Below are 69555 nucleotides of genomic sequence, written 5' to 3'. Positions count from 1 at the left end.
TTCCCTGCCTGGGAGCAACTGGACAAAGGCACCTGGGAGCGGGGCTCCATGTCTTTGCACATTCCGTTCCCCCTGCTCATCATGCTCTTCTAGGCATTCTCCTCTCTACTCCGGATCCCTCCTTCCAGGCTTAAGTCACCGTCTCTGTGAGGCTGGACATGCAGCAGAAAAGGCACAGAGTCAGGAGTCCACGGATGGGAAAGCTGAGCTGAAGGAAGGGGAAGTGATGCGTCCAGGATCATACCATTGGAGGGGGAGAGCCGAGGTTCCAGCCCAGGCCCCGCTACTCCTCCTAACACCTCTCGAGGCAGCACTTAAGACCTTCCCCTGTTCACCCCCACCAGCCGCGCTGCCCACACACACGGCCACCTTGGAGCCTTTCCCCACCTGGTAACCCCAACCTGGAAAACCTGCCCTTCTCTCTTACCCACCTGGGCCTACTGACTTTTAATCAGCGGTCACCTGCCCAGCAGGCCCATCTTTAGCCTTTGGAGCACACTGCCCACGTATCCACCTAGCCCTCCTCCCTGCCCAAATCCTCTTCATGTTCCAGGTTAACCCTCCTTCGGGAAGCTCCCTCTAACCAGCTGGACCAATTTCCCCTCTGAGCTCGTTCCCGGATGCCATCCCCTTCCACCTGCTTTGTGATTTCTTGCTTGGTGCTCTGCCTGCAGACTAGAGCCCTGTGAGTGGGCCAGGAGGTCTTGTTCACGTACATCACATCAACACCAAGCACAGCACTTGGAACAGACCAGGTGTTCAATATTCGCTGTCCCGGCGTGGAATCCATCCATCTGGCTTTTCATTCCAGAGACGTTTAACAAACGTCAGGGAAAGGGCAGTGAGAAGATGGGGCAGGGGGCTCTGCCCTGTGCAGGTCACGTCCTAGTGACAGATACACACACGTGTGGCATCAGGGCAAGTGGGAACAGAGGAGCAACAGAGCGGAGAAAGGACAAGAGAGTGGGCGGAGGATGGGGAAGGGTCGTCAGGGGAGATTCTCTCTGAGAAGGGGACATTGGATCTGATCTCTGAAGGAAAAGAGGGCGTGGTGTTAAGAACCAAAAGTAGATACTGGGGAGAAGGAACAGCAAGTGCAGAGGTCCTTAGGTGGGAATACACGTGGAAGAACAGCAAGAAGATCAGTAGTCAAGTACAGATGTGAAAGCTGGACCAATAAGAAGGCTGAGTCCCGAAGAATTGATGCTTTCGGACTGTTGCAAAGAGTCAGACATGACTGAGTGACTAACAACAACAGTGAGAGAGATGGGGGTGGCAGGGGCTCAGGTCAGCAAGGGCCCAAGCAGGGGCCCCGGGCAGGACTCCACTTTGACCCTCAGTGAGCTGGGAGCCATTGCTGGGTTCTGGGCAGAGGAGGGCAGGGTCTAAGTTCTAATAGGATCACTCTGGCTGCTTCATGAGGAATGGATTCCAGGGACGGAGTGGGAAGCAGGAGAGCCGCAAGGAGGCTGCTGCCCTCATGTGGGTGGGCAGTGCAGGTGGAGAAGGGGTCGAACTGCTGGGATATTTTGAAAATACAACCAACGATATTTGCTGATGGTGAATGAGAGTGGGGGTGGGGTGGAGAGAGCTCAAGATTATGAAAAAGAGTGGCGTGAAAGACAATCCCAAGGTTTGTGGCCTGGGGAAGTGGGTAGAAAATGAGGGTGCCATTACCTGAGACGGGAAGGCGTTAGGCATGAATTTCAAGAGCTCGGGTTGTGACCTGCTGAGTGAAGCTGAACCCTGGCCATCCACATGGAGATGTGGCGGGAAAAGGCGTTGGCAGGACAGGCCTGGAGTTGGGGAGAGAGGTCAGGCTGGGTGTGACCCAGGAGTCCCCACGTCTTGCACACAGTGAGGGCCTCAAGAGGGACCTGAGGCTGGCCACAGCCCAGCTCCTGGCCTGCAGGAGAGGAGGACAAGGACCCCAGGGCACACGGGGCCCCCCAGCGTTCATCTGACGACAAGGCTGGAGGGTGAGCTGGGATCTGTTGGCCAAGGTGGTACACTTGAGAGTCTCAGCAGGTGGAGGTGGGACAGGCATCCTGAGAAGGCAGGTGCTCTGGCTTTCGGGATGAGGTGGGAAACAGGAGGAGGAAGGCTCACTGGGGCCAGTGGGGTGGGGGTTCAGTGGATGGTGCGGGAGCCCAACCCCTGGGGCTTAACTTAACCCCTGAAGCTTCCGTCTTTGCCTCTAAAACTGGAATGATAACCTTGCATGGGTTGGTGTGAGGATCAAATGAATTCATCCAGACAAAGAACGCAGAATAAAGTGATGGAAGGGGCTGGAAAACGTGACCTACCCTTTAGTACTGAGTCCAGAGAAGACAGCGTGCTTCAGCTGAGAGGACAGCAAACAAGGGACGGGAACAGCGCAGGAGGCCCACGTGTGAGGGGCCCGGACCCGGATGAGGGAGGAACTTTGTTCCCTTTGGGCAGTGGGGAGCCATGGAGAGTTCTGTGCCGAGAGGGGAGCAGGGCTCTATTCAGTCCTCGATTGTCCTCTACCTGTGCTCAGCCTGACATACCCCTCCCCATCCCAGGCCCCACAGTCCCAGCCAGCACCCTGCCTGCTGGGCTCAAGGCACATCTCCTGTGAGAGCGAAGGCTTGGTGAGCACATGCTACGTTGGTTCTTTCAGCTGCCCCAGGCATGAGGTCTGTCTTGCTATTATGGTGGTTTGACAGACGAGGAAACCAAGGCACAGAGAACATCACACAGGTCAAGGTCATCACACGGGTCGTGGCCGGCAGAGTGGACTCAACTCCAGAATCTCCCCCAGCCTCTCCTAGCTCTGAGAAGCGGCCAGGCATCGTGGGCAGCGTACAGCATCACGCTCCTTCCAGCAGGCAAGGTGGGGTCCTTATGCCCACTCACAGGGCTGCAAGGTCAAGGGCCCCACAGCTTGTCCACGGAGGAGCTGAGACTCCCACCCGGGTCCATGAGACCCATGTGCCCACACTGGGGGCCTGGCAGGCACAGCATCTGGAAGCCAGAGCTTCCTCTAGCCCGAGCCTGCATTTGGGCGAGCTGCCTCAGTCAGGAGCTCTTTCTGAGGTCCCTCACTCCCCTTTGGGAGGACGGGGAGGACAGTGGGCTCCCCCTGCCAGTCTACTCTGGGGCTCACATCACAGCCCCCTTTACTGTCTCTTCCCCTGCTCTATCCTTTCACAGAGGTTTTTTCATCCCGCGAACTGACCTGGCCCACCAGGTCCCAGCCCTTCCCTGCACAGAGGAGTCTGAAAAGCAGGCATAACTGCATCCACTTAACAGTTTCACAGCCAGAAAAACCAGCAGAGGGAAAGACAATGTTTGCAGACCGGGTCAGGTCCAAGGTCACTCCATAAAAATGGATTCCTGGAAAAACATAAACCAGCAATTTACCCAGTGAATTTTATTGGCTTCCAAAAAAATAAAAACGCTATCCCATTTGAATAACGAAGAGAGAAAAAACGTCTCCAGTTCCTCCTTTATTAGTGAATAAGGACACACAAAAACTCAACAGAGATGGAACATGCGTTCCCAGGCAGTTTCAGGTCTGGTTTATTAGCCACTTTCATTTCATAAAAACCAGCATTTCTATTCAAATAGGATGATGTCCAAATGGTCTGTTCGCTTTTGAAAAAAAAAAAAAAGTATTGAATACAGGTTAAGTCTTAGTTGTATTTTTTGTTTTTTAAACAAAGCTCAGATCCTCCTGACTTCGCGCCTGTTACTACAGCCGGAGGGAAACTGATTACAGAATCCATCTGATATGTCGGATTTCTTTGTGGCATCCACTTCATCGCTCAGCAGCCAGCCATGATGTCATAAGCCCATCAGATTTCCGGTAGGGGGGAAACGCTGGGGAATTGGAAAGAATGGATGTTTCTTACCGTCAGGAAGGGGAGGGAAGGGGCTGGGTGTGTGTTTGGGATGCGGTTGTGGGTGCGCGGGGGACATGGGGACTGGAGGCAGCTTCAGTGTTTGTGATATTAAATGTCAGGCAGAAACCTGAAAAATCCAGCCACCCAGATGTTTTCGAAATATCCAGATGTCTGGCACCGAGCAGACCGCGTTCCCCTCCAGCCCCCTCCCATCCCAAGAGGCATTCGACATTTCAGCTCTGACCTCAGGTCTCCAGCAAGTGCCCACCCTCGGGTTTGGAATTTTTTTTCTAAATCTTTACACATGGATGACAGGCGTAACTAGGTCCAGATTTCTAAAAGCTGTTGAAGCAGTGATTTGAAAAGTTCAGTCCCTGGAATTAGCTTCCACGGAATACACTCTGCAAGCCAAAAAGGAGGGGAAAAAATCCCTCAGCCAACACACACACACACACATATGTGACTCTGAAGCCATAGGAGTTAAAACCCCAAACAAAACCGAGGAGTCTGAGATCCAAGGACTCTCGCCTGACACTGAGAAGCGATGAGCCCTCCCCCAGGAGCTCGCTTCCCCCAAATCAGAAAAACACCAAACAGCTTTGTTCTTCCTGACAAAGCCCCTCGCTTCCAAGGAACAGACAGTTGCCAACAAAAGCACAGGGTAGAACTAATTTACACTCAGACTCGGGGCTTCAAGGAGTCATAAAGTACAGACACGGAAATGGCTTTGCCGAGGACTCTGCCTCCCCGCCACCGGCAATGGGGACCCCAGCGCCTGGGGGAGCCCTGCAGGCCACAGACGGAGCAGAGTCCCAGCTTCCAGTGGCCTGGCCACACGCCCACTGAGGCCACCTCCAAGGCTTGTGGCTAATTGCTCCTGAAAAAGAGCCAGGAACTGCAGGCCCCTGGGGTCCCAGCTCTGCGACTTCACAGGGAGCCAGGAGGAGAGGCAGCTGGGGAGGGGGACCCTCTCCAATTAGAACTGAGAGCCTGGATAATGAGGAAGGGGGTGGTGAGGGCTGGGAGTGGGGGTGGGGGGTCTGGCAGAGGGCAGGAGGAGTCGGGTGGGGGCTCAGGGCTGGAGGTGGGGGGCTCCGTGGCATCCTCTCCTAGGGCAACCCCTGAGCTTTTCAGATGCAGAAATCGAAGGCCAGGAGCGGCTGAGTGGCCTGCTCAAGGTCACCAGGCTCATTAGAGGGACAGCTAGTATTGGGAGAATGGAAAACACAGGCCTGGCACTGCGTGGCTCTTCCCTGAACATTATCTAATTTAATCCTCGCGACACCCTGTGAGGGAAGGATTATCATTAACCTCAGTTTCCAGAGCCAATGGAGGCGCAGAGAGGTTAAGTAATTTGCCCAAGGTCACACAGCCCACTCATTAGCAGAACTTGGCAGTGAACCACTGACTCCAAATCCAGTGCTCTCTCTGCTGGGCGGGGGAGGCAGTGAGGGTTTAACGGGGAACAGTGATCTGATTTAAATACATCTTTAAGATGCTGGTGATCCCCACAGAACAGAAGGGATTAAATCACTGCAAATTAATTTTTTAAAGTGACTCCCGTCAGGAGGGCTGGGGGTGGGGGTGGGGAGCCCGTTTTCATTGCATCCCTGCCGGAGCCTCAGTAAAGCACGCAGACACTGTCTAGCTGCGCAGAGGCCACTCCGTCCCCTGAAGTGGGGAGGGTGGGGGTGGGGGTGCTAAAAGCTTTGTCAGGCGCCTGTGAGAGCGGTAATCTCCACCGGAAAGCTGCCAGGCGCACAGGTCTGACGGAGCCCCGGAGGGAGAAATTCACTGAGGACAGAAACTAAAAAATGAAAGTAAGAGTTGGCCCTCTAAGCCTGATTCCTCCTTTCCAGCCCGGAGTTTAAATGAACCGCAGATTACCTGGGTTGCTGTCTGTGGCCCAGAGGCCTGACTCTGGGTCCTGTCTGTCCAAGATGTGGGGGAGGAGGGCAGGCAATGTGTTCCTGCACCCCGGCCTTCCAGGGGACCCTACCGACCCCCCCTTCTCCCAGAGTGGGATTTGAAGGAAACCAAGCCTCCCAGAGCTGGGACACAAAAATGAGGCGTAGGCTGGTCTGAGCTCAGAAAAAGACACTCACCTGTCCCCAGGCCTCCCCACCGCCCCACCCCAGAGTCCCTTCGCTTCCCGAGGGCCAGCCTTGGCACTTCAGCGGGCCATCCGTGCCAGGCCTCTCCCTGCCCTCTTCTTCACTGAGCCTGCTGGTTTCTTTTCATTTGTTTCCGTGGACAGCAAATGGGGTGTGGAGCCCAGGACCCAGGCCAGGGAAGGGGAAAGAAAAATTTCTGCCATCTGGGTGCCTGATCTGGCTGAGCAGTTCCCGTTTTTTCTGGGAAAATTCTACTCATCCCTTATTCGATTTGCCTACAAGCACCCTGAGACTCAGGTCCTGCCCTCCTGGCACTTACAACTGATGGGAGGAGTCAAACATTAACCCAGTAATGCCATAAAAATGTCCCTGGAGGGAGGGGTTCCCAGGCTATGAGAGAGCATCATAGGGGAAGTGTCAGGGGAGATCAAGGAAGGCTTCTTGGAGGAGGTGACTGATGATGAGGCATTACCCCTTCTGACTCACTGTCACCTCTGCAGAGGAGCCTTTCCTGATGGCCACTCAAGATTGCCTCCTGTCCCCATTCCTTTCCTGATTCTTGTTCACCATCTGTTTCCCTGCACTAGTCTGGAAGTCCCCAAGAGGTCAGAGGTCTGTCCTGTTTGCCACTGAGTTGCCTGTGCTTGGGACATAGTAGATGTTTGATGACTACTTGTTGATCAAAAAAAAAAAAAGTAAACAACATGTGCAAAGGACCTATGGTAGGCAGAATCACAGACTAGGAAGGTGTAGGAGTCAGAATGGGGGGTGGGGTGGGGAAGGCACAGAGAGTAGTGGGAGATGAGACAGAACTACTCCCAAGAGCAACCCTGGACTGACCGGCATCTTCTCCAGCCTCTGGGGCCCCTTCTGCTCTTCCCTGGTGGCAGAGACTGAGGTTGGGTGTCTTCTCCTCCTCCAGAGGAGTGTCATATGGATACCCTGCCCCACTTGATCTGCACCAGACAGCGTTCCCCTGGGGTCAAGGCAGGTGAGCACTCATCACCTGCCCAATACTCTGCCTCTCACCACTGCCTTCCTTCCTCCATTCATTCCCTTGCCTGAACCTGTGGGGCCACCCAGAGCCCCCAGGAGGCAGTGGGAGGCAGATCCAGGGCCTCCCTACACCCCACCCCCAGGTTTCCTCTGCACCCCAGCACCAGCAGCCCGGCACTCTTTCTCCTCCCTGAGGCAGGAGTGGAGGAAGAGAAGAGGCAGGGCTCCGGGCTTGGACCAGACGGGTTTGCGTCCCCTCGGCTGATGACCAGCGCGTGTCTGGACACCAGGCCGACCTCTGCCCCTCAGATTCCTCCCAGGTGACATGCAGATGCCCCAAGCCCCAGCGCAGACAGAGCAAGTGTGCCCGAGAGGCTGGAAATCAATTTCTGGTTTTCCTCTACGGCTCGGTTCAGTCACTCCTGGCGCTGGGGTCCGGGGTTCGGGCGCCTCGGGCCAGGGGAAGCGGCTGAGACCCACGGCGGTGACGAAGGTGGGGGGAGGCCCCCGCCCGCGCGGACCCTCCCTCCGCGCCACCGGTGCCGCACGCTCCGGCAAACTTTCTGCGTCTGCCACCCGCCTGCGTCTACACCTGCTCGTGGTTCTGCGGCGCGTGTCCACACGGCCTCACCTGCCCCCGGGTCGCTGGCTCAGTCATAGTCCGAGTCTCCAGTCTCACTCGCCACGAGTTAGGAGGACCGTCAACCCCAGTCTTAGGGATCAGTCTCGACGACCTCGGGATTTCGGGGCGGGGGCGCCTCAGCCGGCTCCCCTGCGCCCGTCTACACCGCCTGAGGAGTCCCCCCACGTCACTGGATGCGTCTCAGCTCAGGGGGCCGCGTCCACCCCGCCTCGGAGACACCGCAGCTCTTGGGGCCGCGTCCACACTGCTCAAGGCGCACTAGACCCTCCAGAGCGCGGACCGGCACGCAGACCCCCGCGAAAGACAGCGGCTCAGCGTAGGAGGTGCGCCCGGATCTCCTCCTGGCACCCTCCACGCCCAGACCAGCCGGCCGGGGGCGGCTTACCTTGCCCGCGCCCTCACGCTCCTGTCCAGGCGATACCGTCTCTTTTATACATTGTGCAATATTGTCGACGGTGAAAGAACATGTTATAAATCCTCTCCCGGTCACTTGGCAGTTCCCCACCCTCCCGCCTTTCTTCTTTTTTCGGCGTTTAAGACAATACTCGGCCCCAGCAGCCGGCCGCTGGCCAGGGGACTCCGGGGCTGGCGCTGCTGGCCGCGGCGGGGCGGGCCTTGGGCGGGGTCTGGGCGGGGCCCGCCGCCCTGGGGGCGGGGGCGGGCGGGGTGGGGCGGGGCACCCGGGCTCTGGCCACACTCCCCGGGGAAGCCTCTGTCGGCGACTAGAGCTCCTGTTCCGGCTTCTGATTGGTCTGCCGGCCCGGCGATGCTGACGCCTGATTGGTTAAGGCAAAGAAGAGTAGAGGGTTACAGGATCCATTCTTTGACTTTTTTTTTTTTTTCATGTAGCCGCCACTACTCTTTTGGGTCCTCCTGAGATCTGTAGCCTTTTCCTCACTGCTTCTGCACACTCTGTCGTTAACACTTCACTACCTCGAAGGTAATGCTCTTCTTTGTCCTTTTCTACCAAATAGGCCACTTGATGCGAAGAACTGACTCACTGGAAAAGATCTTGATGCTGGGAAATATTGAAGGCCGGAGAAGGGGACGACAGAGGATGAGGCGGTTGGATGGCATCACCGACTCGATGGACATGAGTTTGAGCAAGCTCCGGGAGTTGGCGATGGACAGGGAGGCCTGGCGTGCTGCAGTCCATGGGGTCGCAAAGAGTCGGACTCGACTGAGAGACTGAACTGACCAAATCGGTAGCACCTTGAAGTTAGGACACCGAGTTTGTGATGCTCCCACTGTATCCCCAGGACCTGGTACTGAGAGGTGCTCAAAACGTGTTTATTGATTGAGTTCATGGAAAATGTACATATAGGTTTCTAGAGCTATTTTTAAGGCTAGGAACATCCCTTAGAAGAGGGTATTAATATTCTTCTAGAGTGGGAGGGAGAGCAACGTGGCGCAGTGGAAGCATGCTGGGCCCATAACCCAGAGGTCGATGGATCGAAACCATCCTCTGCTAGCCCCCAACTTGGGCTTCCCTTGTAGCTCAGTTGGTAAAGAATCTGCCTGCAAGGCAGGAGATCAGGGTTCGATCCCTGGTTCAAGATGACCCCCTGGAGAAGGAAACGGCAACCCATTCCAGTATTCTTGCTTGGAGAATCCCATGGACAGAGGAACCTGGACACGGCTTAGGGACATCTCCCTGCTTCCCTGGTGGCTCAGAGGTTAAAGCGTCTGCCTGGAATGAGGGAGAACCAGGTTCGATCCCTGGGTTGGGAAGATCCCCTGGAGAAGGAAATGGCAACCCACTCCAGTACTCTTGCCTGGAAAATCCCATGGAAGGAGGAGCCTGGTGGGCTACAGACCATGGGGTTGCAAAGAGTCGGACACGGCTGAGCGACTTCACTTTCACTTTCACTTTAGGGACTAAAACAACAAGAATGGGGAGACTGAGGCGCTGAGAAACGCTGTCACTTGGGATGTGCTTACATCAGTGGACTTCAGATCCCTACCCAGCGAACCCCTGTGAAGTGTCCAGGCCTCAGTTTCCCATCTGTCAAAATAGAATGTTAGGTTAGAGCCGAAGATGGGTTAGAAGAACCGTTTGTGTGAACCGATTACACCGTGCTGCTGCGCTTGGCAGTATGAATGAGACAGCTGCGCCTTCGTGTTAAAATCCTGGTTGCCTGCTGTCCCCTCCCCCTCCCTGACCACAGGGGAATAAAAGCACTCTGCTCAATCCAGGGGTACCTTGTGGGTACCTTGCCCACTTCTGAGGGTTTGGGGCCATGTAGGAGGATTTTCTTGGGGGGGGGCACAGGGGTTCTCATTAAGCAAACTGACTTGAGCAGGCATGCTCTTCTGGGGGAAGGGCAATGCTTGGGAGCACCCCGTTTCCCAAGACAGCCATTTTGATTGCGGGGTGGTCTCTGATCTGGGGTGGGGGGAGGGCTTCCCCTGACAATGGAGGATGTAGGAGCTGTTCCTGGAGTTGGGTGTGCTAGGGTCAGAATTACCACGTGTGTGTGCTCAGTCTTGTCCGACTCTTTGCGACCCCACTGACTGTAGCCCTCCAGGCTCCTCTGTCCATGGGATTTCTCAGGCAAGAATACTGGAGTGGGTTGCCATTTCCTCCTCCAGAGGATCTTCCCAACCCAGGGATTGAACCCGCATCTCCTGTGTCTCCTGCATTGACAGGCAGATTCTTTACCACTGGGCCACTAGGGTGGGGGAGGGTTAATCGATCAGATAAACGCTGAGACCCTCAGCAGCCAGGTTCAGGTTTGCAGAGGAGCCAGCTTGGTAGGCACAGCGAGTTCTCCCTGAGTCTCTGTCTTCATATGGCTTTCTTGTAAGGATGCCAGTCATTGGCTTCAGGGCCTACTCTAATCCAGTATGACCTCACCTTAACGTCATCACATCCGCAAAGACCCTATTTCCAAATCAGGTTACAGTCACAGGTACTGGAGGTTAGGGTTTCAAACCTATCTTTTGAGGGGACACAATTCAACCTGCAAGGCCCAATGAGGAAGGACCATTCTGGTCAGACGGGAACAGCAAGAGCAGGGACCCTGAGGTGGCCCGGGGTAGACTACCTTCCTAGCTACCCACTGTTCTTTTGGGGCTTATCTCGGCTTATCTCAGTTCCTGATGCCTGGCAGCTGCCTAAACAGAGCCAGGAGGGAACTGATCCCCTGAAGAGTAAGCCTTTCCTTCTCGCAGACCCTGCCCAGCCTGGGACCCTGAGGAGAGCCCAGCCTGCCTTCCCTTCTCCTGCCTGCTTGGTTCCCACCGCCTCCCCCCCCCAACCACCCGCATCCCACATGCAAGACGGACAAGGACAATAAAAGCTGTTTCCCAAGCAGGTGGTGATTAATCGCCAAGTTAATTAAAGAGGCAGTAATTACTCTTGGATTTCAGAGGAAGGAGTGATATCTTAGACAGGGGTGGGTGGTCAGCCTTCAGGTCTCCCTGAGTGGGGCTGGAAGATACAATGTGAAAAGGCAGCAAGGAGAAACAAAGAAACAAACAAAACATTTTAAAAAACAAGTAACATTTAAAAGCTTCAGTCATAGCTGTATAGTTTTCCTTGACAGAATCAAGTGGTGGCCTTTAGATTAAGCCTGTCTCAGTACTTTTCCATCTTTGAAATATTTCATTAACATCAACCCCCCAAAAAGGCAAGGGGAGGTTAAATATTTCCAAACTTCAGTTTGGGATTTATAAATGGCCTCAAATACCCATGACCTCACTTCACACAATGGAGAGGACCTTAAAATTATGTGTAAATCGAACTCCGTCTGCCCACCCTGTGCATCTTAACGCCAGTGAGGCTCTGTCTTCATTTCTGATTGATTTTTCCCTGGCAGAGGTGCAGAGTCCTTTGCTTTAAGTGTCAGGCTGTCTCTGTCAAGTAGTTAATGACCTATAGAGCACTTAAAACGTACTGGAGGAGCTCCTGTTTGGAGGCACCCCGTGGCGTACCCTCTCCTATTGTCAGTAATCACCCCTCATTTATTTGCTCTTATTGGCTTGGAATTTGCTATCAAAGTGGAGCCCACCAGGAAAGGTCCCACTCCACAGGGACCCAGAAGAGTGCTGGGTTGGCATCCAGGGGCAGCAGGCGAGGAGGAGAAGAGTCAGTTTCTTGTGAGTCCTTCATCGTGGGTGCCCTGGTCACCCTCTGAGCACACCTTCTCGGATTGCTTCATTCCTCCTGCCGCCGTGGCCACCCCAGCCTTCCCAGTTTCTCCCCATCATCCGTCTTCAGCCTCAACCTGTCTCCTGAGCCCTTGTGTCGGCTGCCTTTGGAACACCTACCCCTGGTGGCCACCGGGATTTCTCCCCGCATTGCTGCTCTGGTCTTATTCTGCCTGCGATGCAGGAGACCTGGGTTCAATCCCTGGGTCGGGAAGATCCCTGGAGAAGGAAACGGCAACCCACTCCTGTATTCTTGCTTGGAGAATCCCATGGACAGAGGAGCCTGGCGGGCTACAGTCCATGGGGCCGCCCAGAGTCAGACACAACTGAGCGGCTCACAGTCGCACTGTCCCTGCTTCTGTTTACTGACACGAGCCTCTGTCCACTGAATGAGGGCATGCAATCAATCAACCGGTAGGCCACCAGGTCTCACTGGCCCCCTCCCCCGCTCCACAAAGTGGCTCTCGAGTCTGGTTCCCTGTCCCAATCTGTATCTCCTTGGTCTCAATCCCAACCCCAAAGCTTTTACCCATCTTAGCAGCCTCCAAATGGAACAGGCCACCCTCCGCAAAGTCACTCAGTCAAACAAAGTCACCTAAAGAGCAATGTGGGGGATTTTGCCCTCCTGTTCCCCAACCTCTGTGGGCTCCTCAGGCTTCAGCCTGATACCCAAGGCCCTTCACGACCTGGGCCTGGAGTCGTTTCTCCAGGTTCCTCTCAGCACTTCACCCTTTCTGCTATATCACTCCTTCCGTCTTCAGACTTTGCTCATGATATTCTCTGCCTGGAGCACCCTCATCCTTCAAGGGCACCTCTTCCAGGAAGCCTTCCTTAGTTTGCTCAGAATCTCATAGCTCTTCCCGTAATGTGTTTTCCCTGGAGTTCCACTGTCTGCCTGCCTTGTCACTCATTCAGGGGCATTTACTGAGTGTCCACTGGGTGAGGAGTTGTTGGAAGCACCAGTTCTGTTATCAGACAGGCCCAAATTCAAATCTGGCTTTGCCCCTTGCCAGCTGTGTGACCTCAGGCATGCACTGACCTTCTATGAGCCTCAGTTTCTTCCTCTGCCATGCCCTAGAGCTGGGGCCTGTCCTTGGGCAACTGGAGGATGATGCCACCCTGGCAAGGTCAGTGCTGGGAGTGAGAGGAGAGGCTCAGGCTGGGGTGAGCAGAGAGGCTGTGGCTGCAGCAACCTCCAGGATCAAAGCCGTGAGGAGTCATCACAGGGAACACAGAGCTGGTGTGAGCTCCCGACTGGAGGCCTGGGAGGCTGAATCGGCTCTTCCAGGAGGAAAAGGGCATCCAACTCCTACGGTTGCCATAACCAATTGCCCCAAACTTGGTGGCTCAAAGCAGTATATACTTCTCCTCTTATACTTCTGGAATCCAGAAATCCAAAATCGGCTTCAGTAGGCTGAAACCAAGGCGTCTGCAGGGCCATGCCCCTTTCAGAGGCTTTGAAGAGAATCTATTTTATTGCCCTTTCCAGCTTCTAGGGCTGCATTTCTTGGCTCATGGCACCTACATCCATCTTCGAAGCCAGGAAGGTAACATAGCTAAATCTCTGTCTCTCCTTCCGTCATCACATTGCCTTCTGCCTTCTATCTGTAAGCCCCTTCTGCATCTCTCTTATAAAGACACTTGTGAGTGTAATAATCCAGGATAATCTCACCATTTGAAAATCCTTAATCACAAGCACAAAGTCTTTTCCATGTTAATATTCATGGATTCCAGGGATTCAGAAGTGGACATTTTAGGGGGAGCCATTATTCAGCCTACTATCCAAGGCAACTGAGCAAAAAGGTTGCGATCACAGGCTCTGAAGCTACTTCTGGGGGCTTGAACTCAGCGGCACCGTGTGCCAGCTGTCTGGCTTTGGGCAAGTTGCTACAGCTCTCTGATGCTCAGTTTCCTCATCTATAAAATGGGAACAGTGCCTGAAAGAAAAGTGAAAATGTTTGCCACTCAGTCGTGTCCAACTCTTTGTGACTCCATGGACTGCAGCCCGCCAGGCTTCTCTGCCCATGGGATTCTCCAGGCAAGAATACTGGAGTAGGTTGCCATTCCCTTCTCCAGGAGATCTTCCGAGCCCAGGGATTGAACTTGGGTCTCCCACATTGCAGGCAGATTCTTTACCTTCTGAGCGATCAGGGAAGCCCAGTGCCTAGCTCCAGGCAAGAATTCAGTAGGTGTTTCAGGAACATCTGTTGGGTTGAGGGAACTGCATGTGCCAGGGCCTGGAGGTTAAGAGAGACCCCAGAGGACTTCCCTGGGGGTCCAGTGGCTAAAACTCCATGCCCCCAGTGCAGGGGGGCCAAGGTTCAATCCCTGATCAGGGAACAAGATCCCACATGCTGCAGCTAAAGATCCCGCATACTGCAACGAAGATCAAAGACCCTGCATGCCGCAACTAAGACCTGATGTAGCCAAATAAATAAATAAATACTCTAAGGAAGAGAGAGAGAAAGACCCCAGAAGGACCCTACTACAGAAAGATGGGAACATGAGCAGGAAAGTGGACAAGGCAGGGCAGGCTGGGGCAGAGGGGTGAGGGTAGAGCCGGACCAGGTCCCAGGGAGGAGTGTGTGAACGTGTGTGCCTGCAGGGCAGTTTTAGGATGGAGCATCGTAAAGCTCTCTTTCATCTCCCACTCTGGGCTCGAACCCAGGGAGAAGGCACCAGCATCCTGAAGCACTGAGACGTCGGGTATGAGTGCTGGCCGAGGGCCCAGACCAACCTGGGGTCAACTCCTCAGCCCCTGCAAGCGTCCTCACCTGATCCAGGGAGGCTGGGACGACCCACAGTACAGGCTGAGGTGGGGGAGCTCGGGGCTTGCTTTGCATCACCACGGTTACCAGTTTTATTTCTGGACCTGGTCACCTGTCTCCAGAGTCTCCTTCCCCTGGGGACTCAACTGCACAGACTTGTCCTAACAGACCCGGGGAGCCAGAAGCAATCTTGCCCCGCCCCCCACACACAAAGCAACCCCTGCCCATAGGAAGCGGGAGACTGTGGGGCTGCTGGAGCAAGTGAGGGGCATTTGAGGCTGGATCCTGACTCATTCCCAGGAAGCCAGAGTAGGGGGTCTTGAAAGGCCTGAGCCCCCAGAGTCTTTCTTACCCACCCAGACACTAAGAGGGTGGCTGTGAGCAAACCCAGACACTAGCGTTCCCACCCTTCTCTCCCCACTGGGCTCGGTCCCTGCCCACTGCTTGGAGGGTCCCGGGCCCCGCGTGGTCAGAGCTGTCTGGCCTAGACTCGAGGCAATGGAGGAAGGCCATCGCTGAGCCGGCCGAGGCATCCCCTGGCGGTGATAGAGCCTTCTGGGAGAAATTATCAGAACCACCCTACCAGGGCTCATGGCCCCTGCTGTGCGCTCCACAGGCCCACACCAGCATCATCGATTGATTGGAGCTCCTGACAGCCTCCACGGTCGGGAGGTGGGGTGAGAGGCCACTGCTGGCCCATCTGATGTGTCCAGGCTTCGCCTGCAGCAGCCCAACTCGGAGATTGCCTCTTTCCATCAGACAAAAGTGGGGTGCTTTTCCAACAGCTGCACTTCCATTGCCCTGCCCTTCCTGGGTATGGAGGCAGCTACCTGTCTTTCCCAGTTTTCACGTATGTAACATGGGTCACGTACTAATTACAGGTGCTGGACATTGTAGGGGAAAAAATTGTTCTCCCTTTTCCAGCAGGAACCAGCCCTAGGGCTTCCGTGGCGGCTTAATGGGAGGCAGTTTCCGTCCCTGGTCTGGGAAGTTCCTACATGCTGCGAGGCAGCTCAGCCTGTGCTCCACAGGTCAGAGGCCACACACTACGGCAGCCTACCGGCTCCAGAAGCCACGCTCCCCAACAGCAGAATGAGAAGCCCGGGGGCCACAGCTGGATAGCTGCCCCTGCTCCCTGCAACTAGAGGAAAGCCTGCAGTGAGGACCCAGCACGGCCAAAAAAAATAAACAATTTTTTTTTTTAAAGAAGAGCCAGCTCTAAATCACCAGCAGAGAAAAATTTGCATTTATTCTTTAAACAAATTGCTCTTAGGCTCTTGAGTCAGACAGAAAGAGAGACAAGTAAAGTGAAAGTCACTTAGTTGGGTCCAACTCTTTGCAACCCCATGGACTGTCCATGGAATTCTCCAGGCCAGAATACTGGAGTGGGTAGCCTTTCCCTTCTCCAGGGGATCTTCCCAACCCAGGGATTGAGCCCAGCAAGGGATTTGCCATATTCAGGAAGCTCAAGCCTCCTGGGGTTGTGTGTGAACTGATTCAGTGCAAGGAGGTCAGAGCAGTCAGAGATGAAGAAACTGCTTGGCAGGGGAGGGAGTGTTCCTGAAGGCTTCCTGGAAGAGGTGGCATTTGAGCAGGAACTCCAGCTCAGGATCAGAGGTGGGGAGTTTGGCACTAAGGGTAGCAGCAGCTGTGATTGAAGCATGGAAAGGACTTGGGGTGACTTTGGGCCAGTGGGAGCTGGTCAGAAAGGAGGCTGGTGGACTCTATGAGGACAGAACTGTCTGTCTCTTATTCCAGCCCCAGGACGGGGCCTGGCACATAGTCAGAGCTGGACAAATGTTGAAGGAATGAAGGAGTCGTAAGAGCTGAGGGGTCAAGCCCCCCACCTGTGGACAGCGGAAGGCACTATGAGGTTTTTCCAGGTTGTGAGGCAGGGCTCCAACTTCATCCTTTCTCATGTGGATGTCCATTTCTCCCAGCACTGTTAATTGAAAAAGCTGTTCTTCCTGTTGAATTATCTTAGCCTGTTTATTGAAATGAATTGACCATAAATGTTAAGTTTTTGAGAGGGGAGGGACACATTCAGATCCGTGCTATAGGAAGATCAATTTGATGGCAGAGACTGGGATGGGCTGGAAAGAGAAGGGGGTGGAGACTCTACAGGTGGGCTTGAGGGAGGGAGAGAGGGGGAACTGGGGAGAAAAGCAGTTCCCAGATCAGCCGGGGTGAGGTGGGGGGACCTTGGTGGGGAGCCAGGTACAGAGATCTGCCGGAATGTAGCATACACTAGGGAATTGGGATGGGGGTGAGGGGATGACGGAGGAAAAAACCTGGGCTCCTCAGCCTCTTGAGATCCACAAAGTGCTAAAATTAAACCTTCTCCAGATATAGCCACTGTGAGTGAGTTTTCAGGTAACGAGAGGATTGCAAGTGCAAAACAATGCCAATTACAGCAGCATTACCCCAGATTATAAGGCTTCCAAGAGGCGGCTCATACCTCCAGGCAGGCTGTGCCTGGAAATTTCCAGGGGAGGTTTGGGATCCAAGCATGCAGGCTACCTGAAAACCAGGCCCCACATTGGGTACTGGCTGCTAGGCAGGCCCGGCTTCTCCCCATACTGACCTGCCTTCATTTCCCCAAGGAAATAGAGCAGGAAGGGACAGAAGGACCCCTGTATCCCCACAATTTTGAGCAATATTCTTAAGGAAATTTGTCCCTTCATGGGCACCCCCTGCCCAGCCCTGGGGGCCAAAGTCCCTCCTTGGCTCTTTTCTGCCTCCCCTGCTGCCCACTCCCCTGCACACAGCTGGAGCCAGCCCAGCCCTGCCCTTCTGCACTAAGTGACCTTTAGCCAGGCAGCTGCTCTGAATCCTAGCTTCTGCTTCTGTAAAATGGGGAGACAAGCCCCCTCCCTTTTTGGCATGTTTTCAGGATTAAACGAGATATTGTAGATAAAGAGCCTGAGCAGTAGAAGTCAGGACAATCTCCACGCATGGCGATTTGGCAGTGTCTGTTAAAACAGTTAGTGTCCACGCCCTGGGACCCAGCAATTTCTTCCCAACATTTCCCGTGGAGAAAGTTTTGCAGATACGTCTGAGGGTGTTTCCTGCAATACCTCCTGTGAGATTGGAAAATCATAAACAACTGGAAAGGGCATTAATCGGGGTCTGATTGAATTAGGATCCATCAGTCCTGCAGACCCCTTCGCTGTAATTAAAGAGGCTGGCAGTTCCTACGTGCCACATAGGACAGATCCCTGCCACGTGGGGCTGCACAAAGCAGGAGCAAACACCACCTACAGCTGATTCCGTTTCAGCTTCTGGGAATCCCACACAAGCGCTATATGTTTTATGTTTGTATGTACGCACCTGTGCATGTGGACGCCATAAACACACCCTGGAAGAAGAGAATATGACCAAATGACCCAGCGGTTACTTCCAGGGAGGGGATGGGGTTGGAGGTTTGGGAGGTGGCAAGAACAACAAAGAGAATTTCACTTTGCGGGAGTATTAAGTGTTTCACTGTAGGATATGCCTGTGTCCCCTGCGGAGATACACTCATACAAAATACCCTCTGGCACCAAGTGCAGACAGTCGGGATGGCTAGCCTGACCCACGCTAACCTTGGGCTTCCCAGGTGGCTCAGTGCTAAAAGAATCCGCCTACCAGTGCAGGAACCACCAGAGGTTCAGGTTCGATTCCTGGGTTGGGAAGACCCCCCCCCCCCGGAGGAGGAAATGGCAACCCGTTCTAGTATTCTTGCCTGGAAAAATCCCTTGGACAGAGGAGGAGCTTGGTGGACTACAGTCCATGGGGTCGCAAAAGAGCCAGACAGGACTGAGCACATAACCAAAGAGGGCTAACCCATGTGCCATCAAGGCTCAGAGGCCACAATTCTGAATGTAGGTCAAGGGAGGCACCCTGGGAAGGAAGGCGTCTCAGTGCCTCCCACCAATGTCCCCAGCTCTCAGAGTCTGGGTTCTGACTGGGGAAGCCCCTCAGGCGGGCAAAAGATATCCCCTGGCGGGCTGGAGAGAGACTGCTGTCAGCCTAACTGGACCAAGGCCACAGCCCACCCCTCCCTGCTGAGCGGTCTGCCAAGAAAACTAGTGAACGACATAAAAATCCATCCTGGAAATCCCAGAGGCATCCTTGGAATGGAGTGTGGCCTTTAAATTAGAATGTAGGAGGGTGGGGGAAGGCAGATTTGCCTGTAGCTTGATTTCAGGTGAGTGAGGGCTGGTGGCTAAAAGGCAACAGCTGTGCCTGGTTGCAGCCCCCACACCAAGGTCCTGCCCCCCACACCGAGGTCCCGCCCCCCCACCCAGGGCCCGCCCCCCCCCCCGCGGTCCCGCCCCCCCCCCCAGGTCCCCCCCCCCACCCCCAGGTCCGGGCCCCCCACACCGAGGTCCGGGCCCCCACACCAGTGTCCTGCCGCTTGCTGTGAAGGAGACCCCAGCCCCTGCAAGGCTTCCAGTGTAACCAGCAAGGGTTCCCATGGAAACTCTGCTTTGCAGAATCCTTTGGAAATCATTCCCCAGGAGGGGAAAGCACTTCTCACACCCACTTTGTGTTCCTGGGCTTGGTTTCCAGGAATGCTTGTTTTTAAGTGCTGCGAGGAACAGGAGCCGAAGGAGGGCTGGAGGCTGAAAGCTGCCCAAAGCGGCCCAAAGGAGCTGAATGGACCGTTTCAAAGCCACTACCCTGGACAGGCCATGGAGGCTGAGGGTGTGGGCTGTACTGAGAGGTTTCAGACGCCCAGAGGTGCCAAAGAGGGTGGCGGGGCTGTGACCTAGAGTTGGCAGGAAACCCTGGGTCGGAGCCGGGCGGGTCAGGCAGAGAGAGGGCCAGTAGCTGAGGCCCTGGCACACGTCTGCCCACCGTCTGTGCGGGGGCTCGGGATACCATCCGGGCAGCAGGAGACAGTGCCTGCGGCTGCCGTCAGGGGCTGCCAGGGGCTTCTCCTACCGGCTCTAGGCCCCGGGGCCCGCCCTCAGGATGGCTGCCACCCACCCTTCTGCTCTAAGGCTCCCCTTCAGGTGGGCTCACTGTGGCGCCTCAGCACCTCCCCTCGGGCATCTTCCTCGCTGATTAAGGAAGGGTGGCCCCTCTCAAGGCCCCTCCTGGGCCCAGCGCACACACACACATACACACACACACACACTCGTCTCCGTTCGCCTTGTCCCCACTCCCAGGTCCTCCCTGTGGGGGAACCAAAGAGGGGGTCCCCACCGCCAGGGAGGCCCGCCCCTCATTTAACAGCCCCCCCAGCCGCACTGCACAGTGGCAGCCGGTTTTTCCTGAAGGCTGAGAGAAGGAAACACACACCCGCTGAGCCTCTGCAGAGCAGGGAGTTCCCCATCTGTCCTCTCCGAGCAGCGCCCGATGTCCTGATTGTCACTGAAGCCGGGGCTCAGGTGGACGTGGCTGCTCGGAGCTGGAGCTGGGGTTCAAGAGAAGTCGGCGGCCACCCAGCCCCAGGCTACCTCCGAAGGCGTCTCCTCCCTCCTCTTCTCCACGCACTCAGCGTCCACTCAAGCCTGCCCTCCAGGAGCTCAGTTCCAGGCCCCTCTGCCCCTCCTCCCCACCATGGCCCCCTGCACCCCCCGCCCTGCAGTCATCTGCTGCCTCTTACCCCTGCCCCGCCTGTCTCCGCAGTCCTGGCTCAGTCCTGGGGGCCGGAGGACGGGGGGCTTGGTCCTCCTGGCCCCAAGTAGGGGGTTTCAGAACATTCTCTTCTGAGCGTGCCCCCTCCCCCTCCCTGCCTCTCTCCTTGCTCACTGAAGACCCCAGTGAGCACCCAGCTCAGCCACCACTGACAACATCTGTGTCCACAAGAAGGGTGATGGGAGACTGCCCTGGTGGTCCAGTGGCTAAGACTGATCTCTCAATGCTGGGGCCCTGGGTTTGATCCCTGGTTGGGGAACTAGATCCCACATGCCACAACTAAGGCCCTGTGCAGCCAAATAAATAAATAAATAAATATTAATATTAAAAAAAAAAAAGGTGACAGGTCGGTCCCTGAGGGCCTCACGGGCTACCCAGAAGAGCTGGCATTTTGTTCCAGGTGAGGTGGGGACCGTGGAAGGTTTTGAGCCCGAGGAAGTTCAAGGTCCCACGTACCTCTCACCAGGGTCATTCAGCTGCCTCGTGGACAGGGGACTGCGGGACCTGGGCCAGGGTGGGAGGTCGCCGTCCCTCCTGGTTCCCCGCATTATCCCCGGGGCCATGTGGAAAAGGCTGTTTGCCAGCCTGTGGGTCTGGGGGCCAGGGGCTGCGGATGCCCCGGGCCTGGCCAGGCGGCCTCCTCCTGCTCTCACAGGCTTTGGCTTTTCCCAAAGCGGCTCCGCAGCCCCATGGACAGTGTGTCTGCCTCACCCCGACCCCAGCTCCGGCCTCTGCATCGGGCCGTGGAAGTCAGGAGACTGGAGGGTAGCTTTGCTCGAGGCAGTTTTCCTCCTTAAACAGTTCATTAAACCGCCTTCTGGGGGGCAGGGGCCTCTGCGTCCCCCACCCCCACTCCAGCCCCATAATCCAGTTCAGAGCTCTCATTGCTGTGCTCGGAGGCTGGGAGCCGAGCTAGGAGGCTGTGGACTGTCCTGTGAGCCCAGCAGAGCCCATGAACCCCGCAGGCCCTGTGAGCCCAGGGCAGGTTCCATGAGCCCGAGGGGGTCCTGTGAACCCGGGGGTGGATCCTGTGAGTCCAGGGGGTCCCATGAGCCCAGCGGGGGGGAGTCCTGGGAGCCCAGCAGAGCCCATGAACCCAGAGGGCCCTGTGAGCCCAGGGTGGGTTCCATGAGCCTGAGGGGGTCCTGTGAACTCGGGGGTGGGTCCTGTGAGCCCAGGGGGTCCCGTGAGCCTGGGGGCGGGGTTCCTGTGACCCCAAGGAGGCCCCATGAGTCCAGGGGGAGGGGTTCTGTGAACCCAGGGGGGTCATATGAGCCCAGGAGGGGGTTCCTGTGAGCCCAGTGGGGAGGGTCCTGTGAGCCCAGGATGGGGGTCCTGTGAGCCTGGGGGGGCTCCCATGAGCTTGGGAGTGGGGTTCCTGTGAGCTCAGGGAGGCCCCATGAGTCTGGGGGGAGGGTCCCATGAGTCTGGGGGGTGGTTCCTGTGAACCCAGGGAGGTCCCATGAGCCCAGGAGGGGGGTCCCGTGAGCCCAGGGGGTTCCTGTGAGCCCATGGGGTTCCTGTGAGCCCAGGGAGGTGCTATGAGCCCAGGGGGAGGGCCCCATCAGCCCAGAGCGGGGTTCCTGTGAGCCCATGGAGTTCCTGTGAGCCCAGGGGGTGTCCTGTGAGTCCGGGGAGGCACTATGAGCCTGGGGAGAGGGTCCCGTGAGCCGAGAGGGTTCCTGTGAGCCTGGGAGGCCCCATGAGCCCGGGGGGAGGGTCCTGTGAGCCCAGAGCGGGGGTCCTGTGAGCCCGGGGTGGGGGACCCCTGCTGCCCTAGCAGAGGGGCTGGGGCTTCTTCTGGACGTCGGTCTGTGGCCCCAGCCCCGCTCCCCCAGCCCTAACTATCCCTGCAGGGCCTGGGCCGGGTAGGGGTACTGGCCTGCTGAGCATACGCTGTTGCCCACAACCACCCTCGCAGGAAGGCTGGGGTTTGGGCACCTCTGGGGCAGCCCTGGGTGTGAGGAGGGAGGACGAGCAAGCAGGGGAGGTCAGGAGGGGATGGGGGGGAGCAGGGAGGAGGGCACCAAGCCTGGCAGCCTGGTGCTCCCCAGCCTCAGCCCTGGTCCGCCCACAAGACGGGGTGCTGCGGATGCTACTGAAGGTGAAATGAGGGGTCACAGGAACACACGCTCGGGCAGCAGAAAGGGCTCAGGATCAGACACTGAGGAGCCACGGGCCTGAGCTTCTGCTGCACAAAGGGACCCCTCTGTGCTCCCCAGGGACAGCCCCAGGAACCAAGCCATGTAGCTACGCAGTGATGGACAGGGGTGGCCTCGGGCAGCTGGGCAAGCAGGGAAGGGACTGGTCTGCCCCAATCAGCAAGGGGCAGGGCTGGAGCCTAAGGCAGCTGAAGAGGAGAAGGAGGGTGGTGTGGGGACAGGCCAGGTGGAGGGGGGCTCCGGGGAACGGGGCTGCAGGGTGGACAGAGGCACCGCTGAGGCCCTGGGGGTGGGGAGCTTTGAGGAGGGGGGCGTTGGGAGGCAGCAGTTGGCATGCTGAGCGTCGGGGGCAGGCTGAAGGGTAAACAACCTTGGGGTCCCCGTGGGGGGAGGCAGAGAGCGTCAGTCTGTCCGGCCCCTGTCTTGCCAGCACCCTCCTCCCTGCACCCTGATGCCCAGATCTCCCTCCTCACTTGCATGTGCCCTGACCCTCCCAGTCCCAGGCCCGCAGACCGATGACCACATCCTGGGCCTCCAGCTCGGTCTCCCAGCCCAGCCTCCGCATGGTTCATTCTTGCTCACACCCCGTACCTCCTGCGCTGGCCCCCGGTTCCACTTTGCACAGCTGCTCTGTCTTTGGCCCAACTGGGCAGGGGGTAAGGGGTGGGGGCCTTTTGTATAGTTGCTCTTTTATTCATCTACTCTGCACGTGTGCACACAGTACTGGGTCCCCGCTGGAACCTCCTGGTGGCTCAGGCTGGTACAAGAGAGCCCGAGCGTCCCTAGAGGGTGAGGAGGGCCCCAGGGATGGGAGGTGTTCAAGAGAGCCCTTGGAGATGGAGGGAGTGCCCACCTGCAGAGGGAACAGCTTGGGCAAAAGCCTGGAGACGTGGCACACTTGAGGGGCATGACTGGGCTGCGGAACAGGCATGGGGGCCAGCCTCGTAAATGTGGGGGTGAGGTGATGGGGTACCCTGAAGCCGCACTTCCGATACAGATCAAGTTCCCTGGAGGGAAAGGCTTCCCCAGGGCCTCTGATCCAGGGCAAGACCTGTGGGCAGGCAGAGCTCGTCCTAGAGATTTTCATAGACCAGGTTAAATTCACCATCACCCTCAAATTTATGCTGTTTCTCCTGGAAAGGAAAAAATAAAGAAATGAACAGTAGGGAGGAGAAAGATAAATTTGCACTAATTTAGTTTTGGGCAAAGGCAGACAAATAGATGGCTTTCTAAGTAGCTTTGACCGGGAGCCCTATTCTTGTCCCCAGGCCCACCTCATCAGCCTCCTCTCCTGTCCTCCCACCCCACGCCTGCTCTCTGCCCTCCAGCCCCACAGGCCTCTTCTTTCCTGCCTTAGGCCTCTCCAGATGCTCTTCTCTCCTCTTGGAGTGCTCCCAGGACCCTATCTGTTCCCTGATGACCTCCTCCTCACTCTACAGAGCTCAGCTCAGCACGCCAAGAGCCCCCTCCTCAACTCTGGGCTGGTCCCTCCCCAGAGCCCACTATTCACAGATGTTTCTGTGTGTCTGTAAGAATCCATGACCCTGTTCCTGCAGACTCGAGGATGCTGGGGAACTGGAGCCTTGTCTAGTTGTCCTGGTCAGGACCTCAGGGCCTGGCATACAGTGGTCACTCCCTGGGATGGCCCAGACAACCTTGGGGATCCCAGGGTGGGGAAGCCTTGCCTCCAGTCACAGCCTAGTTCAGAGATGACCGTAGAAAGAGCTTTGAGAATAGGAGATTCAACAGAGTCAGCCTCTGCTAGGGGGCCCAAGCACCTGCCCCCCTCACTTCCTGATGGTTCTTCCAAGGTGCCCAGCCATGGTCCTTGAACCCCTTGCACTTGATGGTGTCCAGAGCTCTGGTATAGATGCTACTTAACTTGGAACTCATTTGAATTCATGGGCAGTTGGTTTTGCAGGAAAGTGTCATGCACCCACTTGACAGATGAGCAGACTGAGGTTTAAGAGAGATTCATGATCAAGGGATGTGCCTTAGCCCCCTTCATGATAATAATAAAGCCCTGTCCAGGCTTGCCCCGGCTGCCGCCAGCACAGTCCCCAGTCACCTTCAGCCTGGGGACAGCGAGAAGCCTCACATCCCTGCCTGACTGACCGGCGTAGACACTCTACTGTGCCCAGTGGCGGTTACGCTTGCTCCCTTGCACGGCGCCTACTGGGTCGCAGTACCACCTGTGATCCTCATGGCAAGTCTAGGAGGTGAATGCTCTCAGGGTCCTCAGTTTACAGATGTGGGCACAGAGGTTAGCCCCTTGGCTAGGGCGGCAGAGCTGGAAAGGGGGGGTGCCGGGGTGGGAGGTAAACCCACCAGGCCTCCTAAGCACCAGGTCAGCCGCCTCGGGGGAGGGCTCTGCTTCAGCAGCGGGTGGCTCACCCCCCACCACCGGCACATGGCGGGCACTTCCCAGAGGAGGGGAAGTGGAAGGAGGACACAGGGAAGGAGAGGGGGAGCCAGGCTCGCTGCCCCGCCCCTGCGTACCTGGGAGAGCAGGCCCTGGGAGGTGGGCGGGCTGCCGGCTTCACCCTGGATGCAGTCGTAGACCTCGGACTCGCGGCGCTGTAGGTCCTGCGGGAGACCCGTGAGGTCAGGGGACGCCCACGGCGCCCAGCCTCACTCCTCTCGGTCACACAGCCGCACCTCTGCACCCACCGTTCCCTCTTGGGGCCATCTCACCCTCCCCCGTTTGCACAGTGCCACACCTCTGGGTGCTCCCTGCCACCCCCTCCCACCACCTCAAGCCTCTCGTGGAGCCTGTGCTCAGCCCGGCGGGCTCTCCAGGCCTCCAGCTCGCTGGCAAGAGGAAGGGCCCAGGCCCACACCCACTGTCCCTGCCTGGCCTTAGGGCCTCGGGCACCTGGCAGCCAGCAGTCCCCCGATGTGACTCCCACGGCCAAGGCTCCAACAGGAGCTCTGTGAACATCCCCCCTCACTCCCTGGACCAAAGCCCCTGGGAGGCTCCCATTCATCTCTCCACCCCTCTAGGTCTCCCTTGACCCCTCCTGCCAGCCTGTGCTCACAGAGGACCTAGGTCACACTGGAATCACACTCCTCTCCCGCAGAGGGGCTTGATCTGTCTCTAGGTCACCGTGGCTGTGGTTGGGACCCTTGGAGAACAGTCCTGAATGAGCTGTGGTGAGGGGGCTCCTCACTTACCTGGGTGTGTGTCTTAGGGCCCCACTGACTCTTGGTCCAGCTAGGAACAGCCTGACCAGAGGCCTCAGGATGGTATTAATAAAAAGAAATGATTTCTTGTTTGAAATCAGGCAAGATTAGGCTCTCAGCTCTGACATCTGCCAGCCACAGGCAACCGGGAGCCTTCCTGTGCCTCAGTTTTCTCATCTGTAAAATGGGGATAACTGTCCACCTTGCAGGCTCAGTGGATGATTATATGAGATATTGTGCACAAAGGGCCCAGCCCAGGGTCTAGTGAGTCACATGTGCTTAATAATGATTGAATGATCATCAAGGGGGGCTTGGTGCCTCCCTGCCCTCTCTGCAGTCACAGCCTAGACCCTTGCTCAGACCCTGATGGGCACCAGGGTGGATGCCACTCCTTGGGGGTTGTCGGAGCAGAGCCACTAACAGCCTAAGCAAGAGGCAGGAACCTTTCCTTCCCACGTGTACATGTCATATGGATGCCGGCTCGTTGCCAAGGAGGTGGTTTCCCTGGCAACAGGCAAGCAGGGGTTGCTGAGGAAGGCTGGAGAGACAGGTGGTACTCTGAGGCAAGAGAAGGGAGGGGAGGTAAAGAGGGGTGGGAGGAGGCTCTGAAGCAGCAGGGCATGAAAACCTGTGTAATAAACCATTTGGCACTTGTGAGACCCTCACTTCAAGGGCATCACACACAGGGATGGCAAGGCTGCCCTAGGGACCTCCGAGTCAGAAAGAGGGAGGGTCTTGGAAGAGGGGATTCTGACCTGCCTGTGGGAGCAGGGAGGCCCCAGGGAGGAGCCCCAATTCCAGTGAAAGGCATCTTCTGAGACCTGCTCTGGCCTGTTGGGCTCTCACGCCTGCCCAAAGCACCAGCCACCCCCGGCAAGCCTGACACACGGGGTGTGGGTCTCTCCAGTGGCCCTGGGCCCCCAGCCTCCATCCACCCAGTCCTGGATCTCTGAAGATCTGACAGCCGCCCTCCCATCAAGCTGGATGTTCCTGGTCACAGAGAGAAGCAAGAAAAAGGACCTCTTTGCCGATATGCTGGCAGAAGACCAGATCTCGGGCCCCTCAGAGGGTCCCCTTCTCTCTCAGGTCCAGTGCCCATGGGCCGCCCACCACATATCAGCCCAGAGACGCCCAGAGCTGTCTGAGGTCACACAGCTCCTCCTGCCCTCTGTGATGTGTGCTCCCACCGGCCTGGGCACATGGCTAAGTGATTTCCAAGCCAGAGAAGAGCATCCTGGCCCGGGGCCCTGCAGGCCTCTGACCCACCCTGGCGGTGGTCAGGCTGTGGGCGGGAGCAGCTGCGGGGCTGAGGAAAGGGCGGCTGCAGGAGCTGCTGCCAATTAGCAGCTGCTGAGTGAAGCCTTTGACAAGCCCTGACCTGCTGGGCTGCATCTGCATGCCGGCTGTGACCTGCATCACAGGCTGTGAAATGCAGGCAACCTGTCAACAGGATACCTTCTTGGCCTTCCAGGGAGGGGGGTGATGGGGGCCGCCTCCCTCCGCGGGGAGAGGGCCAGGCCTCTGAACCGGCTGCCGGGCTGAGCTGGGCTGACGCTGTGCTGTCAGAGCTAGCCTGGACAGCGCTGGGGTGAGCCACGCTGCTGTGTTGTGCTTTGGGCTAAGGCTGGACCGGGCTGGGCCACTTGTCTGGGATCCAGGCCCCCCGAGTCCTTTGCCTCCTGCCGCCCTCTATGGACAGTGGTGCTGAGCTGAGTGGTCATCAGCCCTGGCAGAGGGGTGAAGTCAGCGCCAAGGCCTTTGTCTGGGTGGGCTGAGGTCTGCAGTCAGCGGCCCTGGGCCAAGACCTAATCTGAGGGTCCTGGACATTGATTGCCCTAGTAACACCCACACCTGTCACCAAGGAAACACAAGAGCTGTGTCTCATGGACACCTGAGATTTGCCTGATGCCCTCTGTGGTCTTCCCTTGTGGCTCAGCTGGTAAAGAATCCGCCTGCAATGCGGGGGACCTGGGTTCAATTCCTGGGTTGGGAAAAACCCTTGGAGAAGGGAAAGGCTACCCACTCCTGTAGTCTGGCCTGGAGAATTCCATGGACTGTAAAGTCCATGGGGTTGCAAAGAGTCAGACACGACTGAGCGACTTTCACTCACTTCACTCTGGGGGCAGATCCAGGACCCCTGTTCGGCAAGAAGGGATACTCAGGAGAGACGGAGCACTTCTGCTCTAGGTCAGGACCCTGGCATGTCTGAAGCGAACGGCCCATGGCGCTAACCAGAGTCCGAGAAGGCAGGGCTGGGCTAGGCCTCCAAGTGAAGGCCTCACGTGCCAGCTGAGGAGCTGGCAGTGGGGCGTCACTGGAGGTTTCTGGGTGGGAAGCGACGGCATCAGGGGTGTGCTGGAAAGGCCCCTCTTCCTGCCAGGAGGAGTGGGAGGGCTGGAGGCTGAGTGCGAGAATGAGGGCGCTGGGCCAGGCAGAAGCTGGAGCAGAGCTGAGGGGAGGCATCCAGATGCTCCTGGGACATGTGAAGCTACAACGCTGACGCCCCACGTTCACCATGGAGTGCCCACTCTGCCCAGCACGGAGCCCCCAGGGAACCCCAGCCCCCCGGGAGCTAAGAGCGGGCCTCCGCTCAGCTGACTGCTGAGCACCCGCTCTGTGCCGGGCCCTGAGGTCCCAGACAGACCACGGTCAGAAAGCAAACAGTGGCCGTAAGGGCCACGGAGAGACTTGGAGAAGGAAGGGAAGGAGGCTGGGTCACGGCGGGGGTAGGTGGGGGGCTTGGGGTGGGGATGAGGAGGTCAGAAAGGCCTCCCTGCAAAGGTGCCCCCTGAGCAGGGAGATGGGAGCGAGGGAGGGGCCCCACCACAGCTCCAGACAGAACCCCGGAGCAGGGAGGCACACACAGGCAATACCAAGGCCCCACCACAGGGTGGAACAGGGCAAGCCTGCCATGTCTGCAGGAAAGCATGGAGACCAGTGTGCGGGAGCAAGTGAGTGCCCCGGCGGGAGGGCCTGTGGCCAGAGCTCTCAGAGAAAAGTCAGGGCTCCAGTGCCCACTCTGAGTGAGGCAGGAATCCACCTCACTAGACAGTCGTGAGTGTGATCCGCAGACCTCCAGCTCCAGGGATCAAAAGCACTGACCCAGGGCCCGGCTGCTGGGCTCTGAGACCCAGCGTTCATGTGCACAGAGGCCACACCCCCGTGGGTTGCCCCAGCCAGTGGCTGAGCCCGGCAGGGATGCCATCCCTGCCTCTCCCGCCCTGGGAGACCCCCGGGGCCCTCTGACCGGGCTCCCAGGGGCCTTGCTGAAGCGTCCGTAGACTGTGCGCAGGTCAGCATGTCCTCTCTGCCTTCCTTCGCCCTTTCCTTTACCCAGACCAGATCTGCATCAGCTCTCCCAGTCATTTCCATTTGCTTTCACAGGTGGTCCCCGAATACCACTATCATACATTTACTCCTGCCCTGGTGTCTTCTTCTCAGAGGCCCGAGGCTCACCAAGGGCTCAGAGCAGAGAGGGATGGGACCTATGTTTGGAGGGGGTGACTCCGCTGCTGCTGATCGGAGCACAGACAGTGGGGCTAAGGTAATAACGGGCCAGCTGATCAGAAACCAATTGCAGGGGTTCCAGGGGTTCCAATTCCCTGGTGGTCCAGTGGTTAAGACTCCATGTTCCCAACGCAGGGGCCCGGGTTCAGTCCCTGGTCAGGGCACTAGATGCCACAGCTAAGACCCGACAAAGCCAAATACAAGAAAGAAAGAGAGAGAGAGAGAAAGGAAGGGAGAAAGAAGGAGAACCCAAATGGAGGGCTCCAGGCAAGAAATGGTGGTGGTTCCCACCAGCGTCAGCCCTGGAGGGGTGGGAAGACTCAGATTCCGGATATGTCTGGAGTTAAGTTGTGCTGATGGGCCTGACAGGAGCAGTGGGGCAGGGAGAGAAGGAAAGGACAGCTGCCGAATGTTTAGCCTGAGCAACAGGAAGGGTGGAGCCATCATCCTCTGCATCAGGAGGACTGCGGGAAGAGGCAGTTCCACGGGTGAAGAACTGGAGACTGGTCTGAGAGAGAAGCTGATGAGGGGTCCAAATAGAGCTGGTTCCGGTGTTCAGAGGAGGTGTCTGGGCTGGACATAGAAATGAGGGAGCTGTCAGCATGTAGACGGTCTCAAAAGGTTGAGGCTGCATGAAATCACCCAGGGAGGGGAGAGAAGCTCAAAGAGAAAGGGCTCCAGGCCTGGATTCCAACGTTTAGAGGTCAGGATTCCTCTGGTTTCTAAGAAGGAACCAGTGAAGGAGGCTGACGATGTATGGCCGTGAGTCAGAGAGGCATCACGGGAGGGTGGAATGTTCTGGAAGCAAATAGAGAAAGCGTGTCCAGGAGGAGGGAGTGCTTGCTGGCCTCAGACACCGCAGCTCACCAAGGAAGAGGAGGACCCAGCAGGCCACTGGGTTTAATATCATGGAGGCCAACAGCGACCTTGAAAAAGAAGGCTTTGGTGGGCAGAGAGAACAGGTGGGCAGAAAGCCTGACTAAGTGGATCAGAAAGGAGAGAGAGAGAGAAACTGAAGACAGAATTTTGACAGACCTGTTAACAGGAGTCGTGGAAAAAGAGCAGGGTCACTGGAGGGGCTGTGGGCTCAAAATGAGAAACTGAAGATAGAAGAAATCGTAACATGTTTGCAAACTGTAAACGGAAAACTGTACATCAGCCCTGTGTCACAGCTTATGGAACCAAGGCTCAGAAAGTTTAAGCTGCAGAACTCATGAGCAAAAAAACTAAGCTTTGCAGCCCAGTCTCTCTGGCTCAATCCAAATCCATGCTCCTTAATTGGTCAATTTTCACAGACAAACACACACACACACACACACGAACTGGAGTACGATAGCCTTTTTTTTTTTTGGTCACAATATATCATGAGCATTTTTCCACATGAATAAAAAGTAAAAATTGACATAATTAGAAGGAGAAATATACAATCTACAATCATATGGGCAGATTTTAACTTGATTCACTTAACATCTAATAGACAAAAAGCCAATAAAGATATGGCATACTTTAACAACACAATCAATAAGCTTGACCTCTCTATCACATAGAACACTCACTCACTCAGCCATGCACAATGCAAGTTCTTTTCAAATGCATTTGAAATGTAAGCTGACCTAAAGCAGATCTCTAAAGACCTCAAAAGATTGAAATCATACAGAAGGTATTCTCTGATCACAACAGAATTAGTAAGGAATAAAAAACAACGAAACTAGAAAATAATTAAACATTTTAAAATCAAGCAAAACACTTCTAAATAACTCATGGGGGAGGAAGGAAATCTCAGTGGGAGATTTAAACTGAACAATAACGAAAATATGGCATATCAAAATCTGTGGGATGCAGCTAAAGCCAATTTAAAGGAAAGTTCATAGCTTTAAGTGCATGAATTAGGAAAGAAGGAAGATTGAAAATCAGTGATCAAAGTATCCAAAGAAAATAGAGGAGAGGGACTTCCCCGGTGATCCAGTGGCTAGGATTCCACGCTCCCAATCCTGGGGGTTGAGTTCAGTCCCTGGTCAGGGAATAGATCATACCTGCTGCAACTGAGAGTTCGAGTGCCACAACTAAGGATCCTGCATGTCACAGCTAAGACCCAGTGCAGCCCGGTAAATAACTACAACAAAAGAGAGGAAGAAAGTAGAGAGGGGACGTGCACAGAGGTCTCTCCCTGTCCACCACTCCTATTCACCATCACTGTCTGAGGCAGTGCAGTAAGACAAGAAAATAAGAAATACAAGGTCTGAAGGTTAAAAAGAAAGAAATGAAACTTCTATCATTCATAGATGGCATGGCTGGGTCCACAAAAAATACAAAGGAATGTACAGAGAAAGGATTAGAATTAATTAGTGAGTTCAGCAAGGTTACTCTTTATATAGTTAACATACAAAAATAAATCATATAAAAAATAACCAATCATATCTCAACTTACCAGCAATAGACAATTAGAAAATAAAATGGGAACAACGCACCCAGAGCCCCATTATGAGTGTTAATGAGATGACGGGTGTACCACAGCTCCAGGCATGCAGTAAGTACTCAACAAACGACCCCTGACATCATCATCACGCTTGTTCATGTCATTCTTACCTGCCCAGGTCCAACCCTAGCTACTAGGGACAGGTCTCAAGGGCTAGCAGAGTCTGTGGCCCCTCTTCCCAGCTCCTTTCCAGCCTTAAAGCCTCTTGAACCACCCAGCAACCTGGTAGGGCCATCGGACCTCTACCCCACACTCCAGCAAAGTTAGCCTGAGTCTCAAAGAAGTCTAAACACAGGCAAGAAAGATGCTCCATGCAAAAGTGAGTCTCTTCCATTAAAAATAACCTTGGAGAAGGATATTTATTCATGTGAAAAGATGTTCATGAGATATTGTAACAGAACAAAAATAGCGGTACTACTCCAATTTTCTTTAAAAAAAAAAAAGTGTGTGTGTGAGTGTGTGTATGGGTCTCTTGGTATGTGTTTATAGAAAAGACTGCAAGGTATAGAAGTCAATGTTAGTAATATTTATCCTGGAAGAAGATAGGTTTAGGATGATGATTATTTTCTTCTATTTGACATATACAGAAAGATCGTGTATGTGTGTGTATGTGTGTGTGTGTGTGTGTGTGTATGGAGAGAAAGAAATGTTTTTATTTAACAGCTGATATCAGAATTCCTCCCAGGGAAAATACCATAAGTTGCCGGGAGAAAAGAGACTATGGGGAAGTCTGGGGCCCTGTGGGAAGCAGTGGCTGCTGGAAATCCCCTGGAGTGGGAGTGGGGGCAAAGGCCCTGGGAGAGCTGGCAGTGTTGTGTCCCCTTTGGGGCCATCGGTGCTGTCCTGAAGGAACCCTGTCTTCGCCTCGTCCCCATCTACCTCATCCTTGATAATCAGGGTTATATTCTGAACACCGTCTGTGTGGGGATTTTTGGACATTGAGGAAAGACCCATGTTTCATGTACGGGTCAGGGTGGTGGGGACAAGAACAGCTGGAGCTGCTGGACCCTGCAGGACCCCCGGCATGGCTGTGCACCTCCCAGGTGTGGAGCCAAGATCACACCTGGCAGGACCTGAAGGTCCCGTAGAGTTGAGACCGCAGCTGACATTGGGGAGCCTTTATTCTTCGCTTTCTCGACAATGAGCATACGTTCCTCATTCAGCTAAAATAGGCGCAACTGAAAAGGAATGTCTGTCGGCATCCCAGCCCCTGGGCAGAGTGGCCACGTGTTGACCAGGTGGGCAGGCCCTGCTGGGCAACAAACAGCACCCGGCTATGCCTCTGCTTGGCTGTAAGGACATAAAACAATGGGTGTGCATGTGTGCGTGCATATGTGTGTGTGCGTGGTGGGGACGGGGATGGTGAAGAACTGAAACTCCTTGCTCTATTTAGGGTGTGGGACATTCCCCGACCTTTTCCTCTTTTTGTCTTGTTGCTCCAATGTTGTTTGTGCAATAAAAACAGGAAGGAGTTGGTGAGCTGGTCACTGTCATTTGGTCAGATGGAGAACATTTCTTCATTCCTCACCACTGTGCCCTGGCTGCCCCCTCATTCCAGAAGTGGAAGGGCGTGCCAAGGAGGGCACCCCAGCGGCACCTCCCATCTACGTGTCTGCCAGGGGCCAGGGCCACAAACCTGGAACCCCGGTTCACCTTCACAGAAATCCCACAGGGCGGGATTACTGGTCCCCAGTTCACAGATGAGGAAGCAGTGGCTTGGAATTCACAGAGAAGTCACATAGCTGGAACTCTCACTGAGCCAGGGAACCAGTCCCCGAGTCAGGCCTCAGGGGGTGGAGGACTCACCGTGTAGACGGAGTCTGATGGAGGCTGCCCCGGGCTGCTGGTGGCACTGGGGCCCGGGCACTTCTTGGCAACGTGCTTCCACAGAGCCCACATCTGTCTCTGGGGGAAAGGAATCAGGGTTGTCAGGCCGGGGACCAGCAGCTCCCCTTCTCCCCAGACCCCACCAGACCCCACAGAGGAAAGGATGGCAGATATCCATGAGGCCACTCGGAAATTGATCACTCAGCGCCTTCCACCCACCTTCTCCCGAGAAGCGTGGCAAATACTCATAATGCGTGCATGCATGCTGAGTCACTTCGGTCATGTCTGACTCTTTGCGACCCTGTGGACTGCAGCCTCCCCAGGCTCCTCTGTCCATGGGATTTTCCAGGAAAGAATACTGGGGTGGGTTGCCATGCTCTCCAGCAGGGGATCTTCCAGACCCAGGGATCAAACCTCCATCTCTTATGTCTCTTGCATTGGCAGGCATTCTTTTTTTTTTTTTAACCACTTGTGCCAACTAGGACACCCAGACACCTTCAAGACCTACATCAAATCACTCACCTGCCCAAGGATACTGGAAACGATAAAGATTCCATCGAGGCACCCCGTCCACCACACAGGGCCTGGTTCTGGGGAGGTGGGTGCTGCAGGGCACAGAGCCAGCAGGGAGACAGGGTCCCTGGCTACAGGGCCGACTACTGAGGAGGGCTGCTGAGTGAGCACCAGCCAGACCAGGTGTCCAGTCCTCTCTGTCCCTCATGGGCTCTGCCTTGGCCCCCACTCTGGACATCACTTTCTCCAGCAATCACCCTCCTTTGATAGAATGTTGCACAGATTCAGGGAACCGACGAGGACCGACGAGGAAGTAAGTGCTTGCCATGTGGGTGTCGCTTAGGTGGCCCTTGGGCAATATCACACACTCGCCAGGCACCTCTAGTGAGCCAGGCAGCGTGGACACGGGGCCCCCATCCCTGCCCTCCGGAGCTTAGGACCCAGTGGAGAGGTGGACGATGAACCAGCAGTTTTCCCAAGCGCGGTTCCTGTGCTGACCGACAGAGACAGAGCCTCTGGCTCACGAGAGGAAACAAGTGCCTTGCCCAGCAGAAAGGGCTGTTAGAGACCTGAAGGCTGGGCTTCCTTGGTGGTCCAGGAGTTGAGAATCCACCTGCCGATGCAGGGGACGCAGGAAGATCCTACGTGCTGTGCACGCCGTTGAACCTAGAGCCTGCTCTCGGCAGCTAGAGAGCCCAGGCGCGGCAACGAAATCCCAGCGCAGCCAAAGATTTTTTTTTAAGTCCTCTTTGGAAGAGAGGAAGGAGAGGAAGAGGCAGCAGCAGGTGCCGGGGCCTGAAGGTCTCGAGAAATGAAAAGACGGTCAGCGTGGTCAGAGACGCAAACCTGCCTGGGACGGATCGGGGCGGCTGTGCCAGGCTGCGAGCAGAGGGTGGATGGTGGAAAAGGTCTGAAGGCTGCAAGCAGGACACGCTAGGATCAGAAGGTGGTTTCAGAAAGCTTGTGCTGGGTGCTGCAAGAAACTCTAGTGGTCGAGGGTGCGGGGGCGGAGGGGTGGGGGTGCCTTCCGGAAGGCGGGGGCTCTGGGAGCCGGGAGGCCGTGCAGAGGCAGAAGGAGGCTGTCCACACGCCCCCCTCTCATCGCAGGCACCGCGCTGCCAACAGTGGAGCAAGAACAGCCTCATCTCGGGGCAGGAGCTAATTAAAAACCCTGGCCGCCTGCCAGTCCCCAGCCCATTTACTTGGGATTAGCTCTCGAGAGCTACTTAACTCTCGGGCAGAAGCCAGCGCCATCCCCAGTCGCAGCATAATAATGGCTCAGGACTAGGTCGGAGCCTCACTGGGTGCTAGGTGGGGCTCTAAATGTGTGACCTGCCTGCCTCCTGCGCCCCTTGACAAACCTGCAAGACCATCCCTGTTCCACACAGGAGGCTGTGAAGGCTCAGAGAGGGCTGGCAACTTGGCCGAGGCCACAGAGCCAGAAGCGGCAGGGGCAGGATTTGAACCCAGGTCTGTGTGATTGACCAAGATGCTGCCCTGACAATACCTGGGGTTTTGGCTCTTCTGGGATGTGTAGGTCTTCCAGACAGACAGGGGCAGACATTCAGGCAGCACTTTGCAGTTTACAAAGAATTCTAGGACTTATTCTTGCCAAGTCTCTAAGTAAGTCATGTCCAACTCCTTGCAGTCTCATCGACTGCAGCATGCCAGGCTTCCCTGTCCTTCTCTGTCTCCCGGAATTTGCTCAGATTCATGTCCATTGAGTCAGTGTGGTGTCTAACCATCTCTTATTGTTACTTAATTCTCATAATTGCCTGAGGAAGTGGGCATGGAGTTCCCGCTTTCCAGAGGGGGAAACTGAAGTTTGTCCAGCTTGTTGGTGACTGCTTGGATCAAACCCAGGTGCCCTGTTCTCAAATCAAGTGCCCCTCCTCTGTACCACCTGCTTCACTGCCAAAGCTGGTGGGTGTGGGCTCATGGGCAGGGGCCCTCCCGGACTTCTTGGTGACAAGACCCAGGTAGGCGTGGCCTCGTGGTGTTCCACTGAGGCTGGGGGTGGGGGAGGGCGGCGAGGCCACTAGGAAGGTAAGAGACATTGTGGGGTCACGAGAAGGAGTCCAAGTCTGCCAGGGGCGGGGACGGACTTCTCAGAGCTTGCTTGTCTGTCCAAAGATAGGAGTGGAGCATGAGAAAGAATCCAGGTCCTTGTGTTATGGTGGAAGTGATGCTCCCTGGAGCCAGCCTTGCCCCGTCCGGGTGCCCCGTCCCAGACCATCAGCATGTACCCTTCTGACTGTGATTTTCAAACGAATAAACAGTTCAGCTGCTCAGGAAATCTGTAAATCCTCTGTTTCCTGCTCTGTAAGGTGGGAGCAATACTGTCACCTTGCCCACCTCACAGCCTGGCCACCGCGGGCTCATCTTTCAGGTCTCAGTGCTCACTTACTCCATCATTCTTTTTACAAACACTGTGAGTTAGGCTCCCCCAGACACCAAGTCTGGGGCTTCTTTCTGGGGCTTACACTCTGGTCGGGGGGGGAGGCGGTGACACAGAAACAAGGCTGTGTGGGGCAGAGTGAGAAGAAGCAAGTGGAAAACAGGGAGACCCGTATTCTGGGCGAAGGGTGATGGAGGCCTGGGCTGGGGGTTGCGGGACGGGCCCAGGGATCAGCCGTGGGGGCGGCGGGGAGCCAGGCACAACACCAGGGCTTCCGGTCTGAACGTCTGGGGCGTGGTGCTACTTGCTGGGATGATGCTAGCTGCTGGGGACTAAGGAGCGCTGTTCCCAACAAGGTGGGTGCAGATGCCCGTGGCCACTTGCACGGAGAAGACGTGATCTGGAGCACGGTGAGGAGGGCTCAGGGCAGCCACACTAGGTGGGGTTGTAATCCCTAGAGCGTAGCAGTTATCAAGAGTATAGACAGATGAGGGGAGCTCTGAGGAAGGGGCCTGGGACGTGCCGACATACAGAGGCCACAGAAATGTGGGTGACCCAGCACACGGTTCCTCTGGGGAGTCCAGAACCAAGGATGGAGCGTGCCATGGAGGAGGGAGACCTGCTGTGTCTGAAGCCCCGCAAGGATGAGGACGGACCAACGTCGGAGGCTGCCTGCTCCGGGAAGCCCAGCTCGCCCTCACACTGAGTGGGAGCCCTTGAACCCGCTTTCAGGACAGGACTCATCTACCTCTTCTGAGTCGGTAGCTCCCAGCTTTGATGCGTTTATCAGATGTGCTCCTGGGGTCCTCTGTCCCTTTTCCTCCTCGGCCTCCGAGGCGGGCCAGCTGGCCTGTATCTGGCTGGGGACCCTGCTGCATGCTTTGTTCCTGTGCTCAGCTCAGGGTTCAAAGCATGCGGGCCATCCAGTTCTGGGGCAGCGTCTACAGGGTCCACATCCGGATTTAGATGCAGCTCCACGGAACTCTGGGGAATTCTTTGGCAGCACAAACCCCGCGGCAGCTCCCGGCCTTCCAAGTCCTCTCCCCTTCAAGGCTGGGCTCTCACCCCAGCGCCCCAAGTGCACGGCCAACAGCAGGAGGTGCTCTGCACTGTGCTCCCACGGGGCGAGGCACCCGCTGGCGTCTGGCCAATGAGGTCTCGCCCACCTTTTCAGATGGAGGAGGGGATCTGTCCTTAACCCCATTTCTGGAGGAGAAAACTGAGGCTCAGAGAGGGTGGAAACTTGACAAGAGGGCAGGGGGTGCCTCTGTCTGCTTTCCACTAGGTCTGGCACTTAGGCCAGAGCCTGGCACACACTAGACACTCAGCAGCTATTCCTGGAAGGAGGGGAGGGAAGGCGGAAGGGCGCGGGGAAGGAGGTAGGGGTCTCTGAGGCAGTGTGGCAGGGGGAGGGGCTGGGATAGAAGTCAAGCTGAGGCTTCTGAGGTCCACCCTCTCCTGTCCTCCCCTCTTTAGTGACCTCCTACTCTGCACCATGGCCTCCCTGGCTTCACTGGACACTGAGAACCAATCATTAAAATCCTTTTTTTTTTTCTGCAGAGCAAGGGCTGAAGTAGGTCAAGTTCTTGCCCGGACACAGCTCAGGCCTCATCCCACCCATGGAAGACACCTGTGTGCTCACACAGCTGTGCCCGAGCTGGGGGTCCGCAGGTGGGGGTGAGTCCCTTGGCACCCTTGCCTCAGATTACTGTGTCCAGCACCCAGGCTGCCCCCCGGGGGCTGCTCCTGAAGACAGACTCAGAGCCTTCCCACCTGTCCCTGTCCTTGGAAGAGCCACAGGGGGGAAGAAACCTCACTGTTCAAAGCTGTAGGGCGGGAAGAAGTGACGGAGGTCAACTGACCAGAGCATGCAGGGGAGGGTGCCCAGCACCCAGCGGCCCTGAGGAAACGTTCCTTCCTTCCTTCGGGGTTGCCGGGGATCCAGAGAATATGGGTTTCCCCGGTGGTGCTAGTGGAAAAGGAACCTGCCTGCCAACACAGGAGACATAAGAGAGGCAGATTTGATCCCTGGGTCGAATCTGGTCGGAAAGATCCCCTGGAGGAGGGCATGGCAACCCACTCCAGTATTCTTGCCTGGAGAATCCCCATGGACAGAGGAGCCTGGCGGGCCACAGTCCATAGGGTCGCACAGAGTTGAACATGAGATGGAAACGCCTTAGCACGCACGCACAGAAAATATGAGATAAGGTTTTGGAAACTTACAGAGCTAGAAATGGTACAAATGCAGGCCTGCAGCTTCCATCAGACACTTGAAGGTACCTGAGCCCCGGAAAAGACTCAAGAGTCCTGACCTCCCGCAACAAGATCAAAAAGGATCTGGTGGCTGTGGGGGTGGAGGTGGGGTGAGGCAGGGGTCCCGGGAGCAAATGGCCCCAAGAAGCACCTATTCCAAGCACCCTGCTTGGGAGGGGCTGTCCCTAAGCCACGGTGAGTGGGGTGGGGGCGGGGTTGCCGTGGGTCCTCATCCCCTACCTTCTTCCAGAGAAGCAGGGCCGTGGCCAGGATGCTCAGGACGGCCAGGATGCCGACGAAGCAGAAGAGCAGGAGCTTCTGGGGGCTCCGGGGGGGCTCCTGGTACCCTGTGTCTGGGTGAGGGCAGGGAAGCAGAGGTCAGCTGTCTGGAGAGGCACACCCCACCCCCAGCCCTGCTTACAACTCTCCCCGACTAGGATCCCGGACCCCACCTCTGCTGAGGTCCTCCACCACCCCCCACTCGCCTTAGCCGAGCCCCTTCCTGTGTTCGCTGCCTTGATTTTTGGCAAGGGCAAGGACCACATCCTTTGCTCCTTAGGTGCCCCTGCCTCAAGGCCTGGCTCCACCAAAAGGCACTTCTGGGGCCTGGGCGAGCCACATCACCTCCTGGGGTCTCCTCCTTTCCACCCGTGATGTCGTGCTCACACGGGCAGGAGCAGTGAGGGCAGAGTCTGTACCAGGCCTGGCAGGTGCTGCCCTGCACCAGGGGTGGGCGAGGGCACAGTCCAGCTGTTTCCCTTGAGCCACCCGTCCCTTTGTCCACCTCTTTCTCCCTCCATCCCTCCATCCATATGGTGGACCAAAAAATGGCAGAGCGCCAACCACATGGCAGGCACATGTGTGTCTGGAGTTCACCTAGAACATCCTGCCACCAGGCTCCAGCCCTTGCATTCAGGATCCCTCTCATCCCAAGAAAGGCCTCTGACAGGCAGGGTGTTGCCATGAAGAGCAAGTCCAAGGCCACATCCTGGCAAACCGCAGGACAGGGGTGCCAAGCCCAGGTCCATGGCCTTCTGAAACCCTGGCACGACCAGTGGGAACGGCAGAGTTGGGTCAGAGGGTTGTGACTTCGGTGATGGGCTGTTCTTATTAACTTCTGGGAGTCATTACTCACTCCTCTGAGAATGTGATGAAAACTAGGACTCTGACCCCAGAAAGATGTCCACGAGCCGCGTGCATGCTCACAGGTCTCCACAAACACACACGGGCCCCGGGCTCCATCCTGCACTCACATGACCCGTGGTGCGAAAGGGACCCCAAGGACAAGGGCCTGCCAGAGGTGGCCAGAGCCGATCCATACCCCAGACTCTGCCCTTTCCACACGAAGGTGGGCATCTCAGCACACCTGTGTGGCCAGGGGCTTCCAGAGGTGGCTCAGTTCTGTTGTGCCAAAGCTGAGTGGGGAGGCAAACATTCCCCACTTTTGCTCCTGTGCCCCCAAGGCCTGCCAGACCCTGTGCCCAGAGAAGAGCTGCAGAGGAAGCTCACCTCTGACCAGGATGAATGTGCCCTTGCCTGTCATCCTGGTGTCCGACCAGCTCACGGAGCAGTAGTAGGTACCGGTGGCAGACGCGTTAGGCAGCTTGAGGGTGATGGGACAGACAGTGGTGTGGGTCTGGTTCTCACTGCCTGTACCAGGTTGGCAGCTGATCTTCTCCATGGAGCTGGTCTGGCCCTGGAGGTCCACGTAGAAGTAGCTGACTCTGAAGTCCTTGAACTTGGGGGTGTAGGGGTAGGTGATGCTGCAGCTGAAGGAGACGGCCCTGTTGGCCAGAGAGACCAGGATGGGGAGGCCGATGTGGGTCACAGACCGCTCTTCTGCGGGGGAAGGAAAGGGACAGAATGATAGCTTCAGTCCCCCCATGTCCCCACGAGGACCGGGGCTCACGCTCGCCGCGTACTCCATGGATACATGGATGCAGGTGGCATGATGAGTGCTTTTCCACATGACTCTACACTTCCCGACACGCCCAGACCGAGTGCGTGAGGGCTCCGTTTTGCAGGAAGAGTCTGGGCTCAGGGGGTCCAGCTGCTAACTCTCAGTTTCTCAGCAGGTGTGGAAGGCAGCTGCAACTCCTCCCCAGGGGCTGGAAGACGCCAGACCCCACGCTCCCAACTACCCTCCTTCCCAAAGGTCACGTTGGATAAAAAGCACAGGCCTGAGATGACCCAAAGCTGGAGAAGGAGAAGCAAAGAGGAAGGAGGCAAGAAACCAAGTGAAGAAATGCTTCCTGGCAGGAAGAAGCCCTTCCGGGCATAGGCACGCTCTCCCCAGCCTGGAGGAGGCATCAGTGAGGAGAGACAAACCTTTCCCTGAATCTGAGCTTGGAGAACTTGTAGAGTGTTTATAAAATATAGCAAGTGAAGGCGAAAGTCGCTCAGTCGTGTCCAACTCTTCGCGACCCCATGGACTATACCGTCCATGAAATTCTCTAGGCCAGAATACTGGAGTGGGTAGCAAACTGCACCCCTAAAAGCAGTTCTCGGACAATGCAGAGGAGTTCCATGGGCTGCCCCATGGCCATGACCGTGACTGAGGCAGTTCTGGGGGAGCTGTCTTCTCCCGGCCCCCACCTAGTACCCCTTTCATCAGAAAAGTAAAGTGAAAGTGAAGCCGCTCACTCGTGTCCGACTCTTTGTGACACCGGGGAGTGTAGCCCCCCAGGCTCCTCTGTCCGTGGGATTTTCCAGGCAAGAGGACTGGAGTGGGGCGCCATCGCCTTCTCCAGGGCCTTTCATCAGAGGCACCTAGGAAAACAGTCTGAAAGCTCCTCCGAGGCAGGAGTCTGCCTGGCTGGGGGTCCCACCCTCCTGCAGGCTCTGAGGTGCCCGTCAGATTCTGGGCTGGGTCAGTGGCCACCTCCCCACCCCCGGACTTCAGCTGCCCAAGCCCCCCAGCTTCAGTGCGCCCTGTCCCCCGCCCGCCCCGCACCTTCCTTCTCCCGAGCTGACCAGCAGACAGTTCTGAACTGAGGTCGGCCGCGAGCCGCCGAGAACATGCTGGCAGGGTTTTTAATCGGGAGACCATTCGTTGGAGCCACTTGGAGCCAGCAGCAGGATTTATGTGGTTTCGGAAGTGAGGCGTGGGCGCCCCGCCCGCCTGGTTTCTTCTGGGGGCTCCAGCTCAGCCCTGGGCCAGGTCCCCAGGGGAGTGAGGTCAGGTTCCCTGGGGGACCCCAGGACAGGGACAACGGCCCTCCACACCCAATAATTCCTCCAAGCTCGGGCCACACTGATATTTGGAGCTCCAGAGAAGAAGCTAGACACCCTCTCCCCTGATGGACTCAGGCTAGTCCCAGGGGATCGACTGGCACATCTGGATGTCACAGTGGGTCGGCTTTGTCACACGTGATGCTCATGCATGGAGATCCCGCTGAGCTGGCCCCAAGGATTCCCCCTCCGGAGATGCACTTTATATCTCTGGGCTGCTGGTGGTGACTGTTTAACTATAACAATATTTTAATTTTGTCATAAAACAAGGAGCCTGAGTCAGGGATGAGTTTTAAGGCACAGCAGGGACAGGTGTGGGTGCAGAGGCTGAAGGAAGGGGTCGTCAGTGATCCCCCAGGGTCCCAGCTGGGCCAGGAAGGACAGGAGGTGAGATGAACAGTGCTCACCGCCCCCAGCGAGCCCACCCCGTGTCCTTCCTGCACACACAGGCCACTGCCCAGCTCTGCAGCCCCCTCTCCTGTCTGCTCTGCCCAGACCACCATCCCTTCACCCGGCCAACGCCTCCCTAGTCCCCAGATCTCAGCTCAGGAACCACTTGCAACATTGACGCATCTCCTCCCGTTTGGGTCTCGCAATGAAGCTTCAAGGCAGCCTGGCAAGCACAGTGATAGCCTGGTGTTTCCTTATGGGGGTCTGGAGGTTGGAACCCGACCAAAAGTGAAATGGAAGTGATAATCGCTCAGTGGTGTCCGACTCTTTGCTGCGCTGTGGACTGTAGCCCGCCAGGCTTCTCTGTCCATGGGATTCTCCAGGCAAGAATACTCGAGTGGGTAGCCATTCCCTTCTCCAGAGGATCTCCCCGACCCAGGGCTCAAACCCAGGTCTCTCCCATTGCAGGCAGATTCTTTACCATCTGAACCACCAGGGAAGCCCTGAACCCAATGAAAACCACCAGGAAAGTGGCTGCACTGAGGCCTCTCCCCCTCCCCCAGCACCTCCTCCAGTCCCGTATCCAAGAGGCCATGCCCGGCCTGGGGAGGCTGGCCACGCTGTCATTAAGTCGGGGCCACCTTCCTGTTTGTCCCGGCAGGAAGACATCCATCCAGGTGTCTTAAAAACGATCCCCATTTGAGGGATGCTTCTAGAAAATGATGAAATCTGCTAGTGCAATTAAGCCTGACTTTACAATTCTGGGGAAATCTATAAAAATAGATGACCATTGTTCTGTATTCTTCTGGGATTCGTTATTTTAGGATCAGAGGGATGGGATTGTGGAAGGGGATGGCGTTGGCTCAGGTCTGCCGCAGAAAGAACCTCAGATCTGGGGTGGATCTGTCTCCAAAAATGTGGAGGGATGAAGCCGTCTCTGTGGACCAGTGAGGGTGGCCAGTCGGGAGATGGTGGGCCAAGAACAGGGAGGAGGAGGGCCTGCTGTTGGAGGAAGGCAACTGGGTTCTGACCCGACGATGGCGCTAACTGCCTCCAGTCCCTTCTTTTTACTTGGGTGTCAGCACCCCGAAGCCTGGACCATAGCAGCCCCGCTCCCCCCACTTCTCCTGGACCTGTGTCTCCAAGCAGCCCCTCTGGGGTCCAGGCTGCTCCAGCTGGTAGCCACCTGAAGCATTCCACAGTTCAGGCTCAGAGTGATTTCCGAGTCCACGACGGCTTTTCAGCTACCATCTGTTTACACCTCCAACAAACATTTAGGAGTACCTAAGGAGATGGCAACCCACTCCAGGCCTCTTGCCTGGAAAATCCCACAGTCGGAGGAGCCTGGCAGACTATACAGTCCATGGGGGTCGAAAAGAGTCGGACACGACTGAGCGACTTCAGTTTCTTTCTGCCTTTCACTTAGGGACTTCTCTAGTGGTCCAGTGGCTAAGACTGTGCTTCCAATGCACGGGGCCCCGGGGTTGATCGCTGGTCAGGAAACTAGAGCCCACGTGCCACAATTAGGAGTTCGAATGCCGCAACTGAAGATCCCGCCTGTGTCATGAATCTCGAAGATCCCACATGCCGCAGCTGAGACTCAGAGCAGCCAAATAGATGAATTAATATTAAAGAATAAAAAGAGTACCTTAAGGCCTGGAGGAGCTCCCTGCCCTCGCAACGTTCCCAGTTTAACAGGGCAGCAGACGGAGCCAGGGGAGGGAACCACTAATTGAGACTGGGGAGGACAGGAAGGGGTAGTGATATCCCCCAGAGTGTGGGAACGGAAACACACACATACAGTGAGGCCAGAACTGGCCAGAGGACAGAGGGGAAAGAAACGTGTAGAAAATGTCCTCTGGCTGGGTGTGACCCAGGCCCCATGAACTAAACATCATGGCAGTCCTATGAGGCAACTAACCCAACCCCATTTTGCAGACGAAAAGAAAACAGAGGGTCTTAGAAGTCCAAAGCCCCATAGTTCCTAAGCGGTAGCATTGGGATTTGAACCCAGGTTTGTGTGACTGTGCTAAGGAAGAAAAGCCAGCTGCCAGGTTAGGAGGTGAGGTCAGAACCAGCCAAGTGTGACGAGTGCTGGGCTGTGAGTGCTCTCAGATGATAGAGTCGGGGCGAGGGGGGGGTGGTTGCTGGCAGGAGGCCTACATTTTCACAGTTGGAGGCTAACAAGGGGCTGCAAGGCTGCAAGGTTTTATGGAAACCACGGGCCAGAGAGCACGGGTGAGGTGGGGCTTGAACAGAGCTGCCCAGGGCACCCAGCCTGCCCTGTGGGGCCCTGCTTCTCACCCTAGATGTAGTGCGCGAGGCAGGGGGGTGGTCCTGGGGACCCTCACTGAGCTTGAGGCGTGACACTGAGTGCCGCAGGGATGGCATACTGTCTGCTGTCTGTTCTGTCTCAAGCCTGGTGTCAGCTGCTTCCCGCTTTGCCTTTAATTCAGCAAAGGGAGTGTGTCTCCCAGCAAAGTGGGCCGGGGCCTTGTGAGCCAGCCTGGGGGTTCCCTTAGATTCACGGGCGGCCAAGAGGGGCAAAGGGCCCAGAGAGGAGGACGGGGGTGGACCTTGGATTTCTGAGGCCGTGGCAGGAGGGAGAGCTGCAAGAGCCCAACTGAGGGCCCCTGAGTGGCCACAGAAGTGCCCACGGGCGTCCATTCCACACCCCTGCAAGTGCCCAGAGACAGGGCCCCATGTCTGCAGCACCTGATGGGCAGGGCTTCTCTGCTTCTTCTCTGCCTCCAGCTGGCAGACCCTGGAGCAGGGGTGGGGGAGGTTGGAGAGGGGGTTTGAGGAGAGAGAGAGAGCCAACACAGGGCCCTCATCCCTTACTCTCACCCCAGATGGCGCCAGGGATGAGTTCAGTGGGAACCGGCTCTGAATCTTGGCTGGGACTCGAAGAACTAGGACTCATTTGCGGCTGTAAATGACCACAGCGCTCCGACTCACTCAGAACGGCTGGCGCAGCTCCAGGACCATCTCCGCACAAAGAGGTCTGGGCTGTAGGAGCATCCCAGCGTAGATTTTGGATTATTCTGTGCATCCCCAGTGCAGCCTAGGCTGGGACAGGCACCAGGAGGGAAGCGCTTTAAGGAGTCTGGCGTTGTTTTCTGCAGGGGGGACAGCTTGGTGGCAGAAGGGAAGAGGGGCTGGAGGCAACTGCTCTTTCCAGAGTAGACCTGAAAGGTGGGAGCAGGAGGTGCAGGGAGAATTGGCAGGTCCGGTCCAGGGGGAGTTTTTCTGGAGGGAGAATTGTGAGCCTGTGTCAGTGTGGATGGTGGGGGCCGGAGGAGGGGCACCCCTGCTGGGTGAGGTCCATGGTGAGTGGGAGCCGCCTGGGAGCAGGGTCAGACAGGGAGGGACTGGAAACAGTGGCAGTGGGGTGTCTGGGAGGGCCCTGATCCCCAGGGCCACCACCCCAGTCCAGCTCTGCTGGAGAGCTTGGCTGCTTATGACAAATCCCCGAGTCCTCCTCTCCCCACCCCCACACAACTGCATGGACAGAAGCTTGCACTGGGGAGCACGAGCTACCCCCACGAAGCCCGCCCACTCCTGCTTTGCGGGAGATGGTGTTTTCAGGGATGGTACCTCCACCATCGGATTTCCCCGGTGGCTCAGTGGTAAAGAACGCACCTGTCCATGCAGGAGATGTGGGTTCGATCCCTGGGTCAGGAAGATCCCCCGGAGAAGGCAATAGCAACCCACTTCAGTATTCTTGGGAAATCCCATGGAGAGAGGAGCCTGGGCTACAGTCCCTGGGGTCACAAAGTGTCGGACAGGACTTGGCGACTCAACAACAACCACCACCTCCTCCTCCCTCGCTTATTGGCAGCTCCAAGGACTGCTAGAAAGCCAGGGGCCTGGCCAGAAATGAGGGGGCAGGAGGTGTTTGGGAGAAGACCAGTTTCTGGAGGCAGCCAGCCTCGGTTCAGATCCTGGCTCTGCCATTAGAAGCAGTGCAAGCTTGGGGCTTCCTCTGCTGGTTGGGTGGCTAAGATTCCATGCTCCCCTTGCAAGGGGACTGAGTTCGATCTCTGGTCAGGGAACTAGAACCTGCACATCACAACTAAAATTCCACACACCACAACAAAGATCAAAGATCTCGTGCGCCACAACTAAGACCCAGCGCAGCCAAATAAATAAATATTTTTTTAAAAAGCTGTGCAAACTTAGGCAAGTGCCTTTACCTCTCTGAACCTCAGTGTCTTCCCTGAAACAAGGGGAGAAGAACAAGGCCAACCTCACAGGGTTGTCATGCGATAAAATGGGTCCAAGAACACAGCCTGCCTGCCACAGAGCCGAGCTGCCTCTCCCCAGTGATAGCAGGCAGGGAAGACAGACCAGTCCTAAGTCCTCGCTGGGAACCTGGAAGGGCAAATGCCAGCCTGACTCTTCTGCCCATGTAAGTGACAGGCACCGCAGCACGGGGTAGTCTCCGGGCATGATGGGATCCCCTAAGGGGCCCTGCGCCTCCTGCCCCAAGCCTCTCTGACCCCTCAGGCCCTGTGCTGGGCTGGACATGGCGGGTAGGCGACACCCTGGGGCGTGGATCCTGGGCTTGGCCTTAGAGGCTGTCCCGTGGGCTGAACAGTGTGTGCCCAAGAGCCCTCCCCGCCAGGAGCGTCCTGCTGCTCTTCCCCCATCCTGCCTGCGTGTCTGCCGCCCTGGTTGGGAAAGACTTTATCTACCACCCGCTGGTGCCTGATTCCTTCCTTTTCTGGTTCTTCTTTTAAATCTGTGGGCGCTTGAACTGTGGGTTTGAGAGCTGGTTGGCAGTCGGCGCCTCACTCCCACCTCTGGCCCAGGGACTCCAAGCTGAGTCCTCTGGGGGTGTTGGGGGGCGCGGATCTGCAATCAAGGAACTTGACCGGGGGTGAGAGGGGTGCCCACCCCATCAGACCTCCCGCTCCCAGCACAACATCCTCCTCTGACAGCTCCAGCATCCAGCCTTCTCTCCTCCCCTGCCCGGCCAGCCTGGCACTGCCCCTGAGGGAGCTACCTGCCATCCTGCTCCTGCCCTGCCTGACCCTGCCTGAACGCCGCCCCCCCTCCCCAACCAACCAGAGGAGGCCCAGGAATAAGTCTGAAATCAATTTACAGGGTCAAGACACACAATTAAAAAAAAGAAATAGAACAGAGAGCACCTCATTTGTAGTAAGGTCTCTGTTTATGACCTTCTGGCTTGTTACATTGGTACAACTGGGTTCAGACAGGGTCACACTATAACCATGTATCCCTTAACTTGGGGCCACTGTTAAGGAAATTTTTTTTTTTTTTAAGTTCCCTAGCCTGGAGGATCCAGCCCATTCCTCCAGGCCCTGTGCAGCCCAACTCATCTGTCCTCGGCTCTCACTTGTTCTCTCCCCAACATATGCCAAGCTTGCCAGGCTCTCAAGCCTTTGCCCACACTGTTCCCGCTGCCCAGCACACCCTCCTGTGCCCTTCTCCTCCACAGACTGTGCAGCCAGCCTCTAGGTGGACAGGACTCACTCAGCCCCTCCCCGAGCTGCTCCTGTGCGCACACACTCTGTTTATACAGCACAGACCCTCAGGCTTCGCAGTCAAGCCTGTGTTAAGAACCAGCCTCCACTAGGCCTGTTCCCTTTCACAGATGAAACAACTGAGGCTCAGAGAGTGGAGAGGTTTGTCTAATCAGCAAAGTGCTTAATAGTGGTGGAAAGGGTTAGTCACTCAGTCATGTCCAACTCTTTGCAAACCCCAGGACTATAGCCCTCCAGGCTCCTCTGTCCATGGGATTCTCCAGGCAGAATACTGGAGTGGGTAGCCATTTCCTTCTCCAGGGGATCTTCCTCCCAACCCAGGGATCGAACCCGGGTCTCCTGCATGGCAGGCAGATTCTTTACCGTCTGCACCACCAGAAGAGCCTGGTGGTGGAGGTGGGATTTTAAGCTGAGTCTCTTTGAGCCAATAACCCTACTCTCTTTATTTTTGTCTTTCTTTTTAACTGGTTGCACTGCAACATGTGAGATCTTTGTTCCCCAACCAAGGAAGGAACCTGTCCCCCACTGCAGTGAAAGCTCAGAGTCTTAGCCACTGGACCGCCAGGGAAGTCCCTAACCCCCAACTCTCTCTCTCTTCTTTTAACTTAATGAGTCTATTTATTTACTTTTGGCTGTGCTGGGTCTGCGCTGCTGCTCGGGCTTTCCCCTAGCTGCAGTGAGTAGGGGCTGCTCCTCGTTGCAGCCTGCGGGCTGCCCACGGCAGTGGCTTCTCCTGTTGCAGAGCACGGGCTCTAGGGCACCTGCGCTTCTGTGGCACATGGGCTCAGTAGCTGCAGCTCCTGGGCTCCAGAGCACAGGTTCAATAGTTGTGGTGCTCAGGTTCAGCTGCTCCTTGGCTTGTGGGATCTGCCCGGACCAGGGATCAGACCCATGTCTCCTGCACCGGCTGTGCTCAGTCGCTCAGTCGTGTCCGACTCTTTGCAACCCCATGGTCTGTAGCCCCCCGGGCTCCTCTGTCCATGGGATTCTCCAGGCAAGACTACGGGAGTGGGTTGCCATGCCCTCCTCCAGGCTGATTCTTCATCACTGAGCCACCAGCAAAACCCTAACCCCTTAACCACTACTCTAAGCAAGCATTTTAAAACCTCAAAGCAAGCAAAACAGAAGACACTTTTCACATGAAAGAACTGCCCCCTTTTAAAGGGAGATAAAAATTCAGAGGCCCTTCCCCTAAATTTGGGTCATCTAACAGGCAGACCATTCTAAAGAAAAACAGTCCTGGGCGTTCATCGGAAGGACTGATGCTAAAGCTGATGCTCCAGTACTCTGGCCACCTCATGCGAAGAGTTGACTCATTGGAAAAGACCCTGATGCTGGGAGGGATTGGGAGCAGGAGAAGGGGACGACAGAGGATGAGATGGCTGGATGGCATCACGGACTCGATGGACGTGAATCTGAGTGAACTCTGGGAGCTGGTGATGAACAGGGAGGCCTGGCGTGCTGCGACTCATGGGGTCGCAAAGAGTAGGACACGACTGAGTGACTGCAGGAGGCCCAGGTTCAATCTCTGGGTCAGGAAGATCCCCCTGGAGAAGAAAATGGAAACCAGCGGGCCCCATGAGCCCTGCATAGCTGGTCCTGTGGCAAGGCCAGCCAGAGCCAGCCGCCTCCCCCTCCCACTGCAGTAGTGACATCCCCTCACCCCCAGGATCTGACACGCTCCCCAGCACCGCCCCTGTTCCAGCTGCCCTGGCCCACTCTCTGTGCCTCTCCCCCACCAACCCTGAGCCAGGCCCTGGCCCCAGCTTCCCCCTCTGCCCGGAACGCCATCCTTTCTAGGGCACCGAGCCAAGGCTCTGCAGCCCAGAGGTGGTGATCAAAGGTATCCATTCCAACTTAGGTCGATTTTAAATGAAAACACTTTGATTCTCCGGCTACAGAAGAAAGCCATTCCCACGGTCTTTATTTTAGGCAGGAGTTCTGCCCTCCAATTTAGTTCTGGCATCTCTCAGAGCCGGGCCTCTTTTTCAAGGCCCTTCTGAAGGGCTGCAGGTGTGGGACTGCTGGTTTTATCACGGGGCTCTGGCCATTCGCCCGAGCACGAATCCCAGGATGCCACCGAAAAACGGGCGAGTCCTTCGGGGCACGCGCATCAAACACCGCAGTGCTTGGACCGAGCGGCTGATTAGGGAGAACCGCGGAGCCGGCGCTGGAAGGCAGTCTTTGAACAGAGCGTGTGTATCCTGGAGCTTTTTAGCGCTCATGCCCCCGGAACACTGCCATCAGACTGGCTGTCACATCTTTCAACACCTCCGAATGACAAAGACGCTCACGGATGTGGCTTGCCTGGGGGTAGGGGAGGGCGTTTCCACGTCTGCTTCATCCTGTTCTCAGGACTCCAGACTCTGGCCCCTGGGTGCACAGTGGCCACGTGGGGACACAAACCAAGGGCAGACCATCAAGTGTTTAGTCCAGAAATGTCTAAGCTTCACTGGTGTTAATTGGTATGTTTACAGCAGTCACTTCCCTTCTGGCTTGTTTTGAGAGGCAAGTTGCTCAAATTTGGGGGCTTGTTTGAGAGTGTGGACTGGGGGATGTGGGACTGTTTCTCCCTTTACAACCTGTTCTGTCTTCAGAGAAGGCTGTCAGGACGGGGTGAAGGTGGAGTAGGTGCTGCCCCTTGTCTCTGAAAGGAGAGAAATGGAGCGAGGGGAGAGACCCCCCCCCCGGACACCCCCTTCAGCAAGGCGTCTGTGGCCTCTCGAGGTCCCACTGCCCCTGGGAAGGGGGCCGCCTGACAAAACTGAAAGGGGTGAGATAAAGGGAAGTCTCAGGGGTGACCGAAACCCAGTGGACGGCCAGCAGGCAGGGCTTCCTGGAGAGGGAACCCTGGGAGCGGCACTTTGTTTTTTAAATTAGAACTCTTCAGGGCACCCCCTTCCATTATGAAAGCGTGCAACACGTTCCCTGTGCACATTCTGGAAGCCACAGTGAGGGATTAAGGAGGCCGTGGAGCTTGTGTGCAGTCCTCCCCCACTGGTATCACAGCTGTGAGCGTTTTGATCTTTCTTTCCCACCTCTTTACTGAGCTGGACTTTGAAGGAAGAGCAGGGGCCAGGTTTAAAGGGGAGAGTCAAAGCGAGGGGGTTTAAGCACAAGGAAGCTTCTACAAGCCTTGAGCCAGGGCAGGGAGTTGGGGGGCTCCAGAGCCCTGGTGGAGTTGAAAGAAATGGTTCCGGTGGGGGCCAGGAGGAGATTGGGGGTTGAATGTTGACCTAGAAACCTGGGGAACCTCTGCAGGCTTCGAAATTGGGAAGTGACCTGATCACACTTCCTGTTAGAGAGAGGACAGAGAGAAATACTAGTGAGCTCCAGACAGCCTTCCTCAGCAGCCTGAAACCCTCGCATCCGTGGTTTTGTTCTGTGGGGTTCAGTACCCGCCCCCAACCAGCTCCAGCCTCCTTTTAATATATAAATGCTTCTGGCTGACAACTCACTAACTCCTTCCCGGGGACTCCTGTGCCAGATCACCTTTATCCCGACTTCTTTTAAATCTCCACCTCCCCAAAGCTCCTACCCCCTCCAGGCACAAAATCACTCAGTGCGCTCCTTCCTCCTCTCCCTCCCCTTCCACATCCGCCAGTATGCCAGCCTGCTCCTTCCCTGCCGCCCCTCCCATCCCATCCCATCCCCGCCCTTCACCTCCCACCCATCCCCGCCCCTCCACCCCACCCTTCCCAACCTCCAACCCCTGATGCTTCCCACGCTGGAGGTCAGTCAAGACCCTGAGACTAAGCTGTGGCTCCTTTCCAGCCTTGACCCTGACCCTGCGGACCCCTCCTCTCCAGCCTTCCCCTGCCCTCTTCCTTACACAGCCCACCCCCAGAGGTTCCTGGGTCGCCCCTGCCCTCACCTGCCGCAGGTGAGCTCAGTCCTGTCCCACACTTCTGAGCTCCTGCACATTCGGAACCGGGCGTGAACACTGTGGCGAGCAAGGCGGGGCCTGTCAGGGCAGGAAGAGTGGACCCGAAGGGACACCGCGGAGAGAGCACCAGAGTTTGACCTTGAACAACAGGTTGGAGTCACCAGGTGGGCAAATGCGAGGACAGCTTCCAGGCCAAGGGGCCAGCAGGAGCAAAAGCTCAGGGGCAGGCAGTCGTCAGCGAGGGAAGTGGGGTGTGGGCGGGGCGGGAGGAAAGGGCAGCCCAGGGCCAGGGGCAGGGCAGGGCAGGGCAGAGCGAGGTGCTCTGCAGCGAACCAGCTGCTGGCAGCGAGCCTGAGCTGTGCTCCAAGGGACCAGGGGCTGTCTCCTAGGCCCCCAGCTCCTTAGGATAGCTCTGAGAAGGGGAGGCTCTGATTTAAAGGGTGTGCCTGTTTTAAATCTCTGGGAGAAGGTGAGGGACAGGGAGGCCTGGCGTGCTGCAGTCCACGGGTTCGTAAAGAGTCGGACACTGAGCGACTGAACAACCAATGTTTTAAATCTGGTGTGTGTGGCCAAGTATGAACTTGCCTTCAGACATGCATCCTTGGACCCTATGACCAATGCTGGAGTGAGTGCCTCCCCTGACTGTCTGAGGACAGGCTGCCCGATGGGAGGGCATGCCTGCCTTTGGGCTTGGGCTGCACCCATTTGGTGCCTCCCTCCTGCCCACTGCCCCACAACCTCCCCATCAGCAGCAAGCAGGGACAGCCCAGAGCCTCCAAGGGGCCCCTGCCCTGGCTCTGCTGTATCTCAGCCGCAGCCCACGCAGTCCTGGGACGGGGTTGGGGGGGTGGGTGAGAGCAGATACCTGCCAGGCCCCCAACCTCCTCCAGACAGCCTGTCCCCATGGTCGAGGCCCATAGACCTTCCCTGAGGGGTCCCAGGTGCCAGCCCTGGGGTCATTGGTGTCCCAGATGTGCCTTCCTATTGCCCCAGGCAAGAGGCCTGCATAGGAGGGAAGCTGGAGCTCAGAGCGGGCAGGGAAGCCGGAGGGGGTCAGATCCTGTCTCGGGGTTCTCGGGCACCCACTCCCTCGGTCACAAGTCAGGAAGGTTTTCTCATTCCTCTCCTGGTGGCATCACATCTCCACGCTGCTCAGTGTTCCGAAGGGGGTTGTCTGACTGGGAGCCGAATTCTTCCTGTTACTGTGAGTATTTCCTGGGCATCCTCTGGGCACCAGGCTCCATGCTGGGAGCCAAGGATTCGAAGCCAAGTAAGTCCACATGTATCCTGCCCTCGTGAAGCTCGCAGTTCACACAGGGAGGAGGAGAGTGCAGACAGAAGCAGTCTTAATGGGAACATACCCGCTGGAGGCACTGAACACACGTGTGCCTGGAGACCACACGTGAGCGTTCCGAGATGGGAACACCTGGAACGTCAATCATAACTAAATGGATGGCAGTATGTTCATTCAGTGGGACGCCCCACAGCAGGGGTTGACAACCGTGTTCTGTAAAGGGCCAGGGAGTAAATATTTTCCGTTTTGCGAGCCATATGGTCTCTATCGCAGCTACTCTACTCTGCTGTTGTGGGGGCAAAAGCAGCCATAAATGAGCCATGAATGGATAGGCATGGCTGTGTTCCAATAAAACTTTATTTATGGACATGGGAATGGGGATACAGTCATCACTCACTCTCCATGGAGGACTGGTTCCCGTTACAGACGCCAAAATCCACAGATGCTCAAGAGACAGGGTATCTTGAGAGTGATGGGGGTGCAGGGGGCTTGTTATTGTTCAGTCACTCAGTCCTATCTGACTCTTTTGCAACCCCGTGGACTGTAGGCCACCAGGCTCCTCTGTCCATGGAATTTTTCAGCCAAGAATACTGGAGTGAGTTGCCATTTCCTTCTCCAAGGGATATTCCTGACCAGGGATTGAACCCGAATCTCCTGCATTGGCAGGTGGGTTCTTTACCACTGAGCCACCAGGGAAGCCTATACAGGGGCTTTGGGGCTCTGGAATGTTCTCTTTCTTGACCTGGATGGTAGACACATAGGACTATATTTATTTAATATGTATCATACTTTTCTGTGTCTGTGTTATATTTTATGCAGCTCCCCTGGGGCTCAGTGGTAAAGAAGCTGCCTGCATGTAATATAGGAGACTCGAATTTGATCCCTGGGTAGGAAGGATCCTGTGGAGTAGGAAATGGCAACCCACTCCAGTATTGCCTGGGAAATCCCATGGACAGAGGAGCCTGGCAGGCTATAGCCCATGAGGTCACAAAGAGTAGGACAGGACTTAGTGGCTAAACGACAACCACAAAAGTTATATTTCATAATATAATGACATAGGATTCATAAAATGGCATAAGATTCCCATATACAGCTGACCCTTGAACAACGCGGTGGTTAGAGGCGCTGAACCGCGCACAGTTGAAAATCCAAGTGTAACTTCACAAGCGGCCCTCTGTACCCAAGTTTCCACATTCTCAGAGTCAACCAACAGTGTAGCTGTAGTATTTACTACTGAAAAACACCTGTATATAAATGTACCTGAGCAGTTCAAATGCATGCTGTCCAAAGGTTAGCTGCACTTTAAATCATCTGTAGATCACTTAGAGTACCTAATACAGGAATTTCCCTGGTGGTCCAGTGGCCAAGACTCTGTGCTCCCGATGCAGGGGGCCCGGGTTTGATTCCCAGTCAGGGGACTAGATCTCACGCATGCAATTAAGAGTTGCCCATGCCACATGCTACAACTAAGACTCAGTGCAGCCAAAATTAAAAAAAAGACTAATACAATGTAAGTACTAAGTGAATAGTGGTAGATACAATGTAAAAGCTATATAAATAGTTGCCATGAGAACTGCAAATTCCAGCTTTGCTTTTTGGAACTTTCTGGAAATTTTTTTTCCCCTGAATATTTTCGATCTGGTATTGGTTAAATCCGCAGATGCAGAACTGGCAGATACAGAGGGCTTAAGTATAAAATTATACTTTATTGTATAATTTCATATTCACACTGTGAAATATGTATTCTTCTCTTGATGTTTTTCTGACCATTAGAAAAATACATTTCATAACTCCGCACAAAAAGGCAGTGGGTTGGACTTACCCCCACCACTAGCCAGGGTTTGGGACCCCTGCTCTTTACCAACCAAACTAAACAAACTTCAGCCACATTGTCAACCAGATGTAGCTTAAAAAACATGTTTGGACTTGCCTGGTGGTCCAGTGGTTAAGAATCTGCTTGCCATTGCAGAGGACACAGGTTCAATCCCTGGTCTGGGGTGATCCCACATACTGAGAGGCAACTCAGTCCGTGTGCCACAACTATTGAGCCCTGGCACTCTAGAGCCTGTTTTCCGCAACAAGAGAAGCCTGTGGACCACAACTAAAGCGGGCCTGTGCCTCTTGCCACAACTAGAGAAAGCCTGCACACAGCAGCAAAGAGCCAGTGCAGCCAAAAGTGAATAAATAAATAAATTTTTTAAAGATATTAAAAAAAAAAGAAAAAGAAAAAGATGTTGAGTGAAAGAAGTAGGTCGCAAAGAACACCCATAACATCATTTTGACTATACAAAGTTCAAAAACAAAGCCAGGCTAATCTATATCGTTTAGGGACACAAACCAAAGGATAAAAGTACCCAAAAAATGCCAGGAAGCAATTGCCCTAAACTCAGGATGGTGTCCTCTGAGTGGGGGAGAGGGGGTGTCTTGGGAGGTGTCCAGGGGCTTTGGGGCGCTAGAATGTTTTCTTTCTTGACCTGGATGGTAGACACGCCAGACTTGGCTTTAGAATATTTATGGTACTTCTCTGCGTATGTATTCTATTTCGCAATTTTAAAAGAGAAAGCACTGACGATGCCCCATCGGAACGGCACCTGCACTCCTACCTGACAGGCATTTATGACCCACCCGGACCCACATCCCAGTGGGAATCGTATCCCGCAGCTCTACTAAGAGACCCTCCTCCGAAGCGAGTCTGAACCTCTCGCCATCCCCGCCCCCGGGCTCTGCCTTCTGGCCTCCCAGCCTTCATTCCTGCTGTGCCTGCCACCCACCCACCCGCCCCCTCCAGCACCTCCTCTGCCCCACCTCCGCCTGCCTCGGAAGCTCTTTATTGGGATTAGACAAAGATCAAAAGCAGAAGCCAGTCCTGACAGAGGCCTGGAGCTGCGGGGAGGGAGGCAGCAGGCTCCCGAACATCTTTTGGACAACAAAGGAAGCGGTGACACCTGAGTCCAGAGCTAACGGGGGAGGGGAGGCGAGCCTTCATCAGGACTCGGGCCCTGGGGTCGTATTTCTGCGGGTGAGTCTCATGGTTTCCGCCAGGCTGGGAGTAGGGGCTGCGGCTTATTCATCCCCAGTTCCCCCCAGTGCCTGGAACTAGTCCTCTTTAATGAATAGTTGAGAAATAAACACAGCCAGGGAGAGACTGGAGACTGTTTGTTGAGGACACCAAGGCTCAGAAAGGTTAAGGAACTTGCCTGAGGTCACACAGCAGTCAATAGAAGAAGGCAGGATTTGAACAAGCTCTGTCTGGCTTCAAAGCCCTTGGAAGTGACTTAAAGCCTGGTGGAAGCAGGGCTAGAGCAGGCGTGTAGCTGCTCTCAGGAAAGCTGAGCCTCAGACTCAGATGATTCTCCTCTAAGAGGTGCCCTTCAGACCAGAGGTAGCCGCTAGACCCTTTGAGAAAAGTAGAATTTGCAGAGAGATCAGAGGAGAGCATGGGAGGAAGGTTGGGAGCAAGAACGGTCCTGAGATGCCATCCCAGGATGTTGCTAGACCCCTGGAAAGGTCAGAGTGACCCCAAGGAGCCCGGGGGCTCCCCAAGATGTAGAGCCAGCCAACTGAATCTTGCATCTTGATTGGCTCTGCTAGGCAGGCAGGTGCCTGACACTCTGAGCTCTCATTACGTGCACATTCAGGCATTATTACTATTGCAGCCGCTTGACAGGTGAGGCCATCGAGCAACATTAAGGGCCTGCCCAAGGGGACTTCCCTGGTACTCCAGTGGCTAAAGGGCTTCCCAGGTGGCTCAGTAGTAAAGAATTTGCCGCCAATGCAGGAGACAACGGAGAAGGCAATGGCAACCCACTCCAGTACTCTTGCCTGGAAAATCCCATGGACAGAGGAGCCTGATAGGCTCCAGTCTACGGGGTCTCGAAGAGTCGGACTCGACTGAGCGACTTCACTTTCACTTCTCACTTTCATGCACTGGAGAAGGAAATGGCAACCCCCTCCAGTGTTCTTGCCTGGAGAATCCCAGGGATGGCGGAGCCTGGTGGCCTGCCGTCTCTGGGGTCGCACAGAGTCGGACACGACTGAGCAACTTCACTTTCACTTCTCACTTTTATGCATTGGAGAAGAAAATGGCAACCCACTCCCAGGGTTGGAACCCTGCGCCATCCCTGGGATTCTCTGGGGCTGAATGGCAACCCATATCCCAGGAGAATCCCAGGGATGGCAGAGCCTGGTGGCCTGCCGTCTATGGGGACGCACAGAGTCAGACACGACTAAAGCAACTTAGCAGCAGCAGCAGCAGGAGATAAGAGTTCAATCCCTGGTCCAGGAAGATCCCCTGGAGAAGGAAATGGCAACCCACTCCAGTATTCTGGCCTGGAGAATCACATGGACAGAGGAACCTGGTGGGCTACAGTCCATGGGGGTCACAAAAAGCGTAGGACATGACTTAGTGATTAAACAACAACAACCAGGGGCTGAGACTCCTCACTCCCAATACAGAGAGCCTGGGTTCGATCCTTGGTCAGGGAGCTAGATCCCGCATGCCATAACTAAGAGTTCTCATGTCACAGCTGAAGATCTCGTGTGACACAACAAAGACCCCTTGCAGCCAAATAAACAAGTAAAGAAATATAAATATCGGAAAAAAAAAAAAAAAGAACTTTCCCAGGGGCCCAGGTCCAAAGCAGAGCTCAGATCCAGACTCCATGGCCTGCACACAACCCTACATCGGGTGGTCCAGGGAAACAGTTCATGGAGCCCAAGCTTCAACGGCGACGCTCCCCAAGGTCCCCCAGGGACACTGCTGAGGCTGCAGGCTGGGTCTTGGTGCTGGTGGTTGATGGAGCTGGCTGCACCAGGCAGGTGGGTGAGGTCAGGGGCGGTTTGGGGGATGTGAGAGAAACTGGATTCCCTCCATCAAACTCTCAAAGCTCAGAGACAAGAGGGTGGGGAGGGGCATGGCACAGCCTAGAGACAGAACCCAGGACCTGCAGGGGAAGGACCAGGAGGACTGGGTGCTGTCTGCTGCTCGAGAGAAGACCACAAGGTGCTTCCACCTCTTGCGAAAGAGCAGAGTTTCTCTTGCGTACAATGCTTGCTGCAATCCGGGGGGGCGGGGGCAGGGAATATGTTGTTTGTTTGTGGTTAAGACAGTTACAAACAGCACTTTTCACAGCAGCACCCCCAAAAGTCTCCTCTACTCAGTTACTGGGGTGTGCGGGGATCCCTTTTGGGGAAGAGGGACCACACAAAGAGAAATGATGGGAACTAGGGGGAAAACTAAAACGAATGGGTTTCAACACGTTGTTACCAAGAAGCTGCATTTTCTCAGCCTTCTTTGCATTGAGGGTGGGGGTTGGCAACGGGGTGGGGGGTGTGAGGTGCACAGATGACAGGAGATGACCTCACAGAGGATGGGCTGTCAGGCCTGCGGTAGGGGTGGGTACACCCAGTTGAGTCTTGCCTTCCCAAAGGGGTAGATTTTTTGTGAAGGATGTTCTTTACAAAGAAAGGAAAGAGGATCCCTGGAGCCTACTTCTAAGGGTCAGTTCAGAGCTGAACCTGGCCTCTACTCACCCTCTAGGCTGTGGGCCAGCTATCTGGCTGTGCTGGGCCTCAATTTCTCAGTGCTTACATGGTGCCAGTGGGAACAGCACCCCAAGAGTGCCTTGAAGGGGCCTGAGTACAAGTGTAAAGCCTCGCTTATGTGCGCAGAGAGGCTAAAGATGTCGAACCTCCCTGGTGGTTCAGTGGCTAAGACTCTGCTCTCCCAATGCAGGGGGCCCAGGTTAATTCCCTGGTCAGGGAACTAGATCCCACATGCCACAACTAAGAATTCACATGTTGCAACTAGAGATCTCGCATGTCGCAACTAACACCCAGTGCAGCCAAATAAATACATTTTTAAAAAATACATGGACAAATATAGCTGTTATTGCTTATGGTATGAATGAAAGGCAGAGGATGGAGCAGAAGGGTGGGAGCAGCTCCTAGAAGACTCATAAAAATCAAGGTGAATGAAAAGGGAAGCATCCAGCCTGCCCAGTGGGATGGGCGGATGCTGGGGCTACAGAAGGGTGGGCACTGTCCAGGTGAGACAGCCTCAGAGACCCCAGAGCCAAGGTGGGCAGTCCTGGTGGGGGACACTCCTGGGAGTTCCCTGGCTTGGATGAACTGGCCCCTAAGCCACCCATCCTAGGGCCAGGCTTGGATCCATCTCCCCAGCTTCCCAGGCACCTTGCCCTATGACCAGCGGTGGCCTCCCTCCCTCTGCCCCACCCCTCCCAACACCAATGGGCAGGTTCAAGGCGTGGGTTCCGCAGTCAGATACCTTGGGGGTAAGCTGCCCCTCCCAGAGATCCCACACCCCACCGGATGACCCCCCTCCTCGGCCCGCAGCAACGCCCACCCACCTCGCTGAGGGGCCAGGGGGTCAGGAGGAGCCAGGAGGGAGGCTGTTTCAGCAGCGAGAGGGGGGCGCGGCCCCGCCTCTTCAAAAGCCACCTCGGCAAGGCATTAGCTAAACATCTCCCGGTCCCCGAAGGCTTCCCCTGTGAAGTCTGCAATGTTCAAACGCAACCAGCAAATCCCCGGAGACGGGTCCGGGGAATTAGCCGCGCGGCGGATGAAAGCCGCTGTGATGTGCGCGAGGCAGAGAGCGCGGGAGGAGGGGAGGACCGCGTACCTGCGCCTGCCAGCGGCAGGGTCCAGGGGAGCAGGATCAAGCCCAGCAGCCCGGGGGCCGGGAGGGGGCCCGGCCGGGCCCTCCGCCGCGGAGGCCAGCTCTCCATCGGGGCCTCCTTCCTCTTTAGGTCGCGGGCGGGGACAGCCTGCTGGTAGCCACGGTTGCCCTTGGCGTCCTTAACAGGCTCCTCCCCGGCCGGCCTTCTGCTTCCTCCGGGTCTCAGTTGGCCGCCTTGTCCTCTCAATGACCCTGGACTTTCCTGGTGGGAACAGTTTCAAGCCAGGGTGCCGCCTGGGGCTCCCAGCCGTCCAAGATGTGCAGATGTGACTTGGAGCGCCAAGAACTGATGCTTTTGAACTGTGGTGCTGGAGAAGACTCTTAACCTTCCTTTGGAATGCGAGGAGATCCAACCAGTCCATCCTTAAGGAAATCAACCCTGAATATTCATTGGAAGGACTGATGCTGAAGCTCCACCTGATGTGAAGAGATAAGGCATTGGAAAAGACCCTGATGCTGGGAGACACTGAGGGCAAGAGGAGAAGGGGGCGACAGAGGATGAGGTGGTCGGATGATATCACTGACTCAATGGACATGGGTTTGAGCAGACTCTGGGAGACAGTGAAGGACAGGGAAGCCTGGCATGCTGCAGTCCATGGGGTCGCAAAGAGCTGGACACGACTCAGAGACTAAACAACAGCAACAAGGACATGCAGAACAGAGAGGGGCTAGGCCTCCCGTTCCCGCCCCGCCCTCACCCCTGAGGCGGTGGCTTCTCCCCTTCTCAGCCCCTTTTCTGCTGGATAAACTAGCCCAAAGGAGGGCAGGTCTAGCTGCTCAGGCCTGAAACTCTAACAAAACAACAGACCAACCCCATTCACACAAACTGCCCCTCGGAAATAGCCCAGGAGCCCCTTGGATCAAGGTACTCCTCAAAGAGGATGGTTTGGGATGTGGGGGTGAAAGGGGCTAGGGGGATGAGGGAGGGGCAGGCATTTGGGGGTGGGGGTGGGCAAGAGCCCCAAGTTTCCAGCCTTTCGCAGAGACCAAAAAGCCTGCTGTTTCTCCTTAGCCCAGCAACAGCCACCGTGGGGGTCCCCCTGAGAGGCCCAGCAGACACCTCCCCTCTGACCCACCTCAGATGTCTTACCTGCTGCAGCTCCCCTAAACTTGAGCTGCCCCTCCACCACCAGGAGGCCCAGGAATCGCTTCCCCATCAGGAGTGAACCTCAGTCCCTGTCCTCCCCTCCACAGGCCCCCGACACAGGTCAGTGACTACCTGCCTCTTGGGTCCCTCTCCCCAGCAGACTGGGAGTCGGTGCAGGCCTGGCATTCTGGAGCCCCGCTCCGGGCAGAGCCGGATGGCACGGGGGACAGCTGCATGCCTGCCTGTCCACAGAGGCAGAGGGAAGGGGTCTGGGGTGGAGGTGAGCAGCCAGCGGGCCCGCAGAGGAAGGCGGGGCGGGGGGGGGCAGGGGGGCACTGAAGGTGGTAAGTTTCAGCACAAGCTGAACACGCCCCCTTTCCCCCCCATCATTGTTGGTGGTCCTCTGTCGTTGATCGTGTCCGACTCTTTTGCAACCCCACAGGCTGCAGCCCGCCGGGCTCCTCCATCCATAGGATTCTCCAGGCAAGAATACCGGAGTTAGTGGCCATGCCCCACTGCAGGGGATCCTCCCAGCCCCAGGGATCAAACTCGAGTCTCCTGCAAATCACCTGCATTACAGGCGGATTCCTTACCGAGGAATCCCTTAGGGCCACCGAGGAAGCCCCTAGTACCCCATCAACCCTCAAGATCAAGGCTTTTATCCCAGTCTGACGAACTCTGCCCCCAAGAGGCAAAGCAATGTGCCCATGATAGGGGCAGCCTGGCTGGGTGAAGCCAGAGCCTCTCTTCCCACCCCTAATTGGCCTCCAAGGATGGCAGCACTGGGTCCAGCTTCTGCCCTTGGTCTAAATGCTTTCCCCTCAGCCACTGAGCACACGAACAGTGAAAACCAGAAAGCTGTTTCCTACCAACTCCAGGAGCGCAGGGAGGACGGCAGGCAGCAGGGCCCGCCCGCCAGGTGAGGAAGACAGATGAACCGCAGACACTTCTGCGGGCTGGGGGGCGGCAGAACCCCAGTGGTACTGACTGTGGATCTATCACCGTGATACATGGTCGCAGATGTCGCGGTGAGACACAGACAATCGGCTTCACGCTGTCTCCGAGCTCCTGGGGGGAGCAGGTTGTCTAAGCACCTCGATGCCATGGTGATAGACGTCATGTTAATGCCTCCACGCACGGAGGGAGCGTTATAAAGGCATCGGTCTGTGCCTCCAGGAGTCTCTTTATGACTTGGCATCTGGAGGCAGCCAAGTGCCAGGCCGCCTCGGAGCAGGGACCCCTGCCTGTCCCCTCTGGGGCAGCTCTGCCCCCCTTACCCCTGCGACCACCAACACAGAGCCTGCGGCCCCCTAACGGTGCTGTCCGCGCCCTAGGTCTGCACGCCCCGGGGTCCTAGGAACTTTGCCACCTCTGGGCCCGAGTCTAGCCTGCAGCCTCTTGCCTTCCTGGGGGCCTCCCGTTTGTCTTTTTTTTTTTTTTTTTTAACCTCTGACTCCCCTCAGCCTAGCACAGGGCCGGCACCTGGTCTGTCTCAATAAATCCTGGTGCACGAATGAAGGATGAATGAGCCTAAGTGCCTCCCTCCGAGGCTGGCTGTAGAGGTGGGTGCCTCAGGGCATCAGGCTGGACTCCGGGGTGGAGCAGGAGGAGGCGGGCACCCTCCCCAGGCAGACGTGACGTGAAAGGAAGTGGCCAGAAGTCCAGGGTCATTGTTGAGTTTCCTAGATAGTCTGAGGCCACGTGGCCCCTGGGGAGAGGCAGGCGCAGACCTTGGGTGGGGAGCCAGGGGCCCGGGCCCTGCCGTCTGGGCCTCAGGGATGGTGATGAAAGAGAAGTCGCAGCACATTCAGGAACCACAGTTTCCCCGAGACTCCACCTCCTCTCCCTGAAGCGGCTGCCGGGCGGTGAACTTGCTGGACTCAGGGCCAGGGTTCTTCTCTCCCCTGCCTTTGGGGGGAGCTGTGATCAGTGGGTGAGAGGAAAGGCAGACCATGTAAGGCTCCGCTGACATCTCTGGGGCGCAGCCTTTGGGCCAGGCCTCCGCAGCAGAGTCTGCAGGCGAGGGCCCCAGGGCCCGCTCACTTCAGCTCCTGCTGTCGCCCAGTCGTCTGTCCATCCTTCTACCCATCCATCATCTCTTTGCATTTTGCTGTGCACCTGTTCCTCCCCAGGCATTGGCCTCAACAGGAGGATGCAAAAGTGAAAGACCCGTTTCGAGGAGCCCACGTCTCGGGTGGGAGAGCAGCTGTCCGCACAATTACACAATCGCATGGCAGTTCAGAGCAGTTACTCAACCAACGCCAGACACACGTATGAGACAATTTTAATCTACACATCTATTTAATGCTCACTGCAATTCCATGAGGTAGGTTTTATAATCAGGCTTCCCAGGTGATGTTAGTGGTAAAGAACCCACCTGCGAACACAGGGGACTTGAGATGCGGGCTTAATCCCTGAGTTGGGAAGATCCCCTGGAGGAGGGAATGGCGATCCACTCCAGTATTCTTGCCTGGAGAGTCCCATGGACAGAGGAGCCTGGCTGGCTACAGTCTGTGGGGTTGCAAAAAGTCAGACATGACTGAGCAACTAACACTCACACACAGGTTTTATAGTCACTCCCATTTTACAGATAAGGACAATGAGGCACAAGAAAGTTAAAATTTGCCCAAGGTCACACAGCTAAGAAATGTGTCCAGGGGAAGTGACTCAGGATGACTCCAGCCTCTGCTCCAGCCTGCCTCAATAGCACAGTGTGAACAGAGCAAAGAGCGAGGCAGGGGTGACCAGGAGGACTTCATAGAGGAGGTGTCAGCTGTGAAGGAGGACATGGGGGAGCACACAAGTCCCCTGCAGTCCTAAAGTGCCTTGTTCACACAAAGACTAAAGCTTTCCCAGTGAGATCACTGTCGTTGGCCTCCATACACTTATTAAGTACCTACTGTGTGCCAGGCAGTGGGGGTACACATAAGTCATAGTTTTACCCTCAAGGTGTTCCCCATTTAGGGAGGAACACAGAACCCCCAGACAGTATTTCCAGCTGCCCCAAGTGAGCAAGCGAGGTGAGGCTCCAGAGCTGCATTTGGCCCTGATGCTCAGGATCTGCTGTCTCCTCTCCAGGCTGCACTGTGGGCCGCGGGGGCACAGGAAGCAGAAGGGGACCACGCTCCTCCTCTCCCACCCGCAGGAAGTCATTTCCTTCTTCCCTGTAGACCCCAGAACCAGGAGGAGCCTGCCAGGGTCCCCTGAGAAGCAGCCTGGTAGTCGGGATGGAGAGTGTCACCCTCCTCTGGGCTCTGCGACCCCACTGCCCAGGGCACCAAGGGCAGATGGATCAGCTCCTTGTTCCCTTCCATCCTCTGCCTCGGGTACCCCGCACACTGGAGAGAGAGAGAGAGAGTGGTGTGCGGGGCGGCCTCCCTCCCCTCCTAGCAACACCCGGGTTTGCCTTGGCGGTCCCTTTCTGCACCATGTAGCAGCTGGCAGGTGGGTGGTGCTGACTCCTTGCTCTGAGAGTGGCCCTGACCACCCAGCCCAGGGGAGAGAGTGGGCTGCAACTCAGTTGAACGAGACCCATCCAATCATGAACTAGGCTGGTCCACGATGGACCAGCCTCCTTTCTCAGGGGGATGAGCTCACTGTTACTGGAGGTGTGCAAACCATCCGCCCTGCACGCTGCTGAAATATACCTGCCTGGCCTGGAAGGCTGACCTGGCCCATCTCCAAAGTCCCTTCTCAGCCCAAATTTGGCCTCTTTATGAAGTATTTGCTTCATGCCAGCCACGATTCTAAAGGCTCTTTATGTATTGAATACTTCAGTCCCCACAGAAACCTCGTGTGTGTAGATGTTATTATTGCCCTTATTTTACAGACAAGGAAACTGCAGTTCAGAGACTGCAAGTCACTTCCCTAAGGCCACACAGCTAGGAAGCAGCGGAACAAGGACTCACATTCCTTGACTTTGCTTTTAATCACTATGAAACGGGAAGTGAAGGTATTAGCCCCTCAGTCGTGTCCGACTCTTTTCAACCCTATGGACTGTAGCCCGCCAGGCTCCTCTGTCCATGGTGTTCTCCAGGCAAGAATACTGGAGTGGGTAGCCATTCCCTTCTCCAGGGGAATCTTGCTGACCCAGGATCTAACCTAGGTCTCTTGCTTCACAGGCAGATTCTTTATCATCTGAGCTACGAGGGAAGCTCTTTAACCACTATGCTGTCCTGCAATTCATTTGATTCTCCAGAGGGGGCTAGCATTACAACCTTCATTTAGTGATGCAGCAAAATAGAGTAAGTGGCCTGCCTGGGGTCACAGAGGGGACAGAGTCCAGGGTTTTCCTGCTGGATGTATACCCAGAGTTAGATAAGACTTTCCTTGCTAACACCGTTGGGAGAGGCAGCAAGGAGCTAGTGCCCCCTCCCGCGCCCCTGCCAGACTGAAAGTAATCCTGAGGATCTGAAGAACAAAGGTGGCATCGTTTTTCAGCCTTTATTACATGGTCACCATGTGCCACGGCCTTGTCAGCTTTAGACTCTTGGTATGACTGTGTCCCTGGGAGAGACAAACACCCACCAGGAGGCGATCACTGGAGGTCCTCGGGTGGCGGGAGGGGTGTGTGCAGAGCTTGAAGGTCTTAGCCTAAGGCTTCCACCCCCTTCCCCTCCAGCCTGGAGGGCAGCCCCTGGGTTGTCCTGTGCCCATGGCGCCACCTGGTGGCACACGTGGCCCTCTCTCACCTGGGATGCCTGCCTCTCCAAGTCGCTTCTTCCCTCTCCAGGAGTCTTGGGGTGCCCAGAGGCTGCCGGTCAGCATGGGGCAGACCAGAGCTTGAGAGGCCACATGATAAAGTGGTGGGGGGAGGGGGGAGGACAGGGCAGGCAGGACCAGGAATGTGCTGGGGGCCCGTGGGATCAGAAGGCCTTAGGACCCCAACCCGCCTGCCTCTCTGACGTTTTTCCGCAGCACCCACGAGAACCCCCTTCAGAGCCCACCCTGCTCCATCCTGACAGCTGCTTTGGCTGAGAACACCTTAGAAACTCCTCTTGGGGCAGCTTCACAGGAGCCAGCTCTCAGGCTCCAGGCAAACCAGTCCGTGGCTTTGCAGTGACAACCAGGGACTTTCCAGGCAGGACTCCCCATAGAGAGCTCAGCCAATTAGGAAGCAATTAGCCTCCCCTGAGGCTGAGTCATGCACTGTCACCCCTTGACGCTCAAGGTTCTTTAAGACTGAGGACCTCCGTCCCCTATAGGCAGGGCGTGCAGTGGGGGGGGGGGGGTGGGTGTGTGTGTGGTGGTGGTGAGGGGGTGGCAGCCACTAATTGCAAAGATTTCTGGCTCCGCCCTGGAGATCCAGCTCCATGAGGCTTTGCGAGACCAGAGGACCTGTGTGGTAATAGATGCTGGTTCTCACACTTGAGAAATTGCCCATCGCGCTTCCCAAGGCGGATTCCCAAGGGTCTGTGGGCAGTGATGGGCAGCTCTCGAGGGAGCCAGCTCTGAAAGGAGGCTCTGGCCAGGAGGAGCCCTTCAAAGAGACTGGGTCGTCCCTCCTCCCTTCCCTTTCCCTCCTCCTCCCTCTTAGAAGGCCAGTTGGTAAAGCTCAAGCAACAACTCCCCTTCGTTTGCATCCCAGGCCAGTGGAGGAAGTTGCCTCTCCTACAATATGCGGGTGAAATACCCACCTTGCACTGATCTGATGAAGAATAGTAACAGTAACAGATGAAGAATAGTAACAGTAACAGACGTGAGAGCGCTTTGCAAAGAATGAGGTGTTGGTTGAAAGTAGCTGCTTTGACTTAAACCTTTGAGCCTCTTTCAAGGAGGTCTCTTTACAGGGGCTGGGCCAGGGGCTTGGGTGGAGAGGGTGGGTTGCTGGGGGAGGTTCTGCAGAGAACAACAAGGGTCCGCACCGGGAGAGAGGCAGGTGCAGCCCCCGAGGGTGTGCAGTTATGGATGGGGAAGTCTGCGTGGGGGACAGGTCTGGAAGGGCAGCAGGTGACATACAGGAAAGGGAGGAGGGCCTTCCAGGTGCCCACGGCCCCTGGTAGGTTCCAGAAGCAGGGTGCCAGGGCCTGGGCAGCGGCGGGGGATTCTCCCGGGGTCTCTCTCACCACTGACCTCTCCAGAAAGCTCTGCTTTCCATTCTCCTATCTGTCCATTGAATTGCATATTGGCCTGCTCCCTCAAACCCTCATGCCTGGGACCTGGGTGAAGGCCAGAAGGCCTTCAATCCACAGATGGCAAAGATCCAAGGCTGGCACCTCTAATTCCTGTGGAAATCCATTGGATGATCCACAAGGAGCTCTGGTTCACTCATTCATTCGTTCTGTGAACGTCTCCAGAGCCTTGCTCTGGGTCAGGAGCTGTCCTGGGCACCTTCCATCTAGGACAGAGCTTCACGCCCACATATCTAAGTCACAACCCAGTAGGAACCCCGTATGAAAGGGACGCAAGCCCAGATCAGGCTGAGCCCGCCATGGAAACCATGGCCACAGCGTTCTGAGTCTTGGTAAGGAGCTCCCAGGAGTAGAAGAGAGATAGCGGGCAGGAGGGGCTGAGATGTCAGCTCCAGGCTATGGAGCTGAGACAGGAGGGGGGCCCATGGGAGCCAGACTAAGACAGCTCCCCTCTTCCCCCATCCTCTGATGAAGCCACCTTCTCTCCAGGGTCAACAGTCAGATGAATAAAATCATTTATGTTTCTATTAAAAAATTACTGGTGTTGCAACCGGTATCGATTTCTACTGTGTTCATTTCACAGGTACAGATTTTCAGCCACACTCCGAGTTAAGCAGCTTGCTGGCTGTTCCTGGAAGCCTGGCATCATTTGTGATACGGTTTCTGAGTGGAAAGACTTTCTCCGGAAGACAGCTCATTTGGAAGTAAAGAGACTTCCTGCGTTCCCTGGAGTGAAAATCCCGTCCTGTACAAAATGCCTGCCACACTGTGGCTTTTAGGACCAGAAATCTGCAGGGGGTGTGCTGATTGACAAGAACCACAGCCTGCCCTGAGTCCAGATAGGAGGAGGAAGGGAGAAAGTCATTTGAGTCTAGACCTTCAGACGCTGTGATCTTTCTATCAGGTCCCACAGAAGAGCAGCAGCCTGAGGGCCTGAGGATTTCACGCCCCCAGAAATCTCCTCCCCGGGAAACCCACCACCACCCCCGCGGAGCCTGGAGGAGTGTTTTCAGGCTCCTTGCATCTGGCTTGGGTGAAAGTATTCCTAAGCAGCGGCCCAGCCTGGCAGAGAGCCCAGGCCTGAGTCACCGAATCTCCGCACCCTGCTGGTCATTCCTTTTCCTTTCTCCGCTCCCTAAATCTATCTGCTGATCTTTGTTGTCACCACCTTCTGGAAGATGAGCCGTGCACAGGCCGTGGACATCCCTGAGCCGCCCATGGGACCAGGACTGGGCTCCAGGGTGGATGCAGCTGACCTCAGAGTGGGCAGGAAACCCAGGGCCTGAAGCAGGCAAAGGGCCCTCTGACACCACTCTGCGCCCACCCCCTGCCCCAGCGTTGACCTGCCTGCCTGTGTCTGGCCAGTGTCTGGGGTTGGGGGGAGGGTGTGGGAAGGGTGTCCCCAGGAGGGAATGGAACTCGTCTTTGCCAGATGCTGGGCTTGCATCCATCCTCTTAGCCACCGTCCCGGGCAGGTATCCCCATCTTGCTGGTGAGGAAACAGGTTCAGAGAAGGGAAGTCACTTTCCTAAGGCCATACAGCTGGCAAGGGCAGAGCTGGGGTTTGAATCCGGTTCTGCCTGCTCGCACGGGCTGCCTCTTAACAACCTCTGGGGTGTCTGCACTCCCTGGCTAGGTGGTGAGCTCTCTGTGGCTGCGCCTCCTCTGGGGTCCTCACCTGCCCTGCCTGCAGCAGCCGTCCCTTCCAGGGGCAGGACACCTCTGTCTCTGCAGGTGCTCAGAACAAGCACAAGTATCTCTTGAATGAATGACTGGGAAACTGGGAGAGGAGTCCTGTATGAGGCCCTTCTATGAATGCAGAGGTACAAGGGGCCCCCAGGAAGTTCTGATGACATTTTTGTTGTTGTTTAGTTGCTCAGTTGTGTCCGACTCTTTGCAATGCCATGGACTGTAGCCCGCCAGGCTCCTCCGGCCAATGGCTTCCCCAGGCAAGGATACTGGAGTGGGCTGCCATTTCCTCCTCCAGGGGATCTTCCCGACCCAGGGATCGAACCTGTGTCACCTGCATTGGCAGGTAAGTTCTTTACCACTGAGCCACCAGGGAAGCCTTAATCAAATTAACAGTAGATACATATGACTTTGGCTACCAACTTGTAGAAAGTGGATGTCAGAATCTGAAAACGTGGAATTTGGCCCTTCATAGGAAAGAACTGGCTAACATGTAGAATTATAAAGTATTAGGAAGTTGGCCTCAGAACCGAGTTCCTCCTTCAACTCAGCTCCTCAGGTGTTTAAACTGTGCTCCCGGGGACAAGGCCTTGGGCTTGGTGCTGAGATCATGGGAAAATAAGACCCCTCCCAGATGACTCCCTTCCCCTTCTGGGAATCCCAGATGCCTGCATCACAGGCTCCCTGGGACAAGCTACCGAAGCAGAGGGGGAGGGGAGGGGACTAACAGATGGTCCTGGGGTCCAGGCAGCCCAGGCAGCCGAAGCAACAGCTGTGCTTGATGTCAGAGCAGGGGTGGGGGCAGGAGGCCTTGGCTGTTTGGGGAACTTGATGGGGGAGGAGGAAGTGAGGGGGATGGGCTCAGGGGCTTCCTGGGGTCTGCAGGTGACCTGGGGCTCCCGCTACCTCTCCCTAGAGCCCTTGTGGCTTTGCCCCTCCTCTTCCTGCCTCCCCCCCCCCCCCCCGCCCCGCCATCCCCCGCTTGTGTTCCACCCGTAACAGGAGGCTCTCAGCCTCTGCCCTGGATGAACAGTCCTTCCTTAGGAGTTTCCACCTCCAGGAACTTCTTCCATTTCCATCCCACAGGTGAGGATGGGGCTGTGGTTCCCAGCCTCCTGCCAGACCAAGACATCCCTGGTCCTGCTCATTCC

General features: G+C 56.2%; 1 protein-coding gene and 1 long non-coding RNA gene across 2 annotated transcripts; both read right to left on the bottom strand.

The window, feature by feature from the left end:
• Positions 1 to 3460: 3460 nt before the first annotated feature.
• On the bottom strand, positions 3461 to 8200 carry LOC120857573. Its single transcript, XR_005719698.1, has 2 exons — positions 8008 to 8200; positions 3461 to 3846 (listed from the first exon to the last, which is right to left on the bottom strand). It is a non-coding gene; the product is annotated as an uncharacterized LOC120857573 (long non-coding RNA).
• Positions 8201 to 23009: 14809 nt separating this feature from the next.
• NFAM1 (NFAT activating protein with ITAM motif 1) lies at positions 23010 to 59627 on the bottom strand. Its single transcript, XM_040233170.1, has 6 exons — positions 59441 to 59627; positions 39999 to 40328; positions 38730 to 38842; positions 33305 to 33403; positions 24832 to 24918; positions 23010 to 23465 (listed from the first exon to the last, which is right to left on the bottom strand). The coding sequence occupies exons 1-6, from the start codon at positions 59544 to 59546 to the stop codon at positions 23406 to 23408; spliced, it is 795 nt and encodes a 264-aa protein (XP_040089104.1). The 5' UTR covers positions 59547 to 59627; the 3' UTR covers positions 23010 to 23405.
• Positions 59628 to 69555: the final 9928 nt, after the last annotated feature.

Source organism: Oryx dammah, unplaced genomic scaffold (assembly GCF_014754425.2).
Source record: "Oryx dammah isolate SB20612 unplaced genomic scaffold, SCBI_Odam_1.1 HiC_scaffold_29, whole genome shotgun sequence".
Taxonomy (NCBI): Eukaryota; Metazoa; Chordata; class Mammalia; order Artiodactyla; family Bovidae; genus Oryx; species Oryx dammah.
The sequence above is the reverse complement of the archived record's forward strand: the minus strand, read 5'-3'. Positions and strand labels throughout refer to the sequence as shown.

Bases quoted from the DNA above. Each gene is read 5' to 3' on its own strand.
- NFAM1 (XM_040233170.1), bottom strand. From the start codon at position 59,546: ATGGAGAGCTGGCCTCCGCGGCGGAGGGCCCGGCCGGGCCCCCTCCCG. The intron at 38,843-39,998 runs GTGAGCTTCCTC...GCCCTCACCCAG, and splicing joins CACATTCATCCTGGTCAGAG to ACACAGGGTACCAGGAGCCC. The intron at 33,404-38,729 runs GTAGGGGATGAG...CCTTTCCCCCAG, and splicing joins CCCTGCTTCTCTGGAAGAAG to AGACAGATGTGGGCTCTGTG.